Source organism: Lygodium microphyllum, chromosome 3, assembly GCF_053477565.2.
Source record: "Lygodium microphyllum isolate KBCC chromosome 3, Lygodium_microphyllum_v1.1.10, whole genome shotgun sequence".
In the NCBI taxonomy this organism is placed as follows: Eukaryota; Viridiplantae; Streptophyta; class Polypodiopsida; order Schizaeales; family Lygodiaceae; genus Lygodium; species Lygodium microphyllum.
The window spans coordinates 51,951,674-52,023,762 of record NC_141137.1 but is presented as its reverse complement, the minus strand read 5'-3'; positions in this window follow the sequence as shown (position 1 = coordinate 52,023,762).

Here is a 72,089-nt window from a genome sequence, read left to right as displayed (position 1 = left end):
CAGCGGCTTCTCCTGTGGGTATGCGGGACATATGGTCATCCATGTAATGCTGTTTTCCTTTGCGTACAACCATAGAGAAGTCAAATTCCAATAGGAGAAGTAACCATCTAGCTATACGTCCTGTAGCACAAGGCTTGTTCACAAGATAGAGCAAGGCTTGATGGTCAACAAAGAAGACAAAGGGAGTGGCCAACAGATAATGTCTAAATTTCTTTACAGCAAATACCATGGCCAACCCCTCCCTTTCTGTGGTGGAATAATTCATCTCGGTCTCTGTGAGCTGCCTATTGGCAAAACTCACCGGATAGTCTAAGTTATGTTCACCAGGCTGGCATAGCACGACCCCAATAGCAAACTTAGAGGCGTCTATGTGCACATGAAACGTTATGTTCCAGTCTAGGGCTCGTAAGATTGGTGCAGTGCTAAGAGCCTTCTTCAACTCTTCATATGCGTTCTGGCATTCCTCAGTCCACTCGAACACGATCAATAGCTTGTACAAGGGTCTAGCAATGAGTGCATAATTTAGTACAAAGCGGCGATAGTATCCAGTATGTCCTAAGAAACACTGAACTCCCTTGTAGTTATTGGGTGGCGGAAGGTCGACAATGACTCTGACTTTTGAAAAGTCCGTGGCGATGCCGTTCTTTGACACCACGTGCCCTAGGATACATCCGTGTTTCACCCAGAACTGGCACTCCAAGGAGTTCAATGAGAGGTTGTATAACCGACACTGTTCAAAGACAGCTCTCAATTTCTCTAAGTGTTAGACCCAACTAGAGTGTACGCATAAGTCGTCTACAAACACCTCTAGTTCGCGCCTAAGCATATCTTTGAAGATAGTGCACATTAAGCGTTGGAAAGTCGCAGGCGCATTCATCAGCCCAAAGGGCATGACAATGTAGGCGAATACACCCCATTCCATGGTGAAGGCAGTCTTGTGTCTGTCATTGGGGTGCACTTGCACTTGATTGTAGCTCGAGAAGCCGTCCAGAAAACTATAGGCCTCTTTACCTGCTACCCTCTCAAGCATGTGCTCAGTGTATGGTAAAGGGTAGTTATCCCTCTTCGTAGCGGGATTACCTTTCCTGTAATTAATGCACACTCGAATTTTTCCATTCTTCTTCATCACGATCACAATCGGTGATACCCAGTCCGTGTGCTCAATCTCATATATGAATCCCACCTTCATGAGCTTATCAATCTCCTCTTTTACTGCATGGGCATGTTTGGGATTCATGGGGTAAGGTCGTTGCTTTGTTGGCACTGCATCAGGGACCATTGGGATATTATGAGTCGCAACCCTAGGGTCGACCCCTTTAAGTTCTTCTAATGTCCAGGCAAATACATTATAAGTCACAACCCTAGGATCTACCCCTTTAAGTTCTTCTAATGTCCAGGCAAATACATCAATATACTCTTGCAAGACTGCAACAAGTTTGGCCTCCTCATCCTCGGTCAAATCGTCTGCAATGAATATAGGTCTTGGCTTTTCACCCTCCCCATCCAAGTTGACTTCCTTGACTTTGTCGGGTCCTTCGATTGGTTCACTAGTTTGGTCTTGCCTCTTCGCACCTAGCAGAATCACTACTCTGTCACCCTTTTTAAATTTTGTAAACCGTTTGGGTAGATCCTGCAGTTTCTTTTGCCTCTCTGCTTCTGAGTCCTTCGCTCGCGTCCTGGCCTCCTCCTTTAATCTCCTGCGCCTTAGGTGGACTGGCAAGTCCCCTTTTGTACGTTTGACCTTAGAGGGTTGGGGTATCTCGGGATCACTCTCAGTGCTGACTTCCGACTCCGAGTTAAACTCGCATCCCTCGCTCGAGAAAGGAGTTTCCCCAGGGGGTCGTAGTTTAGTAGGTGCATCCGTCTTGAGCACTGGGATTACCCATGGTCGTGCTACTCCGACTTGCTCGTAATCCACGGCTCCTATGTGTTCTAGCCAGGATCTATCGCACTCCATCCGCATGACTCATTTTTCACTCCAATTCGTCTTTTCCTTCCTGGGTCTTGAGTCTACCTTGATTTATTCTATCGTTTTCCCTTCTGTGTCATACTCTACTATATCTATCTCTTCCTCACTTTCATCTCCTATAGAGAGGCAGTCCTTATATTCCTCATCGTCAGAGTCTTGCTCTTTAGACCGTTCATCATCGCCTAAGCTTTCCTCTTTACTATCCTTGTCGTCAAAGCCCAATTGTATAACAAATTCAGATCGTGGACTTTGGTCCATTTCCATTCTGGCTTAGTCAACAAATCACGTAGAGGCTTTAGGTTGGTAGCCAAGTTGCCCTTCAGTGTGTCTGTCAGCTACTCTACGATTTCCTGAAGCTCTAGCTTATTGCTGGGGATATGGAACAAGATAGGTTTCCTTGGGTTGAGTGAGCTTCCTGCCATCATGCAGAGTGGCACAATTGGCTCCTCTATTGGCATGGTTGCGGCTTTAGCAGCCTGCCGATATAGTTCTTCCTCATCTGAGAATGGTAGGTCAATGGTTGCCAAGACGTGCATCCAATCCCGCTCACACTCAGGGCAGGGAATATATTTAGTGAGTGATCCATAGGGTTTGGTCGTTTGAGTATCGCCTTTCAGCATGGCTGAGATGGCATTTAGGTCAACGGGGGTCATTTTCCAAGTGTCCATCTCTACCCTTACTGCTTCAGTTCTGCTCCCTAGGAAGATCAAACCATTCTCCCAATCTTCAATGACTCGAGCGTTTCTCATCCAAGGTCATCCTAGCAGTATGTCGTAGTCCACTCCCTTCATGACAATGAAGTTCACGGAAAACTGCACACCTGCAATCTTTACTGGCTAGTTCTTTAAGACTCCGAATGGCCTTACCTTCATTCCATTTGCTAACGTGACATTGAACCTGGCAGTCTCTATGGGAGGGTTTCCCCACGCCTCTAAAATGGCATGGTTCAGTACATTAACACCGGTGCCTGTGTCTACAATTCCTTTCCACGTCATATCTCCTAAGGCTAGAACAGGTAGGACTGCATGGATTTCAGTGCCTTCCCAAAAAGCATTGATGTGCAATGACTTAGGAGTTGAGTGTAGAGTTAGACTTGGGATTTGCGTAACTGCATCATGATCTTGTTGATCATCACCCGTAAGTCCTGTGTGTCCCTCCAGCAAATCTTTTAACCGCTGTCATAAGGAAGGATTCTGCCTAAGTAGGTCTTCTACACTTAGAGTTACTGGGGTGGACAGCAAGGTTGCAAGGAGACTACTGGGCTCTTGTCTTCCCCTAAGGCTAGCACTCTTGGGCCATGCATTCTGTCTACCCTGGTAAGTCCCCCTTTGGCCTTGCTGCTGAGTTGCCCCCTGTGGCAAGGATACACTTTTAGTTTGTGGTTTTGTGGGTGAGACTGGTGTGCTCACGCTAGAAAAATCGTCCATTAGATCTTCTAGTATGGGTTCAGCGTCCTTGAGGTGCTCTTGGGCATCCTTGACCCACTCCTTGACTTTGGCTATAGCTTCGAGTTGCCGTTTGGGATGGGGATATTCCCCTACCTTGGCACTCCCTAGCTCAGCTGTCTTTGGGGTTGAGGTCTCTGCCTCTACATCCGTGACTTTCTTTCCTGTCACTAACGTTGTGGCTTCCTCGGTTTTAAGGGTTATCTTTGCGTCTGTTCTCTTTTTCCTTCTCCTTCAGCTTTTCTTTCCTATTGAGGCTGCATCAAGGTTACTTGGTCCAGGCAAGGAGATACCTGCCTGCCTTGTTTGAGCTCGCGTCATAACCTGTAGTGGGATAGGTGTGTCCTCACTATCAAAGTTTCCACTCCAAACAGTCCCAGAGGTACTGACGGTACGTTGGCAGAGCTAGCTGATGGTTTCCGCCTAGGACAATCAGGAAACATGTGAGTGATCCCACAATCTGTGCATCGGAGATCCGCTTTGTCCATGTTAGCCTGTTCCTTCTCTGGGCAACGTGATGAAATGTGGCCTGGATGGCCGCAGGTCCAGCATGTGATCAGATCTTGGCTTGGCCCTCCAAAGCCTCTGCCTCTTCCTCTACCTAATGCCATCACCGGCACCGGCCGATAGTCCATCAGGACTGGGTTGCCCTCCTCGTCATAGGATATGTACGGGTTGACATATGTCTCCTCTTCACTAGGCTCTTCCACATAGTGAATTGGAGCATCGCTCGGTGGGTGGGTTACAAAAGGCCCTGGTGGTCTTGGTATACCTGTTGGATTCATCTCCAGCCTAGGTACGGCATGTCTTGAGTCATTTGGTGCAGGGAGTGCCAATTGGGGTCCCCTCCCAAAGAAATTGGGTGGTCTATTACCTAAGTACGGAGGATTGTACTGCTGTGCGTATGGGAATCTCCTCGGCATCCTGCAATGCAATGCATCATGCCCGAATCTACCACAATTTGAGCATGGCCTAGATCTAGGATCTTGGCATTCAGCTGGGAGGTGATTGCCGCCACAGTATATACACTGTACATGCGATCCGTAGGCTTCCTTATCAGTTCCTGCAGTCGTGCAATCTCCATTCTCATCTCCGCCATCTCCTGGCCTTGGTCCATACTCTTTCCCTTTTCCTGCACACTAGCGATTTCTTTTTCTCCCGAAATAGTTGATCTCTCTGGATCCCTCTGATTTGCACTTTCTCGGCTGGTAGTCCTCATGCTTCGTTCCCTAAGCTGATCATCTACACATATTGCCTCTTCGAAAACTCTAGCTAGCAGGTCTCGTTGCAAGGTAGAGTTACTGGCCAAAGCCTTGTAGAGCTCCTCACTCCGAATTCCGTTCATGAATACTGTAGACACTGCCCTCTCAGTAGGTTGTTCATTGGTAGGGATCCTTTTGAAGAGGCTATGCACATGAGTGACGTAGTCCCTGATGTCTTCCTTCTCCCTTTGGCTGATATTCATCAACCGGACGATGAGGTTGTCAGAATACCCTGCCTCTGAGAATCTCTTGATGAAGAGGCCCTTAAGGCGAGCAAAGTTTATACGTTCTGCGTCATCGAGACAAGAATACCAGATTCTCCCCTTATCGCCTAAGCACAGGCCAAAAGCTTGAGAGTGTTGCGCAAGGTCAGTAAGACCGTTTGCTTCGCCTACTTGCTCGAACTACTCCATGAAACTGTATGCGTCACTGCTAGGCTCATACTTCGCTAGCTATTTTGCTACGATAGGGATTCTAGCCTGCCCTTTAGCCCCTTGCGTGACTCCCAATCCCGAGAGTAGTGGGGTGGCTAGGGCTGTAGCACTCTGCTCAACGGACGTATTGTCCATGAGTCGCTTGGCTACAAGTTTGCTCAATGTCATGTTAGCCTCTGTTGCCCGTTCCCTCTCTTCATTCGGTCTAGATTTGACTGCCCTAGCTAGGTCTAGCACCCTTCTAGCCTCATACATATCTACGTCTTGCTATAGCTTTCTAGCCCTTTGCTCGTGGTTGTAGACAATTATGCCTTCTAGCACTCTCCTGATTGCTCTTCTCTCTTCTTCGAGGCTTGCTACCACTTCTTCTACATGTCTGCCCTGGATCACGGTCCTAGTAAGTAAATCGTAGTCATGGACTAGTTCCTGTACTGAGACTGGGAATTCTCCTAGGTCTAGCCAGTCCTCTCCTCGGTCGCCTCTTGATCCTGACATTGTTTTTGCCTCCAATTCCACAAGGCCATCGATCAGTTTGAGTAGTTCTGGCAGCGCCCGATCCTCTATGTTGTCGTCTTCTGGATCCTTGCATCCACTTAACGTCCTCCTAGGTCCTAACCCTATTTGTCTGCTAAGTCTTGGGGTTCACTCCTATTGGTGGGTTCCTTGAATGATTACGTTCGAGTATATTCCTTATTATTACAACCAATCCTCAAATTATGTACACTCAGTATGGTATCTGTGCATTCAGTGCGAAATCAGGCTTTCTGCTCTTTCAGTGCACAACCAATGTGGCCTACTGTGTGTGCAGGATTACAGCACTCAAGTGCGATGTCAATGCTACCTTCAGCTCTTGGCCACTGGGTATGAGGTCAGCACACGGCTGCCTGGTTAAAATCGGGGTCTCTACTGCGTCTCTCAGGTATGTGGGGGTCTGATGTCTGGTCTGCTATTGCGACTAGGCTGCGACAACACACTTTGCTAGGTTTCCTAGCCACACGGCCAAGTTTTCTATGATTTTCTCGCACCTACAGGGTCGCACTAGTGTCGGCAACGTGGGTATGGGCTTACATTATTAAAATAATGTCAAAAATGCATTCAACCGAAATTGGCCCGAATGGCAGGGTCTGAATCCCAGAATCGGTGTCTGAATCGTCGAAGTCCGAATGTCTCGTTCGGTCGGGCCAAAGGCCGAATGGCCGAGTTCGAGGGCCGAAGCCCAAATGGCCGGGTTCGGGCAGGCCGAAGGCCGAATGGCCGGGTTCGGGCGGGCTGAAGGTTGAATGGCCGAGTCCGAGGGCCGAAGCCTGAATGGCCGAATCCTGAATTGGGAGGGGCTGAACCGCCGAAGTCTGAATGGCCGAGTTCGAGGGCCAAACTTCGAAGCGCCCGAAGGCCTTCGTTCGGGCGGTCGAAGCCCGAAGCCCGAACGGCACGTGGTCGAATGCTTGAAGGCCAAACACCGAAGCCCGAAGGCCTTCGTTTGGGTGATCGAAGCCCGAAGCCCGAACGGCACGTGGTTGAATGCCTGAAGGCCGAACGCCGAACCCTAGGTTTGGGGCAGCCAACTGCTCGATTCTGGGGTTCGGACATCCGAACGCGTCGGGGTCGGCGCACTTCCGACAATGAAAATGGTGACGAATCTAGTGTTATGTTGATGATTAGCTATTCTAGGCTGTTAAATACACACAAGGGCATGTCGGGGAAGAGATTTGTATGCCTATAGCACCCCGGAGGTGTGATCGAAGGGCGTCCGCTCTCCTCTCCTGTGCCTGTAGCTCTCTCACTCTCTCTTGCTCTCTCTCAACTAAGTCAGAATGCGAATGAGCTCTTCTCCCCTTACCCCAGCCTTACATAGCATTGCCTAACCACTCTCTAACCTTAGAGCCTTTCCCCGTTGCGATTTCCCCCTTAAAAAACACGATTTTTGCCTTATTTTTCTTATTGCAACTAGATTTACAACAGCAAAAACCCTACCATTTCAGTTTCGAATCTTAATCCTATCCTACCTAATGCCAACAAAAAATCGCAAAACCAAGCATGGGTTGTATTTACCTACTCAAACACTCATCAAAAAACTCAAAATACTTACTTGTTCCAACGATTAAACCTCCTAAATCTCCTATCTATCTCAAGCACCGTTTGGGGCAAAGGCCCTACTCCTATGCTCGATTTGATGCACGCGGTGCTCAAGGCTCGATTCTGTCGGTCCCGGCAACGGAACCAAAATGAAGGGGAGCTACAAGCTCTACCCCGAGACCTACGGACCGCTTATTGATCAAGCGTTTCAAGCCAAGCGGCCATGGCTACCTCTCACATAGCCGATGCGCCATGCCTACCTTATGAGTATAGTGAGCTTACCTTGATGCTCGATCGAGTACCCTCCTCTCTCTTGCACACCGGTAGCTCCACGATCCTTGTGGCAAGCTCAAGCAACCTCAATCCCTCTCCCATGAGCTCCATCCTCCATAGCCACGCACGAGACAAGGGAAGAGAAGAGAAGAGAAGAAGATGGAGAGAGGAGATGGAGAGCTTCTTCTCCACGATCCCTCACTCTCACACACTCACTCCCTCACCCTCTCACACTCCCTCACTCCCTTTCTCAAGCACAAGCAAGAAGGCAAGAAACAAGAGAAGAAGAAGAAGAAGCTTTAGCCACACACAAGAATGAGCTTCTCATTCACTTTTGAACTTTATATACATGCCCTCCCTTCTTTGGGCGGTCATCCCCTTTTTTATAGGGCCGGCCATTGGCCTAAGCCCATTTCTCATTTCCCACCATTCTAATTTATCCTATTCCCAACTAATGCATACAATTTGCACAGGAGCGAGCCTGGCACTCTTTTACAAGGATTCGGGAGCGCTTCCACATTTAATGGTGCGCTTTTTTACTCTTTTGCTTTCTCGGGGTGACACTGAGACTTTCTGGGGGTCGTGTCCAAACATTTAAATTTTTCAGGGTCTGGATACCGGTCAAGGCGCCTTTTCCTTCTTTTATCCTGCGCCTTTTTTGGTATTTCCTTTTTTCCATTTTTTCGCTCCTCTGTGCTGCGGTAAACACGATAAACACCTAATTTTCATTGTCAAAGGGCTTTGAGTAGTACTCTGCAACCCTCCCTTAGCCCACCCATCACTCCCCTCTATTTCTCCTTGTTTTTGAGGGCAAAAACCTTTCGAGTGGGGATGGATTGTAACAAGCAGGATACACACCGACTAGGGTTTAGACACCCCATCACACTGACTTGGGTATTTAAGGTGTAAGAGCCCTAGATTAGGGCAACCAGTTATTATCAAGATCATACTCTTCACCTTCATCTCCAGCTTCCATGGCTTCCTCCTTCCTTCTCTCCTCTTTTCTCTCTTTTCTCTCTTCACCGACTCTATTTGGGCTATACATTGATGAGATAGTAGAATTTATTCAACAGTGAGCCGGTGGAGGTATAGATCTCAGTGGAGCCATAGTTCATATCTTACTATATGCAGATGACATTGTGTTGGTCTCAGACTCAGCTCAGGGATTACAGCAGCATTTATTAGCATTAGATGATTTTTGCATACAGAGAGGCATGACAGTGAACCTTGGTAAAACCAAGGTTCTTATATTCCATACATCAGCTCAGATATGCAGACAGAGTATTTTCATGGCAGCAGGAGGGAGTATTGAGGTCACTGGAACATATGTATATTTGGGAGTCACCTTTACAGCAGTTTCAGGGACTTTCTCGATGACACAGGCAGCTCGTGACCGCCTCACTAGAGGATACTCAGCATTGGCTCTTATGGAGCGACAGTGTCATCAAGCACATTTCCAGGAGCCCCGCACCAAGGGGTGGCTCTTTGATACTCTAGTCACTCCAGCACTGATGTATGGAGCAGCTATATGGGGGCCAGGCCTTGATGATTATGTATGGACATTGATGGAGTCTCATAGGCTAGTTTTGGTCTTTAGAAGACGTTAATATAACTTTCTTTCTTTCTTTCTTTCTCTCTTCTTCTAGTCTTCTTCCTTCTTCTTCTTTCTCACACTCTTTCTCTCCAGCTCTTCTTCTCTCTCCTCTCAGCTTCTTTCATTACAGTTTTGTAACCCACCACCGTAATCGGATGCTCACCGTAGAGTCTGATTGATCTAATCAGACCATCCAATTGTCATCCATTCAAACACCCTTATTCGTCCAAGTCACCAGACTTGGAAACTTGGACCACTTGTCCACTTAGACACACTCATCCATCCTCTGAGTCTCTAGACTCTGTCCACCCTAATTGGACCATGTGACTCAGATGGAGTTTGACTTGGGCTCCAAGCATTCAGACACCCAAGAATCGGACACTCGGACTTGAATCGTCCGAGTTGACCATTGGACAGAGTCAGAATCGGAGAGCCCGATTCTAGAAATGGGACGATCAAAACTCAGATACCAAAAATAGAACTTGAGAGCTGACAAAACCAGCATACCCTAGACCATAACTTAGAGCTAAGCAACACCTCCGTAGGCCTCCAGACACCTCAAAAGGCTCGTAGAGTCTCTAAGCTCCAAAAATCGTGACTTAGTGGTCTAGGAAGTGACTATGAACTCAACCTCTTAGACCACCCATCAAAAATGTTTTAAAGGACCCAAATGAACCTGTTAGAGTGACCACCATTTGCAGGAGTAGACTAGAAAAGTATGTGTTGCACCACATTGTTTCTATCATAGTCACACAATGGCAATTAGATAAATAATCATTTGAAGTGTACGTAGAAAGCAAAAATCCTGATTTTGCACCACACACAAAAGGAAGCACCCCACGAACATTTGAGTGCACTTAAAATTGAGAATTGTCTGAAATAACAAGGAACACACATGCAAGATAAGCAAAACTGAATGAACCCATTAATAGGAGAAGACCCTTAGATATTGAACGTGGATTGAGGATACCAAGCCTCAAAGCAATCCTCTTCGAGAGCAAAAGGAGCTAACACAATTAGGGACTCAATTTTACTTAAGTCAAATAGCTTGATTGAGACTCTAGTAGCCCAAGAGACCATGACGAAATGCCATGCTCCAACACCATGATAGACTAGCAAAGGACACAATTGTGAGCCTCGAGGAAGAGCAGAGAATTGACAAAGAAAGAGCTACAAGGCATAACTACCTATAATTAGGAGCAACAAGCTCAGAGGCTAAGGCAGGAGATAGAAATGTGAGAGGTCCAACGAGTTTTAGCACTTGTCAATAGAAACAGGACAGGACCCAACACTAAGAGGGAAAGAGCGCTTGAAGTCGACCTCACATTGAGCGAGCTTTTCACGAAGTGAATCTAAGATAACATGGCTATGGAGCAGCCCTAGCAACTTCATTGCTGTCAAGACTAGGCATTACTTCGAATTCAAAAAGCCAAACGAAGATACTCGTAGTTGCCAAGTAACTCAACAAGTATCAACCCGATAACGACCCATATAGTTTCATAGAGCAGTTTGAGTAGGTATGCAAGGTGAATGGCCTAACGGACCCTATTCAATGCACACATGATTTTGGCCTTTGCCTTGGGGATAAAGGACGGATGTGGTATGCTAGTCTAGACAATGCCGAATGCTGAACGGAATAATTTCAATAATCTATGGAGTCTCTTCATCAAGAGATTCTCTGAGGCATGGTACTCAAATAACCTTATTGTTAGACTAATGAATGTTCGTCAAGAGGACAAGGAGAATATCCAAGACTATATTGCCCATGTGTGGAGTCTCTTTAAGAGAATCCTAGTCGGCAGAGGGACCCAGCAAATGAGCGGCCTCCACCCACTATGTTTATAAGCGGAATTAGGAGTGAAAGAGCTTTACAAGGCCTTTGTGAGCAACTCAAACATGAAAAGGGACGTGCTAGCTAGGGTCTTTGAGAAGAAGCCATAGAAGCGGATGATCTGCTTAGAGATAGAAGCTCAAGGACCACAAGCCAATATAGTGCAACCTCTAGAACCTCAGAGAGGGCCACGATCGCTAGCGAGAGATTGAGCCAGAGCACCCAAGAGAAAGGAAAGAATATCGATCAAAGCAGCCAGGAGTTGGCAGACATGAAGCTAGAGTTGGCTAAGCTTCAAGAGATGATGAGAAGGCTCAAAAGACCTCAATGCATAATATTAGTGAGTTTGGGAATCTCCTAATTCCCATTTTTTGAATACTAAAAAGATGGCACCGGATAACATGCCCATAAGTTTCTCAAAACCATATGATGTGATCTATCATTGGAAAGCCTTGAAAAATGGAATCTATTGAGCTATAGAGCACTTGATTTGGAGTTATAGTGTTCAAGTTATGACAAATCCAAATATTTGACCATGTGTTCCAAACTTATGGAAAATTTTCATATTCCCCAATATGGTGTGGTAGCTTTTGCATTGCAGAAGAAACACCTTTCGATTGAGTGCATGGATCCTAGATCCAAACCTTGTGCTAATTGTGGTAGGTTTTGCCATGATGCAGTGCATTGCCGATTGCCAAGGTGGTTGCCATACCCAGAGCCGTACAATCAGCCTTACTACCTAGAGAATAGACTGCCACCTTATATAAGGGGAGCTCCATTAGCTCTTCCAGCACCTAAAGATTCAAGGCCAACTATCCCTAGGATGGACATCAACCCCATAGGGATACCTAGACCACTTGGACCCTTCGTGACCCATCCACTAAGCGATGCTCCAATGTATTATGTCAAGGAGACAAATGAGGAAGATGCATACGTAAATCCTTACGTCTCCTATGACAAAGAGGGTAATCCCATTCTAATGGATTTTAGACCAGTACCGGTGATGGTGTTAAGTCAGGGAAGGGGTAGAGGCCCAAGAGGTCAAAACCAAGAACCTATTGCATGCTGGACTTGCGGTCAACCCAGGACACATCTCATCTTGTTGCCCTGAACAAGAGCAAGCTAATCGAGAAAAGGCCAACTTGAGATGCCCTGAGTGTGGAATCACTCATTTGTATGATGTTGAGTGCCTCAGGTGAAAATTGTCCAACTAGTTTAGCTATCATGGCATCTGTACACTTGGGGCTATTTGGAGTCGAGACAGTTGATGGCAAGGCCACTCCCATATCGTTGAATGTCATGACTAGGGCGCAGATGAGGTAGGTTAGTATCTTGTTACCTGGACCTAGCAACCTTGATGCAGCCTCCATAGGAAAGAGGAGTCATAGGAGAAGAAGGAAGATAGTCGATACAAAAATCACACTCAAAATTGATAGTGCCACTACATTATGAAGGGTAAGCAAGTCATAGATGCAGAAGTAGAAACATTTGCTCCTAAGACATCAGAGAAGGGGAGTGACAAGGATCCGATTCGAGGCACCAATTGGAAGTGGTTGATAAGGTCAAGGAGTGGGTGAAAGAGGCCCAAGAGCACCTAAAGGATGCTGAGCCCATCTTAGAAGACGAGGTGGATGAGTTCTCCAAAGTGAGCACTCTCGTTTTGCCTACTAGCATAGAATCTAGAGAAGCATCTGCACCCCATGTAGCACCACAAAGACGAAGCCTAGGCGCCACAGGCAGTTGCCCAAGAGCAGTGGCAAAAGAGTGTAGAGCATATTTAAAGGCAAGCAACTAGTAGCTTGCTTACAACGTTGATATCAGCCCCTGTGACTCTGCCAATGGGGAATCTGCTTAGGCAAAGCTTCTCATAATGGGGCGAAAGTTAAAGTAGTGGATAGAGGGATTTAACAAGCTAGGAGCAGCCAATTTGCATGATCATGATGTAGCCACACAGATACCGATCCTAACACTAAATTCAGTGCTGCCTAAGTCCTTGCATGTAAATGCTTCCTAGGAGGGCATAGAGATGCACACATTCCTACCAATGGTAGCGTTAGGAAATGTCACAAGAAAGAGGATCGTAAACACATGAGCGAGAGTTAGTGTGCTTAGCCATGCATTCCTATAGGCATGGATAACTTGACGGTGGAGACCACAAGATTTAAAATCACACTGGCTAATGGTATGAAAGTCAAACCATTTGGAGTGCTAAATGACCGGCATGTAAAGATAGTGGGAGTCTAGTTCTTAGTGAAGTTCATAGTCATGAAGGGAGTGGACTACGACATCCTACTAGGCTGACCTTGGATGCTGCACAAGTGATAGAAAATTGGGGCAATGGTCTTATATTCCTAGGTAACAAGTCGGAGGCAATAAGAGTCAAGATGGATACCTGAAGACTAGGTCGGTTGACTTGGATATCATCTCCTCTATCTTAAAAGGAGACTCCCACACTAGGAATTCATATGGGCCACTTCCCTATCGTGAAGACGAGTGGGATTGGATGCATGTGCTAGCCACCATCGACATGTCATTTTCGGACGAAGAAGAGGATTATAAGCAAGCTGTAAGGACAACAAGCAAGTCTTGTAAAGCCACCGCATCCCAACTACTGAAGGGTAAGACCCCACCTTCAATGCCACTTTGCATGATGATTAGAATCCCTAGCAGACGACAAACTCCTGCCCCTTTCCATATTTCTTCTAATAGATTTGATCTCCAAGGGATTCTTGAGTACTTGATGAGGGAGCTAGTCGATAACCCAACCACCAATCTCAAGCCACTCCAAGACCTCATGGATGAGTCAAAATGGCAATGGACCAAGGTACACAGCCTAAACCTTATGTATAATTGGGCAATGATCACATATGAAAAAAGGGCTGAGAATATATTGAGACCTAGACAATGATTGAGTAGTCAGAATGTAGTGATTTGGATGAAGAGTATGAGGAATGCTACTCCTCAAACAAGGAAAGTGAAGAAGAGGCCGAGATGATAGAGTAAGACACAGACAACCAACTGATTGAATGAATAAGAGTAGACTCCAAGCCATGGAGAGCCAATGCTTTTAGAATTGAAAGAGGAGTCTTCAAAATTGAATGTAATTGCACTTGGTTGGATCACTTAGGCGTAATAGACTATGAGCAAGTAGGGCTAGTCAAGCTTAGTGTCACACCTCTTTTCAGAATAGAATTAGCCTCTCAGAGCTATGACTGCCAGGGGGGACTACCTCCTCGAGCGAGGGTTGCAAGTTTGATTCAAAATTGGAAGTGAGCTCTGAGAACGATCCACAGATACCCTAACCACCTAAAGCCATACGCACCAAGGGGAGTTTCTAGTCCATCTAAAGCACAATGGTTGAAGGAGGAAAAGAGAGGACAACCAAAGGGATTGGAGGCCAAACAATGAAGGAAGCCCCAAGTCCTACCAAAGCGCTTCACTAAATTCAAGAAGGGAGATAGGGTGGTGATCTTCTTGGGAGCAAAGAGGCAGGGATAGGAAAGCAAGCTGATAGAAGGGCATGCCAAAGTCAAGGAAGTCAACTTAGTAGGGGAAGGGGAGAAGCCTCGACCTATGTTTATAGTTGATGACCTAACCAAGCAAGAGGAGGCTGATCTCATTGCTCTCTTGCGAGAGTACATATACATGTTTTCCTGGTCCTTAGATAAAAAGGAGCTCTAAGAGTCCTAACACATAACATACCAATGACTCTAAATGCAACACCAGTAAAGCAGCGACCTTACCTGATGAATCGAAAGCATGCTCATGCTGTCAAGGAAGAGATTGATAAACTATTGAAGGCCGGATTCAACTACGAGATTGAACACATGTACTGGGTATCACCCATCGTGATTTTCCTAAACAAGAACAAAAAAATTCGAGTGTGCGTAAACTACAAAAAAGTCAATGCCGCAACTAAGAAAGACAATTATCCATTGCCCTATATGGAGCGTATGCTCGAGAGAGTAGCGAGAAAAGAAGCCTACAATTTCATGGACGGCTTATTGGGCTATAACCAAGTTCAAGTGCACCCTGACAATAGACACAAGATGGCATTCGCCACGGAATGGATATATTTTCTTACATAGTCATGCCATTTGGCTTGAGTAATGCATTCCACCTTTCAGCATCTAGTGTGCGCCATCTTCAAGGACATGTTTAGGCAAGAACTAGAGGTATTTGTTGATGACCTATGCATACACTCTAGTTGGGCGGAACACCTAGATAAGCTTCGTGCAGTCTTCGAATGGTGTAGATTGTATAGTCTCTCTTTAAATCCCTTAAAGTGCATGTTGTGGGTAAAACATGAATGTATCCTAGGGCACGTGGTGTCCAACGATGGCATTGCCACACTAACTTCTCCAAAATCAGGGTTATTGTCGACTTGCTACCACCAATGAACTATAAGAGAGTTTAGTGCTTCCTGGGACACACAAGGTACTATCAACACTTTGCTTGAACTATGCATTGATGGCTAGACCACTTTACAAGCTACTGATTGTATTTGAGTGGATCGAGGAGTGCCAACACACTTATGAGGGATTGAAAAAGGCTCTCACTATTGCACCTATTTTGCAAGCCCCGGATTGGAGCATAACATTCCTTGTGCACATTGATGTGTCAAAGTTTTCCATATGAGCTATCTTGTGCCAGCTTGATGAACATAGTCTGACTATTTGGTGAGCTTTGCTAGCAGACAACTCACACAGATATGGAGATGAACTACTCCATGATGCAGAGGGAATGCCTCGCCATGGTATTTGTTGTAAAGAAGTTTCAGCATTATCTTTTGGCTATGCCTTCACCTTCTTTGTGGACCATCAAGATTTGCTTTATCTTGTAAGTAAACCTTGTGCTACAAGTCGCATAGCTAGATGGCTGCTTCTACTTTTAGAGTTTGACATCTCTCTGTTGGTACATAAGGGAAAGCAACATTACATGGCCAATCACATGTCCCGCATATCCACAGAAGAAGCCAATGGGGACAGGGGATTGTAGATGACCTACCCAATGTACACTTATTTAGCATATCCAACAAAAAAGACTTGTTCAAGGTGGACTTAACGCCATATTGGGCATATGACATAGTAGATCTTAGAGCACGGATTACTTGAGAGACCTATCAAAAAGGCCATGCTAAAGCGTCTTATCCTTAAGATTCAGCCCTATCAGTTTATTGCCGGCTAGCAATGTAGATTGGGATAGGAGGGCTTATAGCGAAGATGTCTGTGTGAGTATGAAATGCATGATGTGCTGACTGAAGCGCATACTTGAATTGTTGGAGGGTACTTCAACGAAGATATCATGGCCCGCAAGGTGCTACAATCTCAACTGTGGTGGCCCACCCTATTCCATGATACTGCCAAATTTGTAAAGCATATTGTAACGAGTGCCAGAGGACTAAGGTTCTTGTTCGTAAAGATAAGATGGAGTTGATCCCAATCATAGCACAATAACCCTTTGAAAAATGGGGAATTGACTTCATTGGGCTGATCAGTCTCATGGCACAGTACTCCTAGGTCAAGTACATCATAGCAGCCACCACTGATTATCTCACAAAATGGACCGAAGCTCAAGCCACCAGGAAGAATGACACTAGGAATACGCTAAGGTCCTTTGGGAGCAAGTGATCTCACAATTCAAATGCCCCATCAAGGTAGTTAGTGATGAAGGCACACACTTTATTAATGAACTGATTACTCATTTGCTATCCACATTCCTGATCATCCATAGGAAATCATCACCTTACTGCCCTCAAGCCAACGATCATGTAGAATCTGCGAACAAAATCCTAGTGAATGTCTTGACTAAAGTAGTCTCTGCCTCGTGCAACGATTGGGATAACAAGCTCATGGTGGTGCTATGGGCCTATAGGACAGCCTACAAGACGATAGTGGGGCAAACACCGTTCAAGCTGACCTATAGGATTGAAGCGATCCTGGTAGTAGAGTTTTTTGTTCGAAGCTTGAGAGTAGCAAGAGAGATGGGATGGAAAGGAGGCATGGATGGAATGCCTAGTAGAGGTAGAATGTCTTTCTGAGACCCGACTCTTAGATGCCCATGCGCTAATCCGTAAAAATCACGATGCAAGAGTTGGCTTGACAAGCTTGTCAAACATTGTGACTTCAAGCAAAGTGACCTCGTCTTGGTGTACTCTCTAAAGGGCCATTAGCAAAAAATAAATTCAAAGGATTAGGGCCCTTCGAAGTCTGCATTAGTCAAAGTAGCAATGTCAAGCTTGAGACATTAGAGAGCAAGGGAATAGGATTCTTCAATGGTGGTCGCCTCAAGAAGTATATCCTCCAACCCATCCATTGCATGAGCCGCCAATGCTGCAACCCCTTGTAAATGTAAGAGTGGCCAGTATCATAGAGATCGAGGACATGGACGAGGAAGCAATAGCACCTGCTTACTTGGGAATAATAGTCATTGCTCAAAAAATACACACTTTTGACGTGATTATCAATGAGGGAGTTGATTTCAACATCTTTACCCACCATGAGCATTAGATTCTCATTGATTAGTCCCAATTGCACCCCATGAATGCTAAGCTCAACCCATTTGGGGGGTAGTCCTACCCACTGTTGGGAAAGTACAAAGCAACAGTCTCTATCGAGACTGAAAGCCTCCCTACGATCTTCTATGTGTTACCTAACACTCAAGCCATTGGTAGGGAATCACTATTGGGCCACGCATTCAAGAAGCAAGTCCATTGCAATGTTGACTATGACTTGTAGCACATTCACCTTGCTATTGGCAGTGTTGGCATAGTGATGGCTTTTAGCAAGGGCAACATGGCTCCATCTAAGCCCATAGAGCCATAGATGTAGGGGAACCTAGTGCGAAGTCTAAGGAGGGGGGTCGTGACTTGTCCCACCCCACTAGGACAAACCGACTGCAACCCAAAGGAGACATGACCCAAACCACTAAGCCACAATTCAAATGGGTACCTAAATGACAATCACATACACCTAAAAGCCAACCTGCATGGACCCATAATTCTTGAATGTCATGCCCTAAGCCTAGAAGACATAGTCGACGGTATAGAACCAAACGAATGGCCAAGCCGTGATGGGTGCCTAAAGCCTTGTTGCATGATCAAGGGTATTATGAAGGAAAAAATTGGATTTGGTTGCCTAAGATCATGACTGGCATGCATGTCCCCAGTCCTTAACTTCTAGCCCATCTCCAAAACCTTCTAAGCCGCCTAGAAGTGCCAAGCTACCTAAACTAAAAGCCACAAAATCCATAGAGCCTCAACGGGTCTATCAACCAAAACCCCAGCTTGCTACCCCTAAACTGCATAGTTAGAAACTCCCAGTCTCCCTGCTATTCCACAAACAGGAAGCAGTGCAACCTCGAAGCCCCAAGACAAGCCCCTCACAAAGTTGCTGATGAGAGGTCTACTAACCAATCCATGCACCAGGCATCAATGGTTGAGTTATCTAGCCCACCACTCAAACCCCAACCTCTCATAGGCCTTAGACCCTCCTATAAGCATCAATCTATTCTCACCTTGGCCTTTGATTTAGCCGAGAACATGAGGGACGACTTCACTATGCTTGCTAAAAGCTACGAGCAGTTGGACTTAGGTCTCCTAGAAGAGTCTTGGTTGGACAACTGATGTACACACACTACCATGCACCTGGGAAGAATATGAATTCATGTTCATTAAAGTCCCCATGTGGTCGAGAAGTTAATTGCCACTGATATTTCTTGAGAGCAAGCTTGTAAATGGAGGCTAATCACCTCCTATAGCAAGAGCAAAGTCTCTGCCACAAGCCAAGAGCTAAAAGAACTTAAAAAGCTTGCCCGAAACACCGACTCTTCCTTTCTACGTAAATAGTATGCTCTCCAACTTTTATCGAAACAAGAGGGCTGCCCAATGTTGAGCAAAGACGCACCATCAAAACTGCTGAGTACGACCCTACCTATGTGGCTCCTACCTTGTTCAGAGTCTTGGCCATCACGTGCAAATGACCTTTAGAGGAATATATCATGGCCACCCCTATTTCAATTGAATCCTGGCTGAGGAAGAAGTACATATTGCTATCAGAATGAACTCCAGTGACTTCCTAACTAATGTCCTAACCTGCATTACACATGTAGGTATTCGACCTCACGACAGGGACTGACATGCTCACCTAGAGTATAACCCACACTTTTACACTTGACTCATGCAAAAGTGAAGCACTGCAACATGCACTTAATTCCCTTAATCCTTCATCTTCCAATCTTAGGAAGAATTCATAGCATTCCTGAGGGGGAGGGGGTAAGGTAGAAAAGAAGACATGCCCTAAAATCTCAATCGAATTTTAAAAGCTAAAAAGACAGATGAAGGTCAACTTATGATCAATGAAAAATTTAGGAATTTTTTTTTGGAATGTGCAGACTACTTGAAGCAAAAGTTTTCATTCTAAACTTAAGCATTTCACCTTTCCATAGCTTGCATTCATTATCTGCTTATCTTGTCAAGAGTTGTCTCAAGAAAACTAATGGTGAGCTGTGATATCATGACAAGAATTCGACATGCCATGTCAAGACAAAGGCAGCAAGCTTCCGTTTACGAAAGAAGAGCAGATGAAGTATGACTTAATGGTAGAAATAAGGGCCTACAACCAGTTTAAGTTTAGGAACATCATGAACTTGGAAGACGTGGTCATGGAAGAACAGGTTGTGAAGTAGAATGTTGACCAATGCAACTTGAGAAAGTATGTAGAGAAGGTCGAGCAAGTTGTGGATCATAGCAAGTGTGCGGAATTCCTATGAACTTTTGATGCCAACAGGAACTACCACACTATATGGTGAGACAAGGAGAAGAAACGTGTAGGGTTGAAGTTGAGCTGAGCCCCGAAATGGTGGAAAGAGAATCAAGCTTGGTCAACAAAATTGAGAGGTAGTCTAAAAGAGATGTCTACACTATGCTAGGAATGGACAAGGCCCTAGTCTGCACCAACGATAGAGTTGGCCTAGCTAACATCCCAAACCCTAAGGTCAGTAGGTTACATGCGAAGACAATCCATCCCCTGTTCTCTAGTCAGAGGTAAAATACTTTAATGAGTTGGATTGGAGTGCCACTGCTAGAGAGCCTCGCGGCCAAGTCCTTAGATGAAGTGAATTGGAACATCTATGTGTGGAAAACCATTGAAGCTTTAGCAAGGCACTAGCCACACTGATGCAAGACCAATAGGCGGGGAGTCATCAACTTCAACAGTGGGGAAGGCATGGTAGAAACCATCAGGCAAGGCCTCAAGCATAGGATATGGAGGTGTGCTCATCGCAATTATCTAGGAGGCAGTTGGAGACTTGGCGAACCCTAAAGTAATGGAAGAGACTCCAGAGCACTCCCTTGCCCATGAATCACTAGCTCAATCACCACTACAGGCATAGACTCCAGCCTCCTCCACAGGGAACCTAGGGGATGAAGAAGTAGCAAGGGTGCAAAGAGAAGAAATTAAGCAAGTTGCAAGAAAGAGGAAGTAGCTAGAGGAGTCGAAGAAGCTGGAGGATGAGTGAAGGAAGAAGCAGGAGGAAGAGAATGAGCGACTGAAGAAGACCGAAGAAGAATCTCGAAAAGTAGAGAAGGAAAGAAAGAGGAAGCAATTAGAGGAGGAGGAGAGGTTGAAAAAAGAAGAGAATGAGTAGCTAGCCCTAGCCAACCATGAGGTTGTCAATTGAGGAGGCCTCCTACCCTAGAGAGCCAAGAGAGAGAAGCCCAAGAGAAGAACCAGGAACAAGCACCATTGCAGAAGAGAGGGCTCAAGAACTCATGGTGATTGGTAAGAGAAAGGCCCCACTGCACCCACCATCTCCAGCCTTGACTGTCACACCTGTTGCCACTCTAGAGACCTTGGAAGTCCAAGTGGACCAAAGCAACATGGTGGGATGGGTGCAGTACTTGTTGAGCTCAAAGGAGCTAGGTCTAGTGCCTAGCGATGGAGCTCCTATGTTAGGGGCAAAGAGGTTGGCTGCAGGGGACGTTGAATCTAGAAAGGATCCAAATAAGCCCAAAGTAGAAACATCAATGACATACATGCTGCTAGGCTTGCCATCAATGGCTAATTACGACGAATATGTATAGGAGCTCCAAGGATAGCTGGAAAATATGAAAGAGAAAAGAAAGGCTAGTATGGTAGAGTTGGAGATTGAAAAATAGGAGTTCACTGCCAATTAGCTTAAGAAGATGAAGTAGGTGATTGTTGAACGACTTGAAGAAGGAATTAGAAGCAAAGAAGGAGGTTAAGCAGGATGGAAAGCTCTAGTTGGAGAAGGTAGAGGAGGAAATGAGCTTGGAAATAGATTTTTCAAGCCTCATGTAGGGACAAAAGGACATGGAAGATGTCCTTGAGCAACTAAAAAAGTTTGTGGATGAGCTCACAAAGGAGCCAAAAAGAGTGAAGACTCAAGGCCATGCACAATAATGTAAAGATAAAAGGCAAAAAGAGCTACTGTTGAAAGAACTATAGGAGGTCAAGGCACAGAAGGACAAGGTGTCTACTTAAAAGTTGCTAAAGATGCAGAACAGACTCCTCGAGACCCTCCAAGAGCAAGAAAGATTACAAGAAGAGCTAAATTGCCATAACCAAGACAATGTAAAAATGCTTGACATCTAGAAAGAACAAGAAGAAGTGATGGCGACATTAGCAAGAGAGCTGGGCAATAGTTAAGGAAGGATGGATGAGAAGGCCAAGGCTTGGGAAGAGAGAAATCTTGGAAGGGTCAAAGACCTGGCCAACTACCTTGCTCTAGAAGAAAGTGGAAGGATCATGGTAGAGGCAAGGGTTGAAACAGTAGAGGCGGGGCTAGATGTCTAACAACAGGCCTTCCTAAATACTGTGCTTCATGTAACTCAAGTAGGAGATGAGGATGATGTAGAAGGCCTAAAGAAAAAATTGGAAATCACAAGAAGAGCCATAAAGTATGGGCTCCAAGAACACACCCCTAGAACCAGCTCAAGCCTAAGTCTGGAACAATAAAAAGCAGTGAAAGGTGAGAAGGTTCGAAGCTTGCTTGGAAGTGAGCTATGGCAGAGAGCAAGATCAAGAAGAGAGAGAGACACAATGGAAACTCCAAGAGTCACAATGTGTGACCGGGCCTTCCTTTATTCAAACTGTCACTAAAAGAATAAAGAATAAAGTGATAGTTACGGGCGCCTACCACCTGTAGTGTACAGTGGCAGGTACTGTTAGTGTAGTAGTATACGGGTGGCTAGGCAGAGGAGCCTTTACCCCCAACAACCTCCCACTTAAAGGTGAATCTGTCCCAGTGAGGAGTGAAAAGAAAAAGAAAAGACAGTGCAATGTAGACATGTACAACTGGATGAGGAAAAACATCATCTCATCCAACGCCCATCAATCTCCTGAGGAAGGCAAAGCGCTCAGTAGTGAGGCTTTTCGTGAGCAGATTTGCAAGATTTTTGTAAGTGGAGATCTTGATAAGGTCAACAAACTTGTCATCCACGACCCCACATATGAAGTGATACCTCACCTCAATGTGTTTCGTCTTTGCATGGAAGACCAAATTCTTGGCTAGCTGAATAGCACTCATAGAATTCGAATGTAGCGTAGGTATAGTATCAATCCCAAGGTCATGAATCAAATGTCCCAACCATATGGCATCCTTGCAAGCCTCAGTGGCCGCAAAATAATCGGCCTCAGTGGTAGAGAGATTCGTACAATTTTGAGCCCTGGACATCCAAGAAACAACACCTCCAGCATAGGTAAAGACATAGTCGGAAGTGGACTTCCTACTATCTGCATGTCTTGCATAATCGAAGTCTATGTAGCCCACAACTCCTATATCTTGGCTGCCATAGCAAATACACATATTTGCTATGCCCTTCAGGTATCTCATGATACCCTTTACGGCATCCCAATGCTTTTTGCCAGGTGTAGCCATATAACATGCCACAACACCAATTGCAAAGGTAATATCTGGATGAGTGGATATCATGGCATACATCAAACTGCCCACGGCTGATGCATAAGGGATCTTGACCATCTCGGTCCTCTGCTCATCCGCATGTGGACAATCGGCCTGTGAAACCTTCACATAAGAAGGTAATGGACAGCCAATAGGCTTTATGTCCTGCATGTAGAAACACTCAAGGACTTTATGAATGTACTCCCTCTGTGAGAGGTAGAGTAGTCCCTAATTCTTGTCGCACTTAATGCACATACCAAGAATGTGAGAGGCCTATCCCAAATCCTTCATCTCAAAGATCTTTTCTAGCTAAGATTGAAGAGCGTCTAGCTCATCATGAGCTTTCCCTACTATCAGCATATCATCCACATAAAGTACCAAAATAAGCAATGAGCCATCACGGGCTTTCTTTGTGTAAAGACACAGATCCATAGCACTTCTGCAGTAGCCCTGTGACTGCACAAAGGCATCAACTTATGATACCACTCCCTAGATGCCTCCTTCAAGCCATAAAGACTTTTCTTCAACTTGCACAATAGGTGCTCCCTGCCAGGTTGTTCTGCAAAGCCCTTAGGCTACTCCATGTATATCTCATCATGCAAATCCCCATGCAAGAATGCAGTCTTGACATCCATCTGGTACAAGTCCAAGTCAAGCTGTGCGACTAAGGCCAAAACCAAGCGTAGGGTGGTCATCTTGACCACAGGAGAAAAGACTTCATCAAAGTCAACTCCATGCTCCTATTTAAAACCCTTAGCGACAAGTCTTGCCTTATAAGATGGCTTGGGGTTTCCAGGGGTACTTTTCAGCTTGTACACCCATTTGCATGGCAAAGCCTTCTTGCCCTGAGGTAGTGCAACAAAATCCCAAGTCATATTCTTGTGCAAGGAGTCTATCTCAGACTGCATGGCTCTCTCCCAGGAGTAACTGTCACCCCTGCGCATAGCCTCATCATAGGTAAGAGGCTGTCCAACATCTATAACCAAGACATAATGCATCGATGGCTCAAATCTATCAGGTGGATGTCTATCTCTAGTAGACCGCTCTGCGGCTGGTCCAACACCCTGGCCATGTGTACCAACTGTTGTTGTAGGCTGTCCAACTGGCTATGCAGGAGCACGTGGCTCCTCCTAGAATATAACCCTGCATATCTCTACCACCTTCTCAGGCTGCCTATGCATCTTGTCTTCATGGAAGACTACATCATGGCTGTGGATGACTTTCTGTGCTTGCGGATCCTAGAGGTGGTAAACCATCTCGCCTGCATCCCCATAGCTAAGGAAAATGCATTTGACACTCTTAGGATCCAACTTAGTATGCTTGTCTTTAGGCACATGGTAGAATGCCTCACATCCAAAGACACGTACATGTGCATAAGATGGAGGTTTCCTAGTCCATACCTCCTCTGCAACCTCAAAATCCAAACAACTAGAAGGTGATCTATTTATGACATGCATAGCTATAATGACTGCCTCAGCCCAAAAGCTCTGTGGTAAGCCTGCATGGCTAAGCATACTATGTATATGCTCCTAGATGGTTCTATTCATCTGCTCAGCCAAACCATTTTGGGGTGGGTTATAGGGGAGATCATCTGATGCTTAATATCCCTCTCGTCACATAGTTCCTCAAAAGCACGTGACACATATTCTCCCCGATTGTCAGTCCTAAGGCATTTAGCCTATGCCCAGTCTGGTTTTCAACAAATGCAAGCCATCTCTGAAATGCAGCCAATATATCGAACTTAAGCTTAATGGGGTAAGCCCAGACTTTACGTGAAAAATCGTCAATGAACGTCACAAAATACTTTGCACCACCCATAGATTGACATGGCATGGGCCCACAGACATCCAAATGTACCAATGCTAGGGGCTCACTCGTGCATGTCCTACTAGACTTTTTATGTGTATTCCTAGTCTGTCTGCCATAAAGACAATGCTCACATGAATCAAAACATGTGTAGTCAAGGGGTAGTACGTACTGCAAACCAGAAAGCATTTTCATTCCCTTCAAGGACATATGGCCCAAATGGGCATGCCAAAGAGATACATGTGGGATGGAACCCATTGACAAAACATGGTCAATAGAGGATCCATCAACTACAAGAGGATAGAGGCTACTAGCTTTGGTACCTCTAGCAAGCACAAGTTTGCCACGGGTGATCTTCCAGGTAGAATCTCTAAATGAAACATGAAACCCAACATCATCAAGCTGCCCCACAGACATAAGACGGCGTGTAAGTGTGGGTACATGACATACATCCTTTGTAATAGAAAAGTACTGCCAGTAGAGAACTACAGTCGTACATCCCCAATGCCAACAATAGCAAGTGACCTATCATCACCTAAGTGAACTGAACTAGAGATAGTGTGGTAGGAGTGGAACCACTCACGGCATGGTGTAACATGAAATGAAGCACCAGAATCCAAAAGCCAGCACTGTGCATACATAGAGTGAACATCGGTCAACGACATAGCATCACAAGAACTAGCTGCAAGTATGTACTCCTCATCAGAGTCATCAGTCTGCATGACATTTATCTCCTTATTTTTCACACTGGATTTTGCAGGCATACTGTTGCGATCATAGGACTTTTCTTGTACTTTGTCTTTCCCCTTCTCTTTGCGCTTCTCATTGCGCAACTCATGACACTGTGGGCGTAAATGACCCTTTTTGCCACAATGATGACATGCCACATTAGCATTTCTCCCACGAGACTTGCTGCGTGACTTACCATGCGACTTAGACCTAGACTTATGCGAGTCTCTGCCATGATCATTTCCACAGTCATTCTTGCCATTACCATCTCTGCCTTTAACAGTCAAAGCATGCGCCACACGAAAGGCATCCAAGTTCGTATGGTTGATCTCTTCCTGTAGAAGAGCACTCTCTACATCAGGCAAGTTCAAAATAGTAGCTGGAGCACATAAGGCAGTGCGGAATACATCCCATGACTCACTTAGAGTCCCAAGCAAAAACAATGGAGTAACCTCATCATTAAAGGTAATACCCTTCCAAGTCAAGTTCTTGAGAATATCATGGAACTAGCTCAAATGAGCAGACATTGTCATATTCTCCTTCATGCGCAGGTCCATAAGCTGCTTCAGCCACCCAATACATCTGACTTGCTGGAATTTTCTTGTCATAGAGGTTCTTAATTTTATCCCAAAGTTGCCAAGTACTCTATGCTTCCTCAACCACATTGTAATGCACCTGTTCTGTGAGAGACAAGATAAGGGTGGACTTGCAGAACTCATCAAGCTCATCCCATCGTCATCAGTCATAGTTTTAGGTTGCTCGCCATGCATCCTTAGTGGCTTTATTTGCGATTTTTGCACCAATACCTGCCAAACTTGGCTCTTCCAATAGGCATGATTCATACCACAAGCTTAATGATGTTGAAGATAGCACTATCAGTGGAAGAAGAACCCATAATGCAGTCCAAAATAGTGCATACAGCTCAAAATTGCTTCCTGTTTTATGTTGTAAACAACCAAAAATACCACCAAAACCAAGGCAAAATGACCACGAAGAATTGATAGCTAATGATCTTGTCTCCCAAGTACCATCAAAAGTACATAAAATCAGGATGATTCAGTATGAAAATTCCACTTCAGTCCATACATAATTGCTTGCTGTAGTAAATTATAGCCAAGTACAATGAGAGAAAACTGTAGGCAAAATCAATGCACCAAGTCAACCACTGATTGTCAAAGCATAACCAGCATCAAGCGGGCATAAATCAGCATATGACAGTCATACGGACATCGAGCAAACATTCAAGCATGTCAAACAAATCCGCTAGCACACCCTCTGTGTAATAGGGAAAAGTGTACACAACACTGGCAAGACCTGACACAAAGATGTGTATACTCAAGGAGTGCGAAGCCCAAATCAGCCCAAGTACATGTATGTAGACCACGGCATATCAACCATGCAACATCCAACTGAAGAAGATCCCAGTCTCAGAAGACTCGAACCACAATAACATAAACCACCTGCTCAATGTCTGTCAAACATCCAACAATGCTCCCACGGGCACAAAAGCTGTATGGATCAAGCCAAGAAGCTCAAGAAAGGCATATGAGAGCATTAATGGCAAATGATCCAAGACCAAACATCAATAAGACATCATGAGTATATAGGCTCTACAGCCTCCAAATAGAGCATCCATAGACATCAACTATATCCCAAATACAACTTTGGCAAGCCAAGAAATATCCCAAGTAAGTTCTGGGAAGCTAGATGCAAGCCAAGACAAGGCACTAGTAGCAATCGGCTCCAAACAATGTAACTAGCATGTAGTAGTGGCATAGGCCAAGCATGTCAAGACCGGTTAGACACAGGTAACATACATGCCATATGTACATCCAAGACAGAGCATCAAATGTATTCCAAAGCCGAGCTCAAGCTCAAATGAAGATCCGAAACCATAGACAAGCTCGATGTCATACCCTGAAGGTCAATACTTCATTGCATATCCCAAAGACATAGCATGAAACCAATAGGCATAACCAAACTGGAGGTAAAATAACCTGTCAACCAAGGTAGCATAAATCCTAACCAATAATGAAGTGTCCACATCCAAATCAAGGCTCAATAGCTCTCAAATAGCATATCCGGGCATAAACCATGATGATCAAGCATCAATACATCTAACAGGACACCCGAATGTCAAGAAAGAGCATTATGCATAAGCCGTTCCTGATAAAACCTTGCTGCCCAAACAATGTACAATAGTAAATTGCTGTATAAATTGAGTTATGGAAGCTCAAATGAAGTCCCAAAGCATCTCAAAACATTGGACAAACATCTCCAAAGTATATGGGCATCAAATATCAAGCCTCGGGAGCATCACATAAGCTAAGACCATGACATTTTCTTATTGTAAATCAACTCATATCTGTTATAGAAAATGCTATGATCAGAATTTGGCAAATCTGACATCGCCATCGCATCTAGAACATGCCAAAACCCCAAGTTGAACTCTTATCTTGCCTAAATCGGGTTCCGGATGCGCGAGATATGAGAAAAAATGGAAATTTTGAGCCAGATTTTGAAACAAGCGAAAAAAAATGTGAGCTGACTGTGGGGCCTACTTGTTATGCTGAGGATAAGGGGGCAAATATGGGCATACAAGGTGCCCAATGAAGCCAAGGAACACCTACAAAGAGCCTATGAGAGCCGGGGAGAGGCAGGAGATGAAATCTTACCTCGGGGGGAAGAAGCCATGGCTGGCATTGAAGCTCCAAGCTCTAAGTCTTCAATCCTAACTGAAGTAATGCCAAGCCAAGCTCCACGATCAAGGTCTAATCCAAAGCTCTGATACCAGTTGAAAGGTGAGAAGGATCGAAGCTTGCTTGGAAGTGAGCTATGACGGAGAGCAAGAGCAAGAAGAGAGAGAGACACAAATGGGAACTCCAACAATCAGAATGTGTGACGGGGCCTTCCTCTATTCAAACTGTCACTAAAAGAATAAATAATAAAGTGACGGTGATGGGCGCCCGCCACTTGTAGTGTAGAGTGGCAGGTACTATCAGTGTAGTAATACACGGGTGGCTACGCAGATGCGTCTTTACCCCCAACAAGCAGGGCTCTCTCTCGAGAAGACTTAGAGCAGTTGGGACTTGGAGATCACGGACAGCAGGAACATCTCACCACAACCACCCAAGCACAAACATCAATGCAGGAAGGCCTAGATTTGGAGCCACTTGATGACCCCAGTTTGCTGAATAGACCCCACCCTTGCCTCCATCAATAGAAGTAGAAGGCCAAGAAGAAGACCCAACCACCTTGGAAAGAATAATCAATGCAAAAAGAAAACATAGGAAATTGGCCGATCTCACAATGAGAAAATTTAGTGCCAGGACATAATCAACACCACCCAATGTCCAAATGCTACAAATTGATGAACAACTGCCAATTAACAGGGCATGGGAGTTGAATCACTGGAATCAATGGGGGAGAACATGTGCATGCCATTCAAATTCCAATTCTTCTACCCTAATGCTCTGAATAAGGTGCTATCTCCACAAGTGATTGAAGGGGCCATATAGATTTCCAAGAGGCTACAAAAGCACAGTGGCAAGATGAGAGAGTAAAAAATCCCATATTGTGGAGAAGATAACTTGCTTGATACTACTGGGAGGATAAGGTGATGGAGGAGCCAATAAAAGTCAAAGGCTATGAGTCCTAGCCTAAATGGCATCGAAAGATCCGTGACAATGATTTTGAGGCATGGATGGCCTTTTGTAATACTCTCCCATATGAAAGGAATGACCCCACCTACATGGCTTACCTGAGGTGCCATAGTGTGGATTTTGACCAAGGGAAGCATGGCAAGTATGACTTCCCCTTGATATATAATGTCAATGCCTCTAGCACTGAAGAGTGCCTCGTTTCTGGAGCTTAAGACCTCCGACCTTCCATCACACACTTCCTAGATGAGTTCATAGCATGCCTTGACCCTGCCTTCCTTACCACCTACAATTACCTCTATCTCTTGCAAATCCTATTAAAACATAAGCCAGTACCACAAGAAGAGTGCTTGCCCCATCGCTTTACTTTGATGTCAATGCCGGAATAGATAGTTGTGCAATCTCGCCTCATGCTAAGGACCGCTCTCTTGCCAAAATTTTGTATGAGTCTCTTAGGAGATATGAGTGATAGCAAGTTCTTAAAGTGTAACCACTCTTTTCTCTCTATCACCCCCTTAATGAAAGGATTAATTAGGAGAGCTACATGTTAAGCTCTGCATTCCTTAGCAAATCCCTTAGGCCCCCTTGTGAAGCTCCTAAAGAGCAGGAGGATGATACCTAGCTTGTCTCCCCCTACTTGTACCAAAAAGAGAAAAAAAAGAAAGAAAATGAAAAAATAAGAAAAGAAAAGAAAAGAGAAAACGAAGAAAAGGAGAAAGAAAGAATAAAGTCCACTATAACATCAGAGTGCCACAACCACTACACCTAGTGATTCTCAAGTTAGGTGCATCTGGTGGCCTCGGTTGGCCAGCTCCGTGCCTAAACCCCTAGCTCCTTTGTTTCCCCACTTCACAATTAGGGCTCATCAAGGGTAGGACAATGCACCTAGGCAGGGTGCACTCTAGACATGTCTCCCTAAGCGTACCTCCTCTTTACAAGAATTGGGTCCTCAAGTGTGGGAGAACACCCCAGGCTTGCTTGCGGTTCATGCCTGTGGCTCTACCAACTCCTAGTTCCACTAGCACAAACACAATGCACTGTACAACAAGGTAGATAGCCCCTAGGCAGTGCACCTTCTTTTCGTTTCCAGGTAAATTTGACCAACTGTGACAACCTATTGACTTCGGAGGCCCCGTTACCCACTCAATCCACTCTCGGTGTTCACAATCTCAACCATTTTGATATGCTTCTTCTCCATGTCCAATCCCTACAAGGCTCCATCATCGATCTCCATGACAACCCTTTAACCATGTGAGCCCTCATCAAGAAGCCCACCAGTGCCATGGGACCGGCACTTGACTAGGAGGGGGTAATGTTAACCTCAGTGCAAGAAATGAAAAAAATAAAAAAGAAGGAAGAAAAAGAAAATTTTATGATACAGGGCAAAGCTAAAAAAGGTGGCCCGACAACAGCAATAAGAGGGAAAAGGGCCAAAAGCTCAAAGACATCTTAAAAATCCAAGGCGAGTGCAAAAACGGAAGAGGTGCAATTTAAAATGCAAAGGCACCCCTAAATCTTTGTAAAAGAGTGCCAAGCTCCCTCTTGTGCAATTTGTAAAGAGTAGACATGGGGCATGGGTGAAGCCACAATGTAAATAGAAGGGAATAGGAAAAGAGGATCTAGGCTAAATGGTCGGTCATGTAAAAAAGAGGTGGGTGTCCAAAAGGGATTAGGGCATGTATAAAGCAAAAAAGTGAATAGAGAAGCTCATTCTTGTGTGTGGCTAAAAGTAGCTCTCCTCTTCTTCTTACTCTTGCTTGCTTGTGCTTGTGCTTGTGCTTCTTCAGAGAGGGAGTGAGTGTGTGAGGGTGAGGGACAGTGGTGGAGAGGCTCTCCATCTTCTCCTCTCTCCTCTTATATTCTCTTATCTTGCGAGTGCGACTATGGAGCTTGGAGCATGAAGCTGGAGGATCAAGCTTGCACTTGAATCATGGAGCTACCTGAGTGCTTGACTGAGGAGGCAACTTGATCAGGCATGGAGGTAAGCTCAGTACACTTGTAGGTGTGAGAGTGCGTACGACTAATTGAGAGGTAGCCATTGCACTTGGCTTGAAACACTTGAAACAATAAGCAATCCATGGGTCTTGGCAGTTGAGCGAGAAGCTCCCACAAGGACCCTCTTCACCTAATAAATCCCAACTATAAAGCACAACAATCATCCTTACGGATTGCAAATATGGCCCTTTTGAACAAGACTTGTAACTCTGATAATTTGCTAATATTAAGTACTTCCAAGGAAACAGTTCGAATTTGTTTTCGTGTCAATGCCATCAGATTATGTGAATGAACCTTGTCCTCTAAAAAGGTTAATTAAGGAAGTTGTTTTTACATGTCACATGTAAAAGTGACAGGGCTAATTGGACAACTAAAGTACGCCAAGTGAGGGAAGCGGGAGGATGGAACCCCCGATGGGTCTGTCCTATGGCAAGGTTGTCCCAGAGAACTGGGAGGCTTCTCACAAGGTTGTATTGATGAGACCGATGCTTAGAAATCATTAGGCTAGAACCCCGACTCATGCCATTTTGGGGGACTGGAATGGGACTGTGCCCTATGGGCAAAGAGGCGGAGCGTCGCATCTCTCTCATTTCCCATTCTCTTTGAACCAAGTGCGGCATGGGTCTACTTCGGCTTGGTTATCTCTGCACAAAGTAGGGTGTCCGAAAAACCGATGCTAGAAAGCTATCAGGAGACCTTGGCCACTAGGGACTCAAGTTCAGGTCGATCCTAGTGGGTTTGGCCGTAAACATTCCGTTGCGAGGCGGACTCGAGAAACACCCTAGGCGACAAACCCCGTGACATTCCATGAGAGTGCCACGCGACATCGCTTAAGTTCGTCTCTCGACGGACTGCTAAAAACGTGCTTGGACAGCTGATAGGCGGCATGTTACAAAAAGCAAATCACCATGAGGGTTTTCTTCATCACTAGAAGGTATGCAAGACACTTACATATACTGATCATGTTCTTCAATTTCCCCCATGTGTTGATTAGTGTGGGGATGATAGCTAAAAGCAAACCAAAAACCACACCTATAAAACATTATAGGCACTCGTACATAGGTACTTAGGTGCATACACCTTAGTAGCCCCACTTGTGAACATAGTTCGTAACACATACACACTAATTCAATGACATTACTACACTCACTCGCACACATAAAACATAGGATAGTTACATACATAGAGACACTCTCATGTACGATGCACACACATAGGTCAACCACTCATCCTTATATAGGACTTACACACAAATACTTGCTCACAAGTAGGTAGTTACATCTACATGTAATCATATACTTACACCATAACATAGGTGCACATTCCATCCATAATCACAATAAATACACCCATTAGACATTTCCAATTCCCACCAACACAACACATGTTATACACCACACTTAGCTCAACATGTTTAGACTCATGTCCTAAGAATTCTAGTAGGATAGGTCAAAAGGCACATACATGATTTGACTTTTCTAGGAACATCCACACTCATAGCTATTGATTTATGCATAATAACCACCTCCTTTAGAGCATGTGTGCACGCACACACATGTATGCACACGCGCACACACACACACACACACACACACACACACACACACACACACACACACACACACACACACACACACACACACACACACACACACACACACACACACACACACACACACACACACACACACACACACACACACACACACACACACACACACACACACACACACACACACACACACACACACACACACACACACACACACACACACACACACACACACACACACACACACACACACACACACACACACACACACACACACACACACACACACACACACACACACAGAGGTATATCACCCTAGACCCATGTAGGCACCATCCAAATAGGGTTGACCAATTGCACATAATAAGTTTTGACATTAGGCACTTACACAACTACATTCACCTTAGGAAATACATAGGCCATCATAGTCATTTGAACTTATGTCTTAGCTTAGGGCCAATAAACCCACAAATCCTTTTAGGCACACCCCCTTCCATTCAAGTAGGGGCTTGTATACCCTTATATACACTCATACACCTTTAGGTCTTTATGCCATGATAGTTTAGGACACCCTAAGTAATCACCTTACTTAGAGCTTTGAGCTTTTGAGTGGGTACACACCACACATTTCCTTAGGCCATTCCCATAGGCATTTAGGTTAGGACCACACTTCCTCTAAGTGCATACACATGGACATATCCTAGTCTCAAGCTAGGATCTGGTGCACTCACATTACACATTAGGTGCATAACCAAATCCCTAGACACCTTATTTCCACCTTCTAGGCACTTGACCTTATGCTCAATTGCATCAACCCTAGGATAACTTCATAGCACCTCACATAGAATAGTTCTCTTCCACATTAGTGTGCATGTGCACTCCTACTTAAGGCACTCACTTTGAAACAATCCTAGGGTGGGGTAAGTTCATACCTTAGGTATTTCTAGGTCATCTCTAGTTCACACACTTAGTGTTTCTAGCACCACCCATAGAGTAGGATTATTTACCATATCAAAAAAGAATCATCACCCTAGAATATGCACTCACCCATCTACTTAGAGACACTTACATACACTTACTATAGGTTTCATTTAGGTGCATCTCACTTGGGGTTAGCTAGTTTTGAGAATAACCTTCTAGACCCAACTTGGTAAATTCTCCCCACACCTACACATGACAACCTAGTCATAGGTCACCTAGGATCATAGTTCACATCATGCTACCTTAGTCACTTTGGCATTTAGGTCTGAATGACTTCATATGGGGAGTTGAAGCTCATTGATTTTACTAAGAACACCATATTAAATTCAAATCATTGTAAGCACACATTATCAACCAACGTCTAAACCAAAAATTCCAAGAGAACCTTAATGAGAAATGATGAAAAAACACATGTGAAACCTTACATATTGTATGACAAAGAGGGCAATGTGATCCTTATTGTAATTGTGGCCACACTAGCCATATCTCATCTTGATGTCCAAAGAAAGGGCAAGAAATAGACACAAGATGGAACAAAGATGCCCTAAATGTAGTACTATACAATTATACTACCCACCAACACAAAAGGCTTCCATTAAAAAGGCAATCATTCCATCTGTGCAATTAGGTCTCTTTGGAGTTGAAACCTTGGATAAAGAAGCAATCCTAATCCTACCTAATTTAATGACTAAAGTGCAAGAATAGCAAGCAAGAGTATTAATACTTGGACCAAGTGATTTGGATGCTTATTCAATTCGAAAGGAGGAGGAGGAGGAGGAGGAGGAGGAGGAGGAGGAGGAGGAGGAGGAGGAGGAGGAGGAGGAGGAGGAGGAGGAGGAGGAGGAGGAGGAGGAGGAGGAGGAGGAGGAGGAGGAGGAGGAGGAGGAGGAGGAGGAGGAAGGGGGGGGATTAAAGAGAGTTAAGGGAAAAATTAACCTTAAAAAGTGATAGTGCTACCATGCTCACAACAAGAAGATAAGTGAGGGATGTAGAAGTTGAAACCTTGATATGAAAAATTGAGGAAAGAGGGAGTGCTAAAATAATCAAATGTCCTAACACTAATTATCGAATCTAGATTATAGAGAAGATAAGAGGCTGGGTGAAAGAGGGTTAAGTGCACCTTCATCATGCAAATTTGGTGTTAAACCAAGATGCTTAGAACATGTCAAGCCTGGAATCAACAACATCCTATAATACATGAGAATTATCGGAAATCCAAAGCCTAATACACCTATTTAAGGACAAGAAATAAAACTAACCATGTCCTTCCATAGACAAGTCCCCAAAGTTTGGAGGTCTAGGAAGAACATATTTGATGTAGAAGACTTAAGTCTAATAGTCACCCTAGCCTTCACCAGGTGTCAATGCCTATCGGTCTACTAAAATGAAGAAAAATCTAGTGCATCACCTAGCTAAGTACAATGCCTATTAGTCTACCAATGAAAAAAGTCCAATGTTGTGGAAAGCTTCCATAGATGCAATCAATGAAAACATATAGGAATCCAATCTTAAAATGTACATACCTAGCATAACATCTAGCCAAGTACCCAAAACCTTGTAGATCAAAGCCTTATAGGAAGGGATTGAATTGCATCCAGTCCTAGTAGTAGTGTACTTAAGGGATACAATCTGATATGGAATTGCTATTAGTGGAGTAGGTGTGAGTATTTTGAGCTAGACAATCTTGCAAGCATAGGGTAGCCCTCCTACAGAGATGGCATATCGGCCAATGGGAAAATAGTGAAACCCTTTAGAGTTTTTAAGGATTAGCAAGTGAAAATTGCACGTGCATAATTCCTTGTAAACTTAATTATTATGAAGGGAGTGGAATGTGATATCCTATTAGGCAAACCTTAGATGAGGGATACTTGAGCCATTGAGATTAAGGGTAATGGATTGATGTTATTTGGGAATAGAGCATAATTAGTCTTCATACAAATGAATAGAACATGCTTAGTCTTCATAGAAATGAATAATGTGAAAGACATCATCAGTCTACCTAGATGCCATCTCTATGATGCTTAAAGGAGAGTCAAGAAGAATGCCTAGTTATGGACCTCTCATCAAAGATATCCCTTTCCTTGAGGACAAGTGCAATTGGAAGACAAGGTGGATTACAAGAAAATGGTTGAGAAAGTAAGTAATGCCAAGTAGGACACACCATGGATATTGTAAGCTAAATGCAAAGACACCTCTAAGGAGAGGGATAATGCCCTACTCAAAGATATGTAGAAAGCATAAGATCCAAAACAAAATCCAATGAGCAAGGTTTGAAACCCTAAGGAAGACCTCAAGAAGTGGATCTTAAAGGCAAAAAGTGCTAGCAAAGAAGTGGTTTTACTTGCAAAACAAGAAAGTAGATGCACTTTTTTCACAAATTGAGACTAATGTTTTGCTAATATAGGAGGAGGATAAGCACTAAGCCATGATGGATCCCAAAGGCCTTATTGTGTGCTCAAGGCTACTATGCTACAAATAGATGGATTTGGTGCCCATTGAATGACCATTTGCTACCTTTAGAGTTATAAAGATATCTATAACAATGGCCAAATGCTTCCACGTCATCTTACCAACCACCCCAATTGTCTTAGGTGAAAACTTTAAAAATGAAAAATATATAAACTAAACTTGTGATTGTTTAGAGGCATGCATCAACCATGAGAAAATTGGTGCCACAACAACCTCAAGTTGCCAACAAGGTATCTATTGTGTAATAAAAGGTACCATAATGGCTATGGACTATTGATATAATACCAATCAACTCAAGGGATGCACCTATAACAATTCATCTATATAGCGTGCATTCAAAGTGTATTAAGAAATACCCTTTCTTTACATGCTATGAGATCGTAAAATGACCCATTTTACTTTACTAAACTTACGAATTGTTTTCAAATCATAATTAAAAAACCCCTTTTGTAAATACAGTCATGTAATATACCATATCTTTTGAATTCATGTGATATTTTACGTGTTTTATAAGGCACACCCTTGAGTCAATTAATAACTCCAAGAAGAAAGTAAAGACCAATGAAGAATCAATGGCTACCAATGGTTCCATTTACCCTTCTTGTTCTACAGCAAACCATTCCTCTTGAAAATCAGAGCTATCTTTGATATCGAGTGCTAAGCTATTGACACTCCTCAAGGAAGGGCATAAATGTTAACACTAGCCTTGTAGGCAAAAGCCCACTTTTCTAGCAATTTGGATCCTCTACAAAAAAGTACATTTCTTATAAAAGAGAATGATTAAGAAGACACGGTTTCAAGCATTTTTGCTTAAAATGAAAACCCCTAGTGTTGTATCTTCTACGTAGGATTTTGTGTGCTTAGTTGTTTGCATGACTATTTGTCTTGTTTTCTTTTTTTAAAGCTAGATCTTTTGTGTTTGTCTAGAGTACAAATTGGTTTTTTGTCATTTTTTTGGATTTGTTGCATTTGGAAACTCGATAGCCTTAGTCGAGATTGGTAATTTTTTGGACAAGTTGGAGCTAGATTTTGATTATAACTAGTAGATGTCTTGATTCAAGTATACTTCCTTGCCAATATCTTTGTACATCACGAGGATTATGGGTTCATGAGCACTTCACATTACACTTTTTGGATACACTTCACTTGGGGGTCATTTCCCGATTTTTTCAATTACTTCCATGCCATGGGTTGGATAATGCATTCTTGTATGATTGTTGAGCACTAGCATGGCATGATGCCCACTACAGCTATATGTAGTAAATCACAAATGCATGCACACTCGAGGGAGCATCTATATTGTGCACACATTGTTTTTTGCATGCATGAGAGTTGCAATATTCATCATGGAATTAGGAACCTCAGGATGAGTGGAAAAGGTGGCTAGGTGAGTTTGAGGGTTAAGAAGGACAAGTTCAGTTGTGAGATGGGTTATTTATTTAGTGAACATGAAAAGGACCCCTATTTCTTTGGAGCTATTGTGAGATTTGGGTGGGTGGAGTGGTGTGCAATAATTATTCTATTCATTGAGTGTTGAGAGGTGAGGTTAAGGATCTTAATGTAATCAAGGACTTGTGTTTGCATTTTGCATAACGCACAAGCAATCGATAGATGATATTAGGTACTAATCTTATCATTGCATCCATTTTTTTGTGTGTGGTGTTGCTTGTATGATCACATGACATAAGTTTTGATTATGCACATATTTTCAAGATCATGTGTGACTCAGCATGGAGTTCAATTTCAAAGCATGTTTTAGCTAGGACACATTGCATGATACCAAAGCAGGGACATCTGAGAAATAGTTCTCTATCGAAAAAAGATATTTTCTTGTCAATTTTGTATATTCGACAATTTTCCATTAGAGAAAGTGGAACTTGCTAGTGAGACAGCCAAAAGATTTTGCATAGGGGCAGTGAGAAACGGGTCAATCTTTCTTTAAGCCCACACAACTCTTGCTTTGGCTATGAACACTATTGGTGGTAATCAAACTCAAGTAAAGGGGGGTGTGATGCACCTGCACTTGTTACTCACTCAACACGGCACAGAAAGGTAACATGATATGTGAGAGCAAGGTATACTCTTGTATTATTCAATCAAAGAAATGGTACAACATAGACACATCCCAGGACTACACCCTCATGACGCCATGCATAAGAGGGTTCACCATTGGGTATAGGGAATCACATGTAGAGTGGAAACCAAGCAGGGCTGCTCAGAGTCACTACTACTCCCTATATAGGTGTTTTTGGTGATAACGCTATGGTATAGCTACAAAGCCCTTACACTGACCCCCGCTTACTAGATTGCTATCCTTAGTAATCTAAGGGTATCATTTATTTGACTCATTCAGGTTCTTAACACAACTTTTGCTAACAAGCTGGCCAGTGTCTGCCAGTCTAGGACTTGGTGAGACATAGGGGTCTTAACATAGTCTATACTATCAGACTGGTTAGTGTTTTCTGCACTAGGACTTGGGGGGTCTTAACACAGCTTTTTCTAGCAAGTTGGTTAGTATCTACCCATCTAGACTTGGTAGGGGCTCTTTTGGGTTTATTGTTTGGATTACCATGCAAGTCCACCCTCAACTCAAGTAGTTTGAGGAGTGGAGGCATTACTGGGCCTACGATTGAGGATCGTTTGTTTGGGAAGGCTCAAGGGGTATTGGAAGGATTGGTGGGATTCTCCTTGAGCCAGATGGTGAAGGTGTCTTTGTCACGTTTGCATGCTTTTGCTTCAGAAATCCAAGTGGCTTCCTTGAGAGGATTCCCATGCCACTTGGTGAGATACTTAGGGTATCCTTTTTGTTCTTGGCATCGGAGGAATGCTTCTACTTCGAAGGGGCCGTTGGAATGGAGCATTTGTACGTGTTGTCCCCATTGGTTGTCAGGATAGAACGTGCATAGAAGACAAGCATGACAAGCATTATGAACACAGATACTATCTGGCAAGTTGAGCTTGTAGGTGACTTTGTTCATCACTTGAGTGATGCAGTAGGGTCCTTAGTAGTGGTGATTGAACTTGGGGCTCATATTCTTTGGGAGTGACATATTCTTAGAGCTAACTAGGACCATGTCGCCTTTAGTGAAAAGTATAGCCTTTTGTCTTTTTGTTGTCTTGCTCTATCATGGTGATTTTGCTTTATTCTAGGCTCTACTTGGCTGCCACATTCTGGTCTCTCCATTTCTTCAAGGATTCCTCCACATCTTGATCTTCAGCTTTGGTCGCTCTAGATGTTAAGGCAATGGGTGATGACTTGTTTTCCTGTGGTCAATTCAAAGGGTGTGTAACCTATGGCGGAGTGGGTGGAGCTATTTTAGTGGAATTCTAGCACATCGAGGTACAAGGCCCAATCCTTTTGGTCCACACGGGCATAGCTCCTTGGATAATCTTCAATGCCTTGGTTGACTCATTCTGTTTTCCAATCTGTCTCAGGGTGGAAGGATGATGAGAATCACAACTGTGTTTCTAGGGTCTTGAAGAGTTCCTTCCACATGTCACTCATGAATTTTCCATCTCTATCTAACACTATGGCTAAGGGTAGGCCATGTAGCTTGAACACATGTGTAAAGAAGAGGCATGCTACCTCTTTGACATTGAATGGTGGTTTGGCAGGGATGAAGTGGGCTTGCTTGGAGAAATAGTCCACCACTACAAAGATGATGGTGTATCCATGGGATCTAGGGAGCTCCACAATAAAATCCATGCTGATTACATCCCATAGGCAGTTAGGTATGGGGATAGGTTGAATAAAGCTTGCTGGTTTAGAGTGTGGTGCCTTCATAAGTTGGCAAGTAGGACATGTCTTGATGTAGTCAATGACTTCTTCTTTCATGTTGGGCCAAAAGAACTGCTTCCTAAGGGCCTCTAGTGTTTTGCTCTATCCTTTGTGTCCTCCTAGTTTTCCATGATTTATTTCATGTAAGACGAGTTTCTTTAGCTCCACATTGTTGGGGATATACAATCTTTTTCCTACAAATAGGATTCCCTCCTCAAGGATATACATTCCATGCTGTGCTTTGTCAACTTCTACGTCTTGTATTATTTTTGTGCATGTCTTGGTCCTGTTCCAAGGCTTCCTTCACTAATTCCATGAAGTTGCTCCACACTGATGATTTTCAAATCAGATTTACGGCTCAAGACATCTGGTATCTTGTTACTAGAGCTTGGCTTGTATTTTAACTCCAAGTCAAATTTGGCTAGGAAGTCTAGCCATCGAGATTTTTTGGCTGATAGTTTGGGTTGGGATTGGAAGTATTTGAGGGAGATGTTGACGGTGAAGACTACTGTGTGTTTGTCTTGAACATAATGCTTCCATTTTTTGAGGCAGTGGATGACTGCAAGCATTTCCTTCTCATGTGTGCTCCACCTGGTTTCAACATTTGTGAACTTCTTGGGTTCATAAGTGATGGGGTGGCCTTCTTGCACCAGTACACCCCCAATGCCATAATCGGATGCATCTGTGGAGATCTCAAAGGGTTTGGTGAAGCTAGGTACTTTCAAGACCCACTCATGCATTTCTTCATCTGTTCAAAAGCATCTTGTTGCTTCGCTACCCCATGTAAAGGTGATATCTTCTTTGGTGAGGTGGGATAGTGGTGCGGTGATGAGGTTGTAATCCTTGATGAACCTTCTATAAAATATTGTGAAGCCGAGGAACTCCTGCAGTTCCCTTACAATCTTCAATACAGGCCATTTCTGGACAACTTCTACTTTCTTGGGGTGCACTTTGATACCAGTTACTCCTACAATGAAGCCTAAGGATTCTAACTCTTTTATTGCAAACTCACATTTTTCTGGTTTGGCATATAGCTTATATTGCCCCAGCTTATCAAACACTAAGTGTAAATGCTATTTGTGTTCTTCTAGGGTTTTGCTATAGACTAGTAGATCATCAATGTAGATAATGACAAAGACATCTATCTTTGGTTTTAAGACTCCATCCATGAGGCCACAAAATGTGCCTAGTCCATTGCTTAGTCTGAATCCTAAGACTAACCATTCAAAACTACCATATCGGGTATGGAAAGATGTTTTGGGGATATCTTCTTCTCCTATGTGAATCTGGTGATATCCTGACCTAAGGTCTATGCGGCTAAAGTACTTGGCTCCTATAGCCTATCTAAGAGGTCCTCCACTAGGGGTATGGGATATTTGTTTTTGATGGTGATTTTATTAAGGGCCCTATAATCTACACATAGTCCAATCCCCCCATCCTTCTTTTTAACAAACAACACTGGGCCACCAAAGTAGGGGCTCTAGCTGGTGGGGCAGATCCTGGAATGAGTTTGATTTTGTGATCCACATCCCTTTTGGGTGGTAGTCCCTTGGGTAGCTCTGCTAGCATTACATCTTTGAACTCCTCAAGTATTTCTGCCACTTGGGGTTTGGGGCTCTTGGTGACCTTCTACGCGATGGGTCAAATCATACATAGGTAAACCATGTCTCCTTGCTTAACATATTTCTCCACTTGCTTGGCACTACATATCATGAAGCGTGGCCTAATAGGATTCACTTGACACGGTGTTGCTTGGGTTGGCACTCCTAATTGGTTTGGGCTTGACTTCACTATTTGGCAAGAAACTCTAGGCTCGTTCTCCTTCATTTGCACTTTGATTGGTGTCCTACTTGGCAATTGCATTCTTTCATAGGGTACTTTGACACCTTCTCCTTGCGTATCTAGCATCATCTCATTAACTCCCTTTCCAAACATTGCAATGACATATTTATCATAGAATTCCAAGCCTAGGATAACTTCAAAATCATCCATGGGGATTACTAAGAACTTGAGTTTTGCTTTCCATTTCATGGCTTCTACTGCAAAGACCCGTTTCACTTCCTTGGCCTCTCCTTGTGTGAATGTTACTATTAATCCTTCTAGGGCCTTAGAAAATTTCAATCCTTGTTTGGCTATGCACTTTGGTGTGATAAAGTTGTGGGTGCAACCTTTTACCAAAGCCAAATTAGATGGAAAAACTACTATCTACAGAAGTTTTATGGCACAACTATCCTTTATTCTTATGATCTTATAGAGAAACTTTTGAAAAATGTCCCAAGACTATTGCCCATTAAATGTAATGATTTCCCCAAATGCTGATCTTCTATAGGATTGGAAATGAAGGGACACATATGCTCTATATGACTTGGTTAGAAGTATGTTTAATCTTTGATTCAGCACATAATCAAGGTGTCACATGCTTGGAATGTATTAAAGAGTTAGTAAAAATGTGAAACCAAACAATAATTCAAAAGCTACACAACAGTTAAAAACAAAGAAGTATATTGAAGGAGAGACAAAAGAAGCATTCATCATCTAGATCAAGAATTTATGCTACCACAAATGGCTGGCACTGGGATGATACAAAAGACTAATGAGGAGCTACATTGATATCTTTGGATCTTTCCACCAAATTTTGATGGATTGGTAACAACTCTTAACACACAAGTGAAATCTCAAGCTTTGATGTTTGAGGAATTTTGTATATTACTAATGGAGGAGGATTTGTGTTAAAGCACGAGAAGAAAGTAGAAGTGGACTACATTCTCTACCAATGAAAAAGGCAAAGATGATTCTCTATCAAAAGGGATAGTGACAAAAAAAGGGTAATAAGAAGAGTTTCAAGAAGAGTGGTTCTATTCTAAGAAGAAAGGACATGTAATTTGCAAGACAAACCCCACAATATGCCAAACTTAGATGAATTTATGCATATTGATCTATGCACCCTTGAATCATCAATGCTTTGTTGTCTCTCATTCCACAAAAAGCCTCACCTATGACATCTTCCTATACTCCCATGACCATAAACTCTATTCTATAATCAAACTTAGATATTGATATATGAAAAAAAGTAGAGTGATACAAACAAAAACTCATTGTGTGTAGTCTATATGGCCATTGTTGAGCTCCAAAGCTCCCACCAATCCTAATAGCTGCTCCTTCTTGTGACTCCATACTCCTTGATCCCACAAGACAATGAACTTCTCCACTTGTTCCTCCAAGTCGAAGCAAGCTCTCTCTCTCTCTCTCTCTCTCTCCTAATAGCTGCTCCTTCTTGTGACTCCATACTCCTTGATCCCAAGAGCTTGTGCACAAGACAATGAACTTCTCCGCTTGTTCCTCCAAGTCAAAGCAAGCTCTCTCTCTCTCTCTCTCTCTCTCTCTCTCTCTCTCTCTCTCTCTCTCTCTCTCTCTCTCTCTCTCTCTCTCTCTCTCTCTCTCTCTCTCTCTCTCTCTCTCTCTCTCTCTCTCTCTCTCTCCACACAAACTGAGATAGTAATGGATCGTAAGATAAAGAAGTGTACAACCAAGTAGAGAAAGGACCACTCTTCTTATCCCAATATCGACAAGGATGGAGATGCTATCTTCTCATGTTCACATGATCCAATAGAGAAGCAATAAGAAGTAGAGGAAGTAGAGATAAGCCATGTTCAATTTAGCAACCATCACAATATTTTCATTTTACTTTTTTCCACCTTAAATGTGGTTGAGATTTTTTACATATGTATGGACTTTTATTGTTGGGTGTCATGCACAAGCATTTCGTTGCTTGTAACATTTGGAGTTTTGGCCCGTGGAATTAAAATTAAATTTTCAATTTTTTCCAAAGGATATTTTTAGCTTCTAAAATTTTGGGTACTTGGATGTAATCAATGTGCACATTTTGATTTGTCCTTTTGATTTTAGCATTTCCATGCCCATCTCTTTTCACTTTTGTCACTCATTGCTTAAGCCTTTTATGCTCTGTCGTAGCCAACCTTGAAAAGGGTTGACAATTGTCTTATAATTTGCTACAAAAGTAACTGCAAGCCACTTTTGTGGCTCCAACATTTAGTCCTACTTTACTATATTATTTAAAATAACATATATATATGCTACCAAAATTGGATGGGACTTTCTTGATATTATAAGATAATAGAATAATAGATTTGGAATACATTTTAGGTGAATTTTTATTTTTATAAAAATTTATTTTTAAATGTGCATGAAAATTGGTCAAAACATCTACAATCCTATTTAGGGCTCTTAAGAAACCTAACCATTTTTATCAAATTGTAACTCTTTAATGGGAACACATACTATACATATCAAAGTATTTTTCATGAAAGTTTTATCTTGATTTAAAAAAATTGAGATGGATTTGATTAGAAATACTAAAAGTTTCAAGTTTTCTTGTGATAATGGTCTTACAGATGGACATAGAAATATGCACTTCCTACCTTGTTTTGGCATTGTCTATTTTTTTCAATTACTCTCTTGTGTTGATCACATTTCCCTAAAACAATTGTTTTCACAAATGGTGGAAAGAACAAACCTCACTCACAACCCGAAAACAAGAAAGAAAGGAGTGCTAGTAATTTTATTGACTTTGTTAAAAGTATGGAGCTCAAATGAGATAAATTGCCAAATGCGAGCAAGCTAATAATACTAAAACCTCATGTAACCTCAAAACACACACATGTAAAGCATTGACAACCACCAAGAAATAAAATTCTTTACCTCAATTTGAAAGGCCGTAAAGTCACAAGCAAATTGCTCCTTCATTCTTGAAGCTCTTCCATTGATGAAGCCTTCGCTTGATCTAATCAAATTATTCTAGGTATGACCCTCCTCTCTTCACATAAGTAAATTTCTTTGGCAAGAAAAGGGCTCTTAGCTCTTAATCCTCCCTCCTTATATAGACAATGTTCTACCTCTCTTACATGTAAAAATTTCCACAAAAAACTCAAAGCTTTTCTTTTTTTTTCTTATTGAAAAGCATTAAATATTTTCCATTTTTAGTGCTTTTCATTTTAAACATACGCCACCACCTACATATTTCTTCAAGCAGAAAGATTGAGCTTTCTTCACTATAGTTTTGCTTAGATGGGACACTCCAATTACCATATGGTTCGAGAATTAATGAGCGTGGCATCATTCTAATTAGCACTCTCTTCATGGCTACTTCTCTTTCCACAGCTTTCTCCTCCTCAAAACTACAATCACTTGGCTGATTACTATTGCTCTAGTCCGAATTTGTCTCCTCTAATAGCAAGTAGATTGTAGACCTGACAAGATGTTGAGAGCAACACCTGTGCAATATGTCGATGTTGATCATGTAAGGATGATGCATCGTTGCAGAGCAAAGAAAAGGTAGGTAGAGGTGCAACAAAGGAGCTCGCAAACTATCAAAACCCCTGTCAAAGTATCCCTCCTCAATAGGGCTAGCATTCCCCCAAAGATCACTTGGCTTTGCTCTTTGTGCCATCTTGATCTCAAACTCAATTGCATTTGTCAAATAGTAGCTTGTCACATCGAAATGACCACTTGCAATTTGTTTAATTGCACTTCTTCTAGGATTTGAAGACCCATCTAAAAGCTCCTCCAAACAAGAGGAATTCCCCCCTTGTAAGGGCTTTGTAGCTATACCATGGCATTATCACCGGAGAAACCTATATAGGGAGTAGTAGTGACTCGTAGCCCTGCTTGGTTTCCACTCTACGTGTGATTCCCTATACCCAGTGGTGAACCCTCTTATGTGCAGCATCATGAGAGTGTAGTCCTAGGATGTGCCTATGTTGTACCATGTCTTTCATTGAATAATACAAGAGTATACCTTGCTCTCACATATCGTGTTACCTTTCTGTGCCGTGTTGAGTGAGTAACAAGTGCAGGTGCATCACACTTGGTATCAGAGTAACTCTTACTTGAAGTGAAGGAGTTCTCACGGAAGCAAGAGAGAAGATCCAGTGCCCTAAAGAGAATGAGCCGAAACAACCCACGTCATGTCACCCCATGTCGTGTTGTTAGCCCCCATTGAGATGACCCTTGTCATGTTGACCCACATCACGTCAACCTTAGCGTGAAACCTCTTCGGCACAATGACCCCGACACCATCCACCATTTGAAGACGTGACACGGCTTCCCCATGGCACAACCACTACCCAAAGGCAAAATGTGGCTTCCCTGTGTCCCTCCCCAACCACATGGAGGACGAGAGAGAGAATGTACCCATCCCAACAATGGAAGAGAGAAAGAAGAGTAGAGGGCAAGAATGGAGAGTAGCCCAAGAGGAGAAGATAGTTGGATTGGAGAGGCAATTGGAGGGTATGTCAGGCATGTTGGATTCGATTTGGAGGAACATGTAGATGAAGGAAGAGGAAGAGGAAAGGAGAAGAAAATTAGAAGTGGAGCAGGGCTATAGAGAATGGGTGTTACAACAACAAGAAGAGGAGAAAAGGTAGAAAATACAAGAGGATATAGATAGATTAGGGAGAGAGGAAACTTCTAGGAGGGTGCAAGATACAAGAAAAGACAAGGAGAAGATAGTAGAAGCCGGAAGTAAGAAGAAGGACAATAAACACCACCATAGAGAAGAGGAGGATAGTGGCCGCTCAAAAGACAACTACGACAAATTCAAGATGTCCCAGCTTGCCAAATACAAAGGAGAGAGGGATGGGTTAGTTTTGAAGAACTGGATTGCAAAAGTGGACAGATACTTGAAATATGCCAGCATCACCAAAGATAGGAAGGCAGACATGGCATCCATCTACTTGGAGGAGGACACTACTACCTGTTGAAGCAGAAGCAAGGATACACCATCTTTTCATGGGAAGAACTCCAAGAGGAACTTAGAGATTACTTCATTCCAAAGATGGAAAAATTCAAAGTCAAAGATGAAATGGAGAAACCTCAAGCAAATGCAAGGAAAGATGAAAGAGTACGTCAACAAATACAGGCAACTCATGCTACAACTACCCAATATGGACACTGACACCAAACTACATGGATTCTTATTTAGAATGCAAGAATGGGCTAGAAGAGACATAGAGAGGCAGGAGCCAACTAGCTTAGCCAAGGCCATGAAAATGGCTGAAAGACTAGTGGATCTGGAAGGTAGGAGGACATCCCGGGGGAACCAAAATAGATTCAACACCAACCTCAACAACAATTCATGGACCCCGAGACCCAATGCTCCTAGAGGCCCATTCATGGAGACGTGAAGCCAGACCTCCAACATAACACCAGCCACATCACAATCTGCATTAATACCAAGAGGAACAGTTGGCAGATGGGGGAACAACCACTACAGGTTGACTCCAAGTGCATCATATGGTCCCATGGGATCAAACACATCATGGTGGAGACTCCCAGGCCCAAGCATGGAAATCAAATGTTTCAAATTTAGGGGACCACGTTATCAAAACAGATGCCCCATGGAAGACACAGCCTCATTGATCAGGTCAAGGGTGATCGACCCTGTATCCACCATAATAGCTTGATTCCCTTTGCTCACTCTGCCTTTGATGTATAGGTGGTGGATTGCTGCTACCCGGGCCGCCATACATTGGGGTTGTGCATTGAGACTGCCCCCACTCGGGTGGTCCATGCTTTCATCACTTCCACTTGGGATTTGTTGGATGTGCGGGGGTTGCAATTCCTCTCCTCCATATGCACTAGTAGCGTTGGTGGAAAGATCCTCAATGTCTAGATTATTGGTACAAAAATAGTACTTCTAGGTGTTCCAAACCTATGATGACATTGATCCATTCTAATGTTGAACCCCATGCCTATCACCTACTCTTCAATCCTTAGAGTCCTCTAGGATCTGATACAATTTAAAAGTTATATACTGCAACAAAAAAAATTTGAGCAAGAAATAGAGCGTACATGACACATTAGATGGCTTTTTTCAATCATGTGCATCCATTATGAAGCTTAGATAGAAGATGAAGAGTTTAAGGCTAGCTAGAAGAACTTTGGTTGACTGAAAGATAGATGATCATGATTTTTAGAGGATCTACTTTTATAGCTTGTTAAGGCAGACAAGTTGGCCTAATTGACATATTTATTAACCTTTGTTAGTAGGGCAATGAATATTCTTTTTACAGTTGGGTTGTCCACAAACCCCTATCAAGGGGCTGTTGGTTCCCCTAGGACTTGAAAATAGGGATCCTTAATAATTCCCACATGTTACAACTCAATGCAATGTACCTCAAGTTGCTACCAACTTAACTAGTCTATATAACCTGAAGGCTAGATCCACAAAGGTCACCTTTTTGCCATATTTGGCTCATGCATGGCTTCTTCTCATAATGGGGGCTTACAACTTTGAGCATCATGGATCTTGGGTGGACCTTACAAGGATGGGGCATTGAGCTTATCTACCAAAAGTGATAGTGTCAATCTTAACTTTTTATTAATTCCATATTTTAGTAAATTCATAGTTTTTTACTATTTAATAAATTAATTATGTTTTTATAACAAATGGTTCGTAGCAACATATTATATATTTTCTGGCAAGTTTGGATATTTTATGATGTATATGCCATAGCAATTTAGTTTTATGTCATATTATTATCTAAGTAATAACATTTGGAGAAATAATTAGTTGTATGCTCATCGACGCCAATAATTTGACATGATGATTGTTATTCTAAAGGTGTCTCTTACCACCACATGAACATGTAGATTATCACAACTTAAAATCGTATTTCTAGGCACCATTTAGCATGGATGCTACTATCTAAACAATGTAATTAATATACAAGCTAACATGTACATGAATCAAGATAATAATTTTTGAACCTCTTGTGGATGAAGTGTGTGACCTTTAGTTAAGCAAGTGTTTCTCAACTGCATTGATGGATAAAAAGTGCCATGCTACTAGATTCATATGCTACCAATATGGTCATATGTTTTAAGACCTCACTTAACACATTTGTATATGGAGATAATCTCATACAATGACCCACAAGCATAAATCACATGCATTATAATTGTCTTCTTTTGAATCAAACAAGCAATTTCTTACTTTCAATTACAATATCTAATGTACTATAATTGTATTCTTTTGAATCAAATTAGCAATTTCTTACTTTTAGTTACAAATGACGAGAAGGGCTATAATATGGAGCTTTAACAAATAACGACATAAAGTGGCATCTTTATGGCACAAACTTATAAGAATTGGAATTTTATGAACATTTGGATCAAAATTTTATTCAAGTAATTTCTTGACCATTGTATTTTGGAAGGCTGGTTTTCCCAAACTTTCTCGTATAGCGATTCAACCTCGTCATCTTACACTATATCTCTTTAGGGGGGGAGGTTCCCTTGCATGATTCACTTGCCCAAACCCTTAGGAAATTCAATTCTTTACAGAAAGCACACCCATGGTGCATCTAAGCTACTATATAGAAATGTGGCACCTCTCTATCATGTATCAAGTAAGGTGCTCATGTGGTTAGACTGTATTTTCATTTGTGTAAGCAACTTAGCATTGCCATTCTAAGCAATATATTTTATTGCAATGTGTTGTGCAATGATATCATCAAATAGATAACTACTTTTTGAGCATTAGTAAAATCACAAAAAGGTGCATGTTTTTGATAGCTTACAACTTTAGATGTTTATAATGATCAATGTCATATCATTTGTCTTTCATGACATGCATATCTCTCATGGAAACATGCAATATTCAATACATGTTCAAGTCCATCCAAAGTTAGTTCTTACATAAGTAAAACATGTAGCAATTAACTCAAAAGGTTTATCCAAAGTTAGTTCTTACAGATGGAAAAACATGTAGCAATTAACTCAAAAGGTTCAGTACTTAGAAATCCTTTACATCACTCCATTTAAGAGGTTATTTGAGAACCCCTTACATTGATGTATTATCATGAATTAAATGGCCCATTTTCATGCACAAACTTCACATTTTTTCCAAAGTTGATTTAAAAAACCCCTTTATAGATGTAAGTCTATCTTATTTTCTCTAAAGTATGATTATGAAACCTCTTTTGATGACTCAAGGTACACTTATATTTTAAGGTTTAACCTAGTGAAATTAACCAAGTACACAATTAGTAGCTTTCATAATTTATTTAGAAGAGTCATGAAAATATTCAAAAATGTAGAGTAAGCAAGCACACAAGTTTTTATATAGGGCTTAGCTACAATAATTCCACACATTGCAATTATATAAAACTAAAAATCCATTATCTCCATATTAAGGAAAATGTAGTCAATAAACTTAAATATTCACCATCCAAACAAGGTAAATAGTTCGCCATTTTTGAGTAAGAGCAAATAGTCATGACCTCAACTAACATGTACAAACATTTTCACAATTAACAAGAAAAATAGAAGCATAGTATAGACACTCAAAATGAGAAGCCAATAGCTTGAACTCTTTCCATTCACATGAGAAAATGTACATTTTAAGCACTCATGGTAGTGTTATTCCAATGGACAATCTAGTATTACTATAGAGACTCATAGGCTCATTCAAAAAGAACCCCAATGAGGTACAACTAATTGAGTCAAACAAAATCCTTGGATGGTGACATAGTAGTTGAATGGCATTGCTAGGATGGAAGTGGGATAGACATTGATAAGAAAATAAGAGAGGAGTGAAAACATATGATGCTCGAAAAGAGAAGGCCTTGGAAGTGTTTAGGTATGGTGGAACATAGCCACCATATGCTTTTGTTTGTTGCCATAGCCTTGAGGAGAAAAGGGTGTGCATAAACCTTTGATATTAACAAGTACTAGAAGAGAGTGATGGAGAACATTGAGTGAATGGGTGGTCGTATTAGAAGAGTTTGAGGTCTACAAGGGGTGAATGGATAGTGGTACTAATAGAGTGATGGAGTATAAAGAGTGAATATAATATAATGGTACTAGACAAGTATGAGGCTTAAGAAGGGTGAGTGAATAGAAATGTGGGGTAGTGAATGGATTGTCATACTAGAAGAGTGTGATGCCTAAGAGGGGTGAAGTGATAGACGTTGTACTATAAGAGTGTGAGGCTTAAGAAGGGTGATAGAAGTATGATAAACAGCCTTGAAGGGGGTCAATGGGCACTTGGTGCAGCTAGATGAGAGCGAATGGAGAAAAATGAGGGAATGGATAGATGGTACTCGAGGGATGGTATGGATGGTCAATTAAGGGAAAGAATGGGGGGTTCTAGTGGTGGTGGTTGTGGGGGGAAGGAAGCATACACCCTTAAGAGGGAAAGAAACGTAGTAGTGGCGGTGGCATGTTGAAGCAATCCAACACCCAAGTTAAGAGGGGGGCGCTCTCGAAAGGGAAGGGGGAGGTCTAGCAGTGGTGATGTTATGTGGCGAGGCAATCAAACACCATTAAGAGGAAAGGAAGGGGGAGTTTCTAGTGGTGGTGGTGGTGGTAGGAGTAGCTGGAGTTGTGGTGAATATATGAGGTGGAGCAGTGTGAGCAGTGGAGAGGTGGAGGGAAGAGGAGCGAGTGAAGGAGGTAACGGGGGTGGCAGAGAGCTGGAGGAGGAGGTGGTTGCTGAGGAAGAGGTCGACCATGAGAGGGGTACTCTTGTTGGCGGCCTCCACCAGCTGCTCGCACGCCCGCCTCAGCTTCCCTGCCACCCTCCGGCTCGACTGCTTCAGCTTCGCGCTCACCACCCCGAGCCTCTTCATGTTCGACTTCATGCTGCTCCCCCGGTTATCATCATCCTCCATATCCTCATGCAGCGGCTTCTTCTGCTGGTAGCTGTAACAGTGCTGCTGCTGGTGCCTTCTTGGTTCTGACGAGCCACTGCTACAGACTGCCTGATCACCGTTCATGCCACTGTTATTGCCCTTGCCATCTTGATGATCATGCAGCCTCCCGTAAGCCATGAGAGCCCTCCTTGACGGCCCTTCCTCCACTGACACGTCTATGCCTCCAAAGCAAGTTAGCAGAGAAGGCGATGGAGCCATACTCTCTCTCTCTCTCTCTCTCGGAAGCTTATTACACTATGAACACACACACACACACACACACACACTCTCTCTCTCTCTCTCTCTCTCTCGCCCTTTTTACACTAAGACATGACTCCCCCTTATATTTTGTGAATTAGGTTTGTGTGTTGTGTGCCCCCTTGTCTATGTACTATGAGAGCTTTCCCTTGTGGGTCCTTGTTACACTGAGACATGACTCCCCTTGTATTATATTCAATTAGGTTTGTGTGTTTGTGTGCCCCCTCTCTTATGAGAGCTTTTTGGAATAGAGAAGTTAAGAAAGAAAATCTAAGTATTAAGAGACCATTTTGGAACAAAGAAGTTAACAAAGAAAATATATGAAAGCTTTTTGGAAGAGAGAAGCAAAAAAAGAAAATATTTGTATGTGTGTCCCCCTTTTCTATGCATATTGCATCTCTGTGAGTGTGTCTGAGTCCACTTTTCAAAATAGAAAGTGTGTGTTTTTGTGTGTCCCCTATAAATGCATGTGCCTCCTTGAGAGAGGAAAAAAGAAAGTGACCTTGGACTTCTCACAAGGTGCCCACCAACTCATCTTTTACTTGTGTTAAACCATTTTTTCTTTTCATCACTAGACTCTTGATCACTTCTCTTTTAGCCCAGTTCTTCACCATTTCACTCCATCAAATAGATAAATAGGTTGCCACGATTCCCAATACAACCATCATGGAATAGCACCAAGGTGCCCTCAATCCAATGTATACAACATCACATTGGATACTTTGTTTTGACATAATACGTAGTTCTTGTAGACTTGCATATAAAATATATTAGTCAAATATTCTTGAAGACCACATGCCTAACTCCCCTCAAGTGGAGTTACACTAACCATCACACTATTCCAACTTCTTTAATACATGCTCATATTTGTGGATCATAATATTTGACACTAATCAATGAAAATGAATATAGTTTTTGCCATTTTCAACCTTGCCACTGCACATATCACAATGTGCAAAGTTAGGGTAACGGAATGTACTAGCTTATCTGCAAAACCAACTTACTCCATGATTGAGCATTGTCATACTTCCAAAACAAATTGCTAAACAATAAGGTTGGTTTCAAGTTCAAGACTAACTAATTATCATATGTTGGACAAACAATTCTACTAATTTCCAGCAAATTTGCTAGACTACAAGCTTTGCTTTAGTGACCCTTGAAATTATAATACAGTCTAAAAGATAGAAATTTCTAATCATCATAGTGTAATCTTATAATAGGAAATAACACTAGAGGATCTCTAGAAAATTCAATTTGGAGAGTCAATTAGAACTTTCTTATGCAATTACATTATACCACCCATGGTCCACTAATCAATGCTTAAGAACTTTGGGAAAATGACTATTTGTTAGTTCAATGAAAGATCTTGAGGTAAGTGGAAGTGACTCACAACCAAGTGAAAATGTAGGGCAATGCCAAATGGCTAATGTTTTGAGGTTTTTATGCCAATTGACTTAATTTTTGGGCTTAAAATCTTAAAAAAAATTAAACATGTGGAAAATCGGAGATTTAAGTAAAATTTCACCCTAAAACACTGAATGTTTTCAACATAAATTTGCCTTATTTTTTGAGCCCTTGGTGGTGCATTAATGATGCATTCACCCATCTATTTACAATCAAGAAATCATGGGGTCCCTTAACTTTTACCGTGCTCATAATATAACTTTGGAGTTTGCCAACTCTCTTTTGGGGGTTCCATGATAAAGGAGCAACATGATTAATAGCTAAACATTGGATAGTGCCACCAATCCCCCCTTTGAAATCTTCTTTCATGATGCCATCATCTATAAAGAAATTAATTCTGGAATTGGCAAAAGATCCAATGCAATATTAAAAAAAAGAGGGAAAATAGTTTAGTCTCTGGTACTTAAAAATTTAATGTGTGAGAAAATCCATTTGAGATTGAAAAGTTACAAAAAGCTATCTAGGATCTATTTAGAAAAATGGTTTTTTGTTTAAAGTTATTGGTAAATGAGGGATTCATGAAGATTGATAGCCTTGTTTCTACCCTTTTTCTTTACTTTGTAAATGATATCATCACTTATTTGTAGATTTTACTCATATATGCACTATGTTGTAAGATCCTAGTCACTTTAGCAATATCAAGTATGTCTATGATGCATGTAATATTCTTGATGTAGGAATCTATATGATTTTCAAAGAACACGATGATAATTTTTACATTTAGCACATATATAGTTGCCTTCTCTAAAATATAAATTATTCAAACAAGGCCATTTATCAAGGTCTACAAACATATCATCATTTCTAATTTCCACCCATTACTCAATAGTAACCTCTTCCCTTATGCTTTCTCACACTTTCCTTGGCTTTCCTCTACCCAATATTATAGGCCTTAAGGACTTTTTTGAATCATAATTTCTTCTACATTATAAGCATAATCCAATTGCATGTTTTACATTTCTAACTTTCTTGATGCATTTTCCATATTTATTGCAATAGTGCAATTTCTAGAAAAGGGTTGATCATACTTATGTTAAATCATTCTTTGGTGACTTGTTAAATAGTTTCTCGCTGGGAGCCCATATGCCTTGTCCAATTGCTTGTTTATTTGTGACAAGAATAAGTTCTTGCCTTTTCATAAGAACATCTACTTAGATTTATCTAGTATCTTACTATTGGCTTGAGATGGATGTGTGGGTTTGATTTGTTAACATCTATACATAGATGTGGTTTGCCACACATACTTAATTTCGGTAGGAATCACAACTTCTACACTTGATATCATCCATTTATCCTTCAATTACATGAAAAACTAAGTCGGTTAATTATGTGAACATCCATTTATTGCTAAGCTATATGACACACTAGGTAGGCCAATTATCATAAATTCTCCATCAACATTGTGGTGACGTGATGTCAGTGCAATGCTCATATTAGTATACATCAATTTAACCCTTGAATTTTAAGTGAGGATAAAATTAATGCTTCTTAGTTTCAACTTGAAGTTTAAGGTGAGAATCAAATTAATGCTTCTTCAATGATGGTCAACTAAGAGCATTTAATTTTGTATTACGTACTATTCTAAGTATCAAAGTGTTCAAAGTATGTTTACTCTTGTGACTAGATAATTTAGAAAGGTAGTCATAGCTATCCAACTTATATAATGAAGACATTTATATGAAGAAGCCTTTACATCGAACGTATAATGTGATAATCACTACTCATCTTAAAGCTTTGCATGTGAAATTATATCATTTTAGAGATTCACACGATCTGAACCTTCAATTAATACAGTAAATTTACCAATGGGGTTATGACATAATGATTTGAGTGTAGAATGAGTTATAAGCATGCGTGAGTTGAAGCCTTGGGTCTTGCATCCCCCAAGGCATATTCTAAAAAAATAGAGTAAAATTATCATAGAGTTTAAAACTTGGCCTTAATATGTTTGGGATGAGTTTTCTAGCTAGCCAATTGTGAAGCACATTCTATATATTTTGGTGGAAGGATCTAGATTTGATACTTTCAAACTTTGTACCATGCACACATTTTATGCAATGTTTGAGGTTATTATCTAATTGGCTACTTAAAATAATTCTCTTATCAAATTCTAACTAAGGGACCTATGGATTTAGATTAACTTTAAATGTGAGAACCTTGTAAGAATATTAATGAGCTACCATAAATTTGAACAAACCCTATTCTTATGTTACTTTAGTACTCAAAATTTGAAATAACACAAGCTACTTCACTTCCACTCCTTTGAGTAGATGGCAATTGAATGAGTAAAAATTTGACGAAAATCAAAAGTTTATGAAGAGATTTCTCTTGCTCTTAAAACATGTATCATTTCACAAGTCATGATATAATATGCTTATTTATACGAATCCCAATGGTACATACTTTTGGTAGTCCATCAAGGAGTAATTAAGGTAACTTCTTTTCGAAACTCCCTTGGAATAACCAAACATTTGTAACTTCAAACTACTTGAGTCTACTTGGTAGGGGAACCTCCATCTCAACCCCAAAAGAATTGACCTAAAATGGCGGGCATATTAATACTAAAGCCTTCTATCAACATTATCTAGCATCAACTTTGAGGGGACTTCTTTGCTATCATTCCTTCAGTTGAAGTGGACCATTGCCACACTTGGTTTAAAGAGAGTAGAAATGAGGGGAAGAAAACACGCATCGACCCTTCTACCTATGAGGTATAGTCTTGACATTGGCCTCCTAAAACAACACTAGTCATTAGGAGAAATATGGACTCTCTTTTTTGCCCCTTAAGGGGTTTCTCTCACCTCTCTCTCTAAAATCAGATTCCAAAATAATATTATAATAAGAGATCTTCTACAATCAAGCAAATCTTGTATTTATAATTTCATGATATATTTTACCTATTATTTTATTCTCAAACTGTAGGATAAGGTCACTTTTTCTCAAAATCCTCATAACTAAAAAAATACAATTCTATTTTCTCTAAAAACGGAGCCAATCATTAATATATGACTCTTTAATTCCCTCATGACTTTTCAACATGAAAATATAATAGAATCATTCTCATTCTTGCTCCTTAAAAGGGCGGAAGTTAAAAAATGATACAAAATAATGTACACATCATATTTTAAGATTATTTTTTACCTAGAGATACCTTTTTGACTCGAGAGTTTTCTTGTAAATTTTTATCATTTTTGGACAAGTATATGCCTATTTCTAGGGATTTCTTCATTTCCTCTCAAAGCTCTAGTTTTGTCCAAAATTTTGTGTACTCTTCTCCTTCCCTCCAGAATATGGTTTCTTGCATACGAATTCTTCTGAGAAGCAACACTTAGTACTATCTACAACACTCTCTATCCTCTACAAGAAATCTCAGAAGTGGTTTTGATAGCATTTTCTAAAATCAAATAATCTCTATCTACAATACTATCTACCCTGCTACAAGCAATCTCCCTCTTCAGTACTGTGTTATAAGATATCTTCCTCTTCAACACTATACTACATGAAATCAAGTGATAATAGAGGTATCTTTATGTTTTAAATCTCTGTGATGCTATTATTCTTCATAGTTGTTGTTTAATTCTTAATTGTCAATTTAGAGAGAGAGAGAGAGAGAGAGAGAGAGAGAGAGAGAGAGAGAGAGAGAGAGAGGGGAAAGAGAGAGGACTATGTGAGATGAACTAAGAAAATAAGTGATAGAGTGACAAAGAGTAAATTAGGGTAGAAGATAAGATGATGTATTGTTCTCCACTAGCCAAGCTTCTATATAAACGTGTTTAAATATATTTGATCAATTCAGAGAGAGAGAGAGAGAGAGAGAGAGAGAGAGAGAGAGAGAGAGAGAGAGAGAGAGAGAGAGAGAGAGAGAGAGGGGAAGAGAGAGGACTGTGTGAGATGAATTAAGAAAATAAGTGATAGAGTGACAAAGAGTAAATTAGGGTAGAAGATAAGATGATGTTATTGTTCTCCACTAGCCAAACTTCTATATAAATGTGTTTAAATATCTTTGATCAATTCAGAGAGAGAGAGAGAGAGAGAGAGAGAGAGAGAGAGAGTGTGTGTGTGATAATATTTTGGATAGAATAGAAGATAAGATTGGATGCTGATTAGAGGTAGATTAAAAGCTAAGATTACAGGCAGATTAGGGATTGATTAGGGTCTATCATGACTAAAATCAAGAGAAAGAGACAAGATCCAATTGGGTAAAAAAGAACATAGATATAGTGAATCAAAGGGGTGTAATTTTGTGATTTGAATGTCAATCCAAGTTAAAATTTGCATATATTTTTCTTTACAGGATGCAAGTATAGGACATACCAAGAGAAAGAGAGATATTCACGTTCAATTGGAGGATGAATATGCACTAATGTTCAAAAGAACTATAGAAACGGATGATGCAATAAGAAAGAAATGCAGGGAAAAAAAATGTGGACCTTTGGGTTGATGGGTGCATTTATCCACCCGATCTGGTTACTTAAAGGCCACCACAATTTGAATGGCTTACATCATTTGTAAAGTTTGTTTGTGAAGGCAATGAAGGATTGTATGGATACACATGCAGACTTGTCACACAAGGATTAGCAGGGGTTCATCAAGCCTTGACAAATATGCAGATAAGATTACAAGGGAATATGCAATCTTTGATGGAAAAGGATAGATTATTAGTTGAGAAGGATAGGGAGAACCAAAGCCTACAACAAGCAATGTCTATCATTGAAGATGCTATGCAGGCTACACACGTGCAAAATATGGAGTTATAGTCTAAAGTTATGGACTTGGAGAAGGAGAATTGAAACATAAAGAGGAAGCTAAAAAAAACTTTGGAGATTGGGTCCACTTTAAAAACCAAAGAAGCATGTCGACACATCCGATTAGTTAAATCAATTCACCAATTAACCAAAGGAAGTGGACAATATCATAGACAGATATATGCTCAATATGCTACAATGAGAAATATGTTCCCTCATGCAGAGAATGATACTATTGACAAAGTCCTAAGCAAGGATATGGTAAAAAATGCATTGAAAAATTGTAAATTTAGGGACATTGTAGATGGTGTTGCAAGTGAACATTTTAGGAATGTGAGCAACTTGTTTACTACTACAGATGCTCAGGGATTATGTGACAAGGTGGGAATGAGTTTTGACTCATATAGTATGCTCTATCAACAATTGGATACAGGATTTAAGCAAGTCTTTAAAACTAAGCGAGTAATGCCTCTGCCAAAACCAAATAAGAAAGTTTTAGAACTAATTGGTGCGCCAACGCATCTGGAAAATACACACATATTGAAGTGTGGTTCCAAAGAAGTTGCATTTGTATTGAATGCATCCAATAACTTTGTATTGGATATATGTAGGGTTCAAATTGCCATGGTCAAGTTCTACAATATGTGTATGGAAGAATGTAGAGGCAAGCTTAAGTTTGTCCTCAAACTTGATGAGAGTGAGATTATTAAGGGGAAAAAACTTGAACGTGTGAGTATAACACTTATGAATTGAGCATTGGATCCCAATATCGATGAAAACCATCCTTTATACTTCAAAGTACCGTCATAGAATGAAATACGGTGGCTTGCAGCATTTGAAGTACCAAAGAATGACCATGAAGTACTTAAAATTTTTTAAACCTCATTAATATACCCAGTGCTATTCAACAGCAAAATAATGGAGTAATTTACACATCAAGGGGTTTGGGGACTATCAAGTTGAATGGCATCTTACAAGTGATTTAAAACATTGAAGTGTATGTTTGGTTTATCAAATGCAGCGAATGCAAAATTTCTGTACATATACTACATGCAAACTAGGAAGAAAGGGAAAGATGGAAAGAAAGAATGGCTTGTCAAGGTAGGACAACAAGGTGCTCCAACACATGATCAAAAAGTCATGAGAAATGGAATGCTAGTTCCAGTGGATCCAAACTGGCGCCCTATTTCGGAAATACCACTAACAAGGGTTCACTTTTGCGCATTGCATTGTTTGGTTAGAATAATTGAGAAGCTAGTATATGAATATATATGCTTTGTATACAAGATGTAGCTTGTGTTAGAAGTTGATGCTACATGCAAGAAGGGTAGAATAAGTCATCTCTGAAGTTGGATTGCATGGGGGCCAAGTAGAAATAAAATGGATGAGAAAAAATTGAGAAAGAGTGGAAATATCCCTTGTAAAACAAGCTTTGGCGGACCCAAGGCTAGGAAGTTTATATCTCCACCTCGAGATGAGAAATGCAATATACTTGTAAAACAACCATAGAAGTATAAAGCATGGAAAAGGTTGCACCTCTCTATTCAGGATTGGAGCAATGGGGGACAAATGAGGATTGCAAAGGCACAAGTGTGGATACACCTCAATAGATTAGTAGCTCTCTTACAAAAGTTGAGGTTTAGGGACGGTGATGCCAATAAATTTAAAGAGACAATCGCTAAATTTCATAAGTCCATGGTAGAGGCATGGACTACAAATAGTATAACACACTACATGGTCAATATTGTCACCATTACAAAAAAATATCATAATTTCATATTAGTCAGTGTTTCTAATCTCTCTTCTCATGTAGCATATACTTGAAGCATATGGTCCATACTTTGCAATTCAAGTTTGGCAGCATGGTCAACTAAAGGCATGGAATGATCTCATTGGCAAGCTCATTGTGCTTTTCAAAAGGGAACTGATCATGGAGGTGGCATCAATGATTCCAATTCTATGAGGCAATTATTACAATGGTGGTATAAGAGTTTTGAGATACGATATGAGGAAAAAGAAAAGAAGTCCAAAACCTCTCAAGCAGAATTTATAAGTAGGGCAATATATGAAGTGAGAAAAGCAAGATATGAAAACAGCACAGCTAGACAACGCCACACAGAATGGTTGGCAACCCAAGAGAGAGATGGCAAGAAATGGAGACCTAGATAAAGATAATACTTTTGATGCATTCAGAGTCCACGAGAGAGTATAGGTATCTAGGATATGACACATCAATACTCCTATCTTTAACATGAGATGTCTTGCAAATTTTGTTTAAAATTTTGAAGGTTTGTCACTATGTTTTTCAAAGTAGATTTTGAACTATGTTTTTTAATTTTAAAGTTTATTTATATCACAGTAAGTTTAAAATTTTTGTACTTAAGTCAAGTCTCTCCTTTCATTTTTTCCCATTACTCTTCACTCTACCCTCCACCTTTCTATCCTTCATCATCACAACCGTGGCACGTTCCAAGCTTCTTATTAAGAAGGTGCCTGTAAGAGCAAGAGCTCAATACACTTCCGAATCTAGTGAGTGTACTGTGAGTGACAAAGGTCCCTTGGTGGCCAACAATGGTGGCCCTACTGCAGCTAATAATGGTGGCGCTACTGTGTCCAAAAATGGTGGCCCTAGTGTGGTCAATAATGATGGTTTTTCATTGAACACAATATTAGTGAGTTTGGGAATCTCCCAATTTCCATTTTTTACTCTTGGATCAAAATGTGATCTCCTCAGGCTTCCTCTCAAAATACTCTAGCTGTGGCCGAGAGGGTGTGCCGATGTCTTCCTCAACTGTCCTCTTGCACCTCAGTGCACAAAACATATATGGCAAATGTTGCATCGTGCTGGATGAGATCCATCGTGGTGTGGTCCTGGGATGAGGTGGGCACTGCTCTGGTGTGGAGATGTTGCCCCACATGTACGAGGGCTTAATTTATTACCTTTGCATGGCTTGATCCAACACGTAAACTATATAAGAAATCTATGGGAATCCATTTGAGAGCAAAGTCAAGAATAGAGCAAGTGAGAGGGTTTGTCGTATCATAAAACGATGCTAGTATACTAGGGCTGGGGTCTACGATGGAAAGTGAGCTCTCTAGACTCAAGATCACAAAACCTAGCGTATATCTGGTCTCCTATGTGTGTGCCATGCAATGAAGGTGGGAGTGGTAGCCATGGCACACAAAGAGAGAAGGAAGGAGAGCACAAGTGTAGGGAAGTAGAGAATGAAAGTGAAAACGAGTTTGGAGTTATATCTTTTATGTATTTAGGGTTTTAAATAAAGGTTCTTTTTTAATCCTAAAGTTTAAAATAAAACTCTTACCTTAGTAATTTCTTTATTTCACACTACAAGATATAGACCTTATACCGACGTTTAAAGCGACGAAAATACAAACAACAAAATTTGCCCCCGTCGTCGCAAAAAGCGTCATTATTGGCGATGCCATAGAAATGTCGCTATTGGCGTCGCTATATGCTTTGCATTTGCGACGCATATAGCGACACAAATAGCGACGCAACCAGTGAATCTGTGACGCGCATAGTGAGGCCAATAGCGACGCGAGCAGTAAATTTGCGACGCAAATAGCGACGGTAACATGGAAATTTTTTTTTTGTGGCAGCACTGTGTGCTGTATGAGAGCCATACAAAATAGTTTCTGCACTACTGCATACAAAGCGCTTGCAAACAAAAAGAATATATACTGAAATCATAAAACTGATACATGAAATAAATACATGATCGCATAAAATGCGATTGGTACAATCATGAAAAGATATCACTAATACATAGAAAATGTCTACATAGATTAGGCGAGTAAAAACTAAAGGTGTGTGAGCTCCAAGGATCCACGGGCGAGCTAGAGATCCTCGTCCCCCGAAAGCTCATCCCGCCACAAAGGAGCATCGAACGGATTCTCCAGAAAAAGAAACAACATATCAATCCACCATACAATAATGCATTCAAATATCTCATGGTAACTACGGACAAGAAAGATGAGTGACTTACAGGGCCGCCGCGTCTATACAATCGGTCGATCAATGCATTGAGATCGTGCCTCTTTGCATATCGAGTCTCAAGGCCTTGTGGATCGCGATTTGTAATGGAGTGCTGCAAAGAAAACAAAATGCTAACTGTTAGAAACATGATTGTCAGTACAAAGAATATTTCAAAAAAACAAATAAGCAAAACAAAAGAGAAACTTACAAAGTCCTCCAAATATGTCCTGTGGCTGCCACTCCCAAGATGATGGACCACTCCGGCCTTGAGTCGTGCCCTCGCCGCCTCCCGCTGCTGACTCCAATGTCCTGGCGAATTTGTAGCCTCCTCCCTCAGTCGGCACCAGTCGTCTGCATCTAACCACTCGGGCTTTGCAGCCCCACTCTTGATTGCCTTGCGTGCGTCGGATCGTCTATGTGACATGTATGCACGCATGCAATCCATCATCCAGTCCGTAGAGAATCTATCTAGTGCGGCTGGCACCGGAAACTCCTTGTGCAAGGATGCTACTATGTAGTCCTTGCTCCCCTTCGGTATGTTCTTCCAATGATCCAGGACGTTGTGCCGAAAAACTTGTTGGCACAACTCTCTCATGCGAGCCATCACCCTCCTCCCCTTATCATTCATGATGATGGCTCCTGACCTACTATCAACCAGGTATCCATAACCCCTAGGAGTCTGCCTAAGATGGATCCTCTCCCATCTTCGTCCACGCTTCTGGGCATATCCAGGAGACCCCTGTGCATCCGGTGTACCGACGGGGGTAACCTCTCACGGAGTGGCACTCAAAGGGGTGCCACCCTGCTGAGGGCTGCACAAAAGCCAGAGTAACTGGAGTAGACGTCCCCACATGTGTGACAAATCCTGGAGGTGACGCAGCTCCGGCTAAACGACGAGACGGAGACACCACATCCGTGTCTCCACAGCAGCATCCCCCTGATCCCGATGCAGTCCCTCCCTCTGGCCCAAGTCGTGAGCGTCGAGATCGTCTGCTCGAAGCTGAAGCATCTGATCGCGTTGAAGTAGATCTAGCAGAGGGCCCCGTTCAAGAATGAGACAGCTCCTGATCTGCCATCTCTCTGAATCTCGCGAGCTGGTCTGGAGACATGCGTGCCATCATGTCCTGAAACTCCTCATTGCTCATCCCTCGACTCATCCTAAAAATGTCACCTGCACAGATAAAAAATGGTGTTAGAATAATCAATTTAAACTATACCAAGCACAGTAATATAAATCATTTTTGAAAAATCCCTCTTAAAATGCATATCTTATGTACCTTTATGGAAGATCTAAACAACGAATTGAGTAATACAATTCTCCAAGAATGAAGTATTCTATGGTCCCATGTTAATCTCCTGACACAACTCTGCATACACTGGAAGGTCGATAGACATGTCACCACAAAAGAACGAGTCTGCCTCGTTCTCAAAAAATTCTTGGACTACTGTATTTCCATCATTGTTAGCCGATGCGGGCTCCAAGCTTGCGGTGCCTCCACCCCTTGTAATATCGACCCCTCTATTTGCATATTTTCTTCATCTATGCCTGGAACATCGCTTTGATCATATACTCTCGCACTTCGAGGAGTTGAAGGTATAACATACCACCATCGAGGTTGTCAGGGGTTTGGATAGAAGATTACATGTTCACAAACACGTACAAAGCGAGTTCAAACCATTGTGACATAAACCATGTCGTATTACAATTAGCAAGCAAATGACTCTATGCACCTGTTCATAATGGGCCGGCAACACAAAGGTGTCGCGCAAATCCGTCCATTTTTTTTCGGAATCTATTTCAAGAAATCCAGATGGACCTCATCGAACTGTTGCTCCAGCTCCTCCAAGTACCACCTTGAACCACTGCACATCGAATAGTATCATGGAGAAGCTACGGTAATCCACCGTAATAATACTTTGCAAGTTCCCAAAATACTCCATCTCATCCACAACCGTGTTTGGATCTGTTGCTCGTCGCCGGCTCTCTTGCTCAAACCTTGCCATGATACCACAGTCCATTGTGGAGCGCATTTTGTCAATACGCTCCACGCGAAAATGCTGTGTGCGCGACCACGCTGCACTATATATTTTGTACTGTACATTGAAACACTCAAATTAGATATCGCATATAAAATTTAGATACGACACATTCTAAACCCCTCATCACCTTTGGACTACATCCCCTCAAGAACTCCCACTCCTCCATTGAGACCTCTGTCCCTTCGCTGGATGCTGCGGTCAAGGCTCCATGCAACCATCGTGTTGACATAAACTGCGGCATCTCCTCCATGCCTTCGGGATATCGAATCGATCGATGACGCGTACTATGTCGGAATTCAGCTCGCGCTTCCTCTCGATCTTGCCTTGCAATCTGGTACTTGGCGAGCCACGTCTCCATGGAGGCATGGTGCAACATACAAAAACGATTCACCTTCTCTTCCATTGAGGCATCCATTCTTTTTTCTACCCCATTTCCAACCACCACATCTCCAGTCAGTCTATCATCGTCCTTCAGCGTCCATAGCATTTCATTGTCTGGTTCCACCGTTGGTAGCCATTGTGAGATATGCACTAATGCCTCTGACACCAACCAACCTTCCGTCATGCTACCTTCTGGACGAGCTCGTTGTCGCACAAAGCCTTTCAGGGTTTTCATGAAGCGCTCCGGGAAGAACATCCATCGCATATGGATAGGTCCAGCAATCTCCACTTCGTCCACAAGATGCACAAGAAGGTGAACTTGTATCGTGAGCATGCTAGTGAGCAGGTATTTCTCAAAGAGACAGACCGTCTCCACTGCTCCCCGCCTTGCGGATTCAATAGAGGATGTCTTGCAACGTTCATACGTGTTGGAGGTCTTCCAAGAAAACCTTCCCTGAGTTCATGATCCTCTGGCAAGAAAGCGGCGTGTCCTTGATATACCATCTTCTTCATGGTTCGTGACCTTCGGGAGTCTAACTGTGGCCCACACAATGGACATGCATGATAACCTGAGGTAACCAGACCTGTAAGGCGAGCCATGACCTAGTGAATACTTGATTGAATGAAATAAAATATAGATATTACCAGCGAGAACGGAGGTCTGCTCACCTAAGCACTCTCTCAATCTCGAAAAGTCATGCATCGTCCACATGAGAATGGCTCAAATGTTGGCTGACTGCCGACCATCGTGCCTGCTCATATCTTGCATAGTGACCCCCTCCTCCCACAAAATCTTAAGCTCATCGACTAATGGACGAAGATACACGTCCATATTTTTTACTTTGTAGCGGCCCGGGACGAGCAAGCTAAGGATGAGATGTCCTTTCTTCGTAGAAAGCCATGGAGGGATGTTGTAGTTGACAAGCACTATAGGCTACACACTGTAAGAAGTCGAGCGCAGATCGAATGGGTTCACACCATCCATGGCGAGACCGACCCGAAGATTCCTTGGCTCTCGTGCAAAGCCTGGGAAGGTAGAGTCAATGTGGCTCCATGCGCGTGAATCCGCTGATATTCGTTGAACTCCATCTGTGGACCTATTCTGCACATGCCACGTTGTCAAGCTTGCCATGCCAGACGTGCGAAACATGTGGTTTATGGGGGGGATGAGCGGAAAGTGTCTGAGAACTTTTTGAGGGATGGTTTGCCCTTGCAAGTCCTGTCGATACCTGTGAGCACCACACTTTGGACATGTCTCCATAGTCTCGTATTCATCTTGAAACAATATGCAGTCGTTGATATATGCATGGATGTTACTGTAGTCCATGCCAAGCTTTCGTAAAACATGTCGTGCATCATCACGAGACTCAGGCATGGTATTTGCAGGTGGTAATATATGATATTTTAATAACTTGAAAAAAAATCATAAAACACCTTAAAAAAGCACAAATGTTTGCAATAATACTGTAAAAAAAATAAATCAATGAAGCCTATGTGCAAGGTACCTGAATAACTCAGTCACACTCATATCGCTCCAACCGTATTTTGCTTGCACACTTAAGAGTGCAAGCAATGTCTTCAACGGAGATACTCAGCACCCATCATATAATGGTATGGATGCTTCCTCTCTAAGCGGGTCAGATATCTCAATATCCATGGGAATCAATGCATCGAACATTGCCTCCATCTCAGGCTCCAAGATTGTAGGTAGGTCGGGAAGGTTGTCTGTCTCCTCTGGCATTGACAGTATAGATGGGCCTTGCGAGTGGTGGATTGGCTCTTGCAATCCATCCATCGCACGTCCACGAACTCTTCTAATTGGCCGCAAAGGGCGCACTCCCCCTTGGATCGAGACATCACCCCCCTGGATAGAAAATTTGCCAACAAGACCCAATCCTATTGTGTATGGTTTTCAATTAGCTTGCGAGTACAATGCATGATTAATATTAACTTCAAATTACCATTTTCTGAAAATCCGCAATCGCCTGATCAATGATCTCAGATTGAGACTCACCAAATCGTTGTACGTGTTCTATAGACAATCGACGTTTTCGTCTAATTGCCAACTTGCATTGAGAGCAAAGACATGGGACACGCTGATTAAGATACGTCTCGCGGTCTTGAACAATAAGACCTTCTTCGTTTTCCATCTTATCTACATTACAGCAAACGAGGCTTAAATGGATAGCTTTATGGAGATGTACGTCAAGTTGCAAGTTGACCATAAATCTTGCATTGTACATAGTAGTTGAGAGATTTTTTGATGTTATATCTCGGCCTTGTATCATGCTCAAGGATTTTTTTGTCCCGGTAGATAATTATTCGTTGTTGTAAAAAACTGCACTAGAGGGCTTTGAGTATAAGTAATCCATTTATGAGTATCATTGAGGATCTCTTAGTCTAATAATAAATCAGTCTCAACAAAAAGCATCTTAGAAATGTGGTTTTTTTGTCCTAAGATCGCGTATTAAAATTAATGCCATCTATGAAATTTATCAACTATAGTAATAAAATTTATTTCAATCAATTCTACTCATAGTCATAAGACCTGAGAGAAAATATCCTATACTCAATTTAAGGGATTCTTCTTCTATAACAATACTTTTGGGTTCATTTTGATGAAGTACCGTGATGACCATTAGCTACGGTATCATTTTCTTTTAGTCATTCCGTTGACTAGTTGGCATGATTTCTAATTTGTTATGCCTATAAAGTTAATACAAAAACAATGAATTATGCATATCACAATTAGATCCCCTACTTGGACATTATGAAGGACATGACCAATTTTAACCCATCTTAAAGAGTCACCAATGTATGTGGCCCATGGCAAAGCACATTGCATACCATTATCGATAAGTCTATTATCTTAAATTTATTTCCCCTCCCTCTCCCTCTCTTTCTCTCTTTCTCTCTCATTTCCTCTCCTAAACAAGAAAAAAAGAAAGTGATTCAAACATTAAACAAGCAAGAGGGAGAGAGAGAGAGAGAATGCACTCTCCCTCTCCCTCTCCCTCTCCCTCTCTTTCTCTCCCTCTCTCATTTCCTTCCCCTCCCTCTCCCTCTCCCTCTCTTTCTCTCCCTCTCTATCTCTCTTTCTCTCTCATTTCCCAAACAAGCAAAAAATAAAGTGATTTAAACATTAAACAAGCAAAAGGGAGAGGGAGAGAGACAATGCACTCTCCCTCTCTTTCTCTTTCTCTCCCTCTCTCATTTCCTTCCCCTCTCTCTCCCTCTCCCTCTCCCTCTCTTTCTCTCCCTCTCTTTCTCTCTCATTTCCTCTCCTAAACAAGCAAAAAATAAAGTGATTTAAACATTAAACAAGCAAAAGGGAGAGGGAGAGAGAGAATGCACTCTCCCTCCCTCTCCCTCTCTTTCTCTTTCTCTCCCTTTCTCATTTCCTCCCCCTCCCCCTCCCCCTCCCCCTCCCTCTCTTTCTCTTTCTCTTTCTCTCCCTATTTCCCCCTCTCCCTCTCCCTCTCCCTCTCTTTCTCTCTTACTCTCTCGTTTCCTCTCCTAAACAAGAAAAAAAGAAAGTGATTTAAACATTAAACAAGCAAAAGGGAGAGGGTGAGAGAGAATGCACTCTCCCTCTCCCTCCCTCTCCCTCTCTTTCTCTTTCTCTCCCTCTCTCATTTCCTCCCCCTCCCTCTCCCTCTCCCTCTCCCTCTCCCTCTCCCTCTCTTTCTCTTTCTCTCCCTCTCTTTCTCTTTCTCTCCCTCTCTCTCCCTCTTCCTCTCCCTCTCCCTCTCCCTCTCTCTCATTTCCTCTCCTAAACAAGCAAAAGAAAGAGAGAGTGATTTAAACCTTAAACAAGCAAAAGAAAGAGAGAGGGAGACTCACTGATGAGATATGGCGAGTGTGGGGCGGCTCCTCTTTGCGATGAAGGCTCCTCCTCTCCTTCGCGAACAACGGCGGCGGCGGCGGCAAGTCTTCTTCCTCTCCTTCTCTCACGACGGTCGCTCTCGCTCTCAAAACTCACAATGGAGCAAACACGAAATGAAAACCGTGCTCGGTTTCGGCTGCTTTTTTTCCCTGCGGTGCGTCGCTATTTGCATCGCAAATGCGATGCATATAGCGACGCAAATAGCGATGCTATTAGTGACGCCAATAGCGACGCCGCTATCCGCCGTCGCTACTAGCTCAAATCCTTGTAGTATCACTACTTTAAAGTAACCGTTAAAATTACTCATACAGACAAATGCTTCATTCTACATTATTATATCCTTGAATATACTTGGATCGCTGAGTATATTCAAGTCCAACTAGAAAACATAATTTTTTTTAAAGAAAAGAAATCTAAAAGACCTTCAAAATCCCTTTGATCCAATTTGATATTTAATTTTAAGAAATAAGTAGAAGAGATGAGCTACAATATATCATTATGCAAAGACAATATTACATAGACTATACAACTCCAGCTTGCAATTTAATTATGATTTTAACTAGCACAATTGACTAATTACAATATGTATTATTGCACTCTTGGATCATAGTAAACTAAGATAATCTAAATTGAAAGTACTCAAAACTTTTAAAAAGGTATATATTCGTTCTTTATAAAAAAAAATTACAAGGATTCCACTATCTCAAGGATATGTGGAGAAGCATATTGTTTACATGTCATGGATTGCTCACTACAAATTCTGACTTTTCTATTATCTAACTTGAAATAGAAGTTGCAGAGGGGCTCATTAGACATTAATTGGATCTATTATCTGAGAAAAGAAATGGTTCAATGGCTCTCTGTGTTGACCACAAAAGGATTATGACCATTCCAGAAGATAACCACATCTATGAGAGTTGTATGTGTCTCATATTTGGTATCTTGATCCAAGCTGATCCACTCCCCTTGCAAAAGTCACCATCTTCTATATCGAAAGCGAATGCACAGAGTTTGTCTAGAGATGAAATACATGTAATAAAAATAAAAATAATGTTAAGTAAATGCGAATAACACAACAATTCATCTAAGTAAGACCTATGTCAATTAAATCAAGGCATTCAAAGTAGTAAAAAAGATTTACCTGAATTGGTTGACCCTGCACTCAATCGTCTCATCAAAATGTGTTCTTTTGACTTGCCAAGACTCACCCAATATTTGACTCATCCATTCCTCGGATGGACACTTGCATTGATAATAAGTAATCTTTGTTTTCTTCAGAACATCATATGAACCAAAGAAATGTGCAAACAATGAGAATGGAATAACTTACACAGGCTTTGTCCAAATGAGTTGAAACTTAACCATGGAGCAATAGAAAAAAGTGGAAATATACGTGTGGCTCTCTTTGTGAAGAAGCCCAAAGATGTTGAAGAAGTTGAGTTTTAAAAAAATCATTGTTCTCCACCCTCGAAGACTCTTGGAGGAAAAAAACAAAGGAAAACTCAGTATGCATATAGCTTGCATACATTTTGTCCAAACGAAATAAAATTTAACTATGGGGTAGCAAAAAATCAAGACAACATACCTGTAACTTTGTTTACAAAGAAACCTTAAGATGTTGAAGAAGAAGTTGAGTGTTCAAAAGATAATTGTTCTTAACTGTAAGAGACTCCTAAAGTACCAAAACAAAAGAAATTACATGTTAGAGAATGCACATGACCTGCACAGGTTTTGTCCAAATGAGATAAAACTTTACCATAGAACATCCATGGAATAGAACAATATACATGTAAAGTTTTGTGAAGAAAATCTTAGGGATTTGGTAGGACAAGCTCTGCTCTCATAAAACATGTGAAACTCACTTTGTGTTTGTGTAGAGGAAATGAAATTTCACAGGGTTACAGATAGGGCAAGCAACAATCAGGCTGTAAAATTTCGTCAGGAAAGAAGAAGCGAGGAAAGCGATACGATAAATTTGAGTTCTGCCTAAGAAAGAGGGGGAAATTGAAAAGGGGAGAAATGAAAAGGCAAACATTTAAAAAAAAAAAGAAAATGAAAATTCAAGTCACAAACTTCCAGGAAGTTTCAGCATTGTATTCCCCACATTTCCCCTTATTTTATTGCTGAGGGAGGAATTGGGCCAAGATATGGCTAGAAGATTCATGTTACATGAATCTGGAATCCTAGCTCTCTCATTGGTTAGGCCTATATTTGTTTATTCACTCCTTAAGAGTCAAAAAAGAGAGTCCATATTTCTCCTAATGTAGGATCTAGGATGACACACTAGGATGGCTAACATTTGACCTTTCCTAAATTTTCCTACTCTAACATTTTGATTTTTTGTGGAAGCTTGGGTATCTGAGACTAGCTTGCCATTAGAAAGATCTGTTGGGGATCTAACCATCCACTTTCTTTGAGGATTAGCTTTACTTATTTGATTATCCTAACTTATTTTAGTTTAATATGTAGAACCAACTTCATTGATTAACCCATTAAAAAAATGTTCCTTCATGTAAGTCTAAGCACAAGTAATAACACAAGGAAAAACACTCATTTTGAAAAATATTGATTTATTCAATTTTATTATCTTTATTCTTGTTACAATAATTATTCCAGTTCATATCAAGACTTCACTATAGGCAAAAAATAACCCAACAACTTTGCCCTCAACTAGAATCAAGGCCTTTGAGGTGCCTGGGCTTGTAGAGGGTAAGCTAGTCCAAGAATGCTCAAGGAATTGCAACTAGGCCTCATTGGCCCTTTGGTGCCTCCTAGCTAAAGAACAAGTCCCTATGGTGAAACCTCTCATGTTTGGTGCCGCTCCTAGCATTTGGGGTGGTAATCCAGTACCCTTGGTGAAGAGCTAATGCATCTAACCTTGGGAGAGTTCTAGTACACACATCTAGGAGTTAACCTATTTTGGGTAAATTATTTCTTGGAATGCCACAAATAGTGCAAACATTCCTTTCAATGTGACAAGCAATAAGCATACTTATGCATAAGTGTTCATCTAAACTTTGAGCTTATAAGCATAGGTTCCACTTGATTTAAGTTATGGTTCTTGAACTTGGATCGTGGTTCCTATCGATGAGCCACTTTTGATTCCAAATTTAAGAAACAAGATGCTTAATTTTTAACACCATATTAGGGAATTTGGGAATTTCCCAAGTCCCACTTTCAAATGAGGGTTTAGATTTAGCCAATGTGGCTAAATCTAAACCCTCATTTGAAAGTGGGACTTGGGAAGGCAGCCTATATAGTACTTGGTATAGACTCCACCTGCAAGTGAGGGAACAAGATCTGACCATGTGGTTAAATATTACCTATATTGACAATTCCCAAATTCCCTAATAGAGTGTTTTTTGGAAAGATCAAAGATTTAAGTATCACTAAATTATCTTTTTGCTTCAATTCCATCAAGATACATTGTTAGATAATTCTCTAACAAACGCGTTGATGTTCTCTTACCTTGCTAGTTTGAGAGGTCAATCTCTCCCTACTAGCTAATTTTATAAGATCTTTAAGAATAGTACCTAACCATCATTCCTAGTTATCTTAACTTCCTTGAGTTTTTTATCACATAAATATCCTTTCAAAGGGTGGAAGTTAACTTTGATTTATGATTACTTTTCTTAATCAATCATTTCATCATCATAGTAAACACATTCAATTAATGAAGAAGTTTTAAGCATGGAATAGGTACCATCACAGGAGGGTTTGTTCTTTCTATTTGAATTTTTTTCTAAGAACCTAGTTTTTTGTCCATTCACTTGAATGCTAGGTGTCTATAAGGATCTTAGTGTATCAAATAGTCACAATATATAATATT